Source organism: Myxocyprinus asiaticus, chromosome 13 (assembly GCF_019703515.2).
Source record: "Myxocyprinus asiaticus isolate MX2 ecotype Aquarium Trade chromosome 13, UBuf_Myxa_2, whole genome shotgun sequence".
Classification (NCBI taxonomy): Eukaryota; Metazoa; Chordata; class Actinopteri; order Cypriniformes; family Catostomidae; genus Myxocyprinus; species Myxocyprinus asiaticus.
This window is the reverse complement of record NC_059356.1, coordinates 44,598,862-44,650,621: the sequence shown is the minus strand read 5'-3', so window position 1 is coordinate 44,650,621 and position 51,760 is coordinate 44,598,862. Positions and strand designations below refer to the sequence as shown.

The 51,760-nt window shown below is 37.9% G+C and overlaps 5 protein-coding genes across 8 annotated transcripts in view; 2 read left to right on the top strand and 3 right to left on the bottom strand.

Annotated features, from left to right (window-relative positions):
* Positions 1 to 943: 943 nt before the first annotated feature.
* pglyrp6 (peptidoglycan recognition protein 6) lies at positions 944 to 11,455 on the bottom strand. The gene is made up of 5 exons (XM_051714197.1): positions 11,314 to 11,455; positions 4,554 to 5,378; positions 3,396 to 3,606; positions 1,193 to 1,487; positions 944 to 1,078 (listed from the first exon to the last, which is right to left on the bottom strand). Exons 1-5 carry the CDS (start codon positions 11,396 to 11,398, stop codon positions 1,064 to 1,066), a joined length of 1,431 nt encoding a protein of 476 aa, XP_051570157.1. The 5' UTR covers positions 11,399 to 11,455; the 3' UTR covers positions 944 to 1,063.
* A 1,715-nt stretch (positions 11,456 to 13,170) lies between these two features.
* Positions 13,171 to 19,932, bottom strand: LOC127450262 (hsp70-binding protein 1-like). Its single transcript, XM_051714220.1, has 8 exons — positions 19,794 to 19,932; positions 19,148 to 19,267; positions 18,756 to 18,960; positions 16,523 to 16,747; positions 15,161 to 15,316; positions 14,975 to 15,071; positions 14,610 to 14,721; positions 13,171 to 13,697 (listed from the first exon to the last, which is right to left on the bottom strand). The coding sequence occupies exons 2-8, from the start codon at positions 19,265 to 19,267 to the stop codon at positions 13,617 to 13,619; spliced, it is 996 nt and encodes a 331-aa protein (XP_051570180.1). The 5' UTR covers positions 19,794 to 19,932; the 3' UTR covers positions 13,171 to 13,616.
* Positions 19,933 to 22,084: 2,152 nt separating this feature from the next.
* On the top strand, positions 22,085 to 31,720 carry LOC127450249 (elongation factor Tu, mitochondrial-like). The gene is made up of 10 exons (XM_051714198.1): positions 22,085 to 22,139; positions 22,740 to 22,786; positions 23,133 to 23,271; positions 23,508 to 23,674; positions 23,846 to 24,115; positions 26,787 to 26,919; positions 27,712 to 27,816; positions 28,040 to 28,191; positions 28,297 to 28,416; positions 30,963 to 31,720. The coding sequence occupies exons 1-10, from the start codon at positions 22,103 to 22,105 to the stop codon at positions 31,131 to 31,133; spliced, it is 1,341 nt and encodes a 446-aa protein (XP_051570158.1). The 5' UTR covers positions 22,085 to 22,102; the 3' UTR covers positions 31,134 to 31,720.
* Positions 31,375 to 39,385, bottom strand: LOC127450271 (uncharacterized). Its single transcript, XM_051714237.1, has 12 exons — positions 39,294 to 39,385; positions 36,927 to 36,989; positions 36,726 to 36,827; positions 36,279 to 36,321; positions 36,104 to 36,159; positions 35,812 to 35,895; positions 35,633 to 35,728; positions 34,246 to 34,335; positions 33,936 to 34,010; positions 33,582 to 33,641; positions 32,444 to 32,515; positions 31,375 to 32,358 (listed from the first exon to the last, which is right to left on the bottom strand). Exons 1-12 carry the CDS (start codon positions 39,322 to 39,324, stop codon positions 32,285 to 32,287), a joined length of 846 nt encoding a protein of 281 aa, XP_051570197.1. The 5' UTR covers positions 39,325 to 39,385; the 3' UTR covers positions 31,375 to 32,284.
* Positions 39,386 to 47,601: 8,216 nt separating this feature from the next.
* LOC127450252 (N-acetylglucosamine-6-phosphate deacetylase-like) overlaps positions 47,602 to 51,760 on the top strand; it is a 14,905-nt gene continuing 10,746 nt past the window's right edge. Inside the window, exons 1-4 of one of the 4 annotated variants that reach the window (XM_051714202.1) lie at positions 47,602 to 47,687; positions 48,196 to 48,314; positions 49,068 to 49,204; positions 49,386 to 49,525. In XM_051714202.1, coding sequence (XP_051570162.1) covers positions 48,232 to 48,314; positions 49,068 to 49,204; positions 49,386 to 49,525 — 360 coding nt within the window. In that variant the 5' untranslated portion in view covers positions 47,602 to 47,687; positions 48,196 to 48,231. The remainder of the gene's footprint in view (positions 47,688 to 48,195; positions 48,315 to 49,067; positions 49,205 to 49,385; positions 49,526 to 51,760) is intronic. The other 3 variants (XM_051714203.1, XM_051714204.1, XM_051714201.1) reach the window with 3 other exon arrangements.

Sequence of the window (51,760 nt, the reverse complement as noted above, 5' to 3'; positions counted from 1 at the left end):
GTGGTGGTCAAAATCAAAAGTAACAGTCAGTATCTGGTGTGGCCACCAGCTGCATTAAGTACTGCAGTGCATCTCCTCCTCATGGACTGCACCAGATTTGCCAGTTCTTGCTGTGAGATGTTACCCCACTCTTCCACCAAGGCACTTGCAAGTTCCCGGACATTTCTGGGGAGAATGGCCCTAGCCCTCACCCTCTGATCCAACAGGTCCCAGTCGTGCTCAGTGGGATTGAGACTCTTCGCTGGCCATGGCAGAACACTGACATTCCTGTCTTGCAGGAAATCACGCACAGAACGAGCAGTATGGCTGGTGGCATTGTCGTGTTGGAGGGTCATGTCAGGATGAGCCAGCAGGAAGGGTACCACATGAGGGAGGAGGATGTCTTCCCTGTCTTCATCTATCCATCCATCTTGTCTGTCTGTCAACAATTTCACATTTGACATTTGATTCGATGAACATGATTTTGATGAAATCACATCTGATTTATGCGAATAAAAAAAGTAGGCCTATTTGGCTTTCTGCATTCAGTTTTGCCAAACTTTTTCCTCATTTAGAAAGTTTTACTCCTAAAGAAATGAATTGAAATTTTGAAACACACAGTATGTATAAAATCATGAGCACTCGCATGCGATAAAGACTCAGTAACTTATATCAGTAACCTTATAAAAGCTGTTTAAATCTACATGGAGAGGGTCTCCTCAATGTTAGGATCACATGACCAGCCGAACACTACTCGCTCTGTTATTGGACACTTTCACTCATGGATTAAATTAATCATGGCTGACTGAGTATAGTGAATTTCTACAATGGCATCAGTCACTGAAAACTACTGCATTTGAATGATGCATCATCCACACCACTAGGTGTCAGTGTAAGTCTTAGATGACAAATTAAAAAAATGACTGAGTGCACCTTTAAGTCTTTAAAACAAATATATGCCCATCAAAAGACAATTTAAATTATATTTTTAAAGAAAGTATGCATTTATTATGAGAGTTACATGCAACACTTAATACATGTACTATTTTCCAAGGACTCAGTTAGTTGTCCATCATTGTGGCCATCAAGGTAAATAGCTCTGTAACACAAAATCAGAGGTACATTCACAGACAGTTACAATTTTCATTAAGACACCAAGAAGTGAGAACCCATGAGAATATGTCTGAAGAGAGAATCTTGATTCTCCTCTTACCTCGTAATGCTCCCAGTTCTGGATTTCACGATAGAAGGCATTTCCTGGGCACTCCGTGGACACAGCTTGCCTGTGTCCATATAAGGAGTAAGCTGAAGATAGTCTCCCTGCATCCACAGCACACTTTGTAAAGTCGTACCTCACCATGTCCATTGCACTCTTTACTGGGAGACTGGAGGTATAGTCTCCGATGAAGCTGATGCCATAGCCCCTGGAGTTGTACCCTTTAGTGTGGGCTCCTACCCAATTCCAGCCACGGCCTTCATACAGGTTACCATCAGAACCTGCAACAAAACTTTGGGAGAACAAACAGTGCTGGTGATTATGAAAATAGATGTGCAATAATTAATTTGACAATGACACATGAAAACCTTTGTGTTTTTGTTGCAGAATCACAAAAACAAAGAACGTGCAGAATGCTATCTAAAAGATTATTCAGGAACATTTCAAATCACAAAAAATTGATAACATATTATCAAAAAAACAAAAGAAACAATAGTTAACAACATTTATAAAACACGATGAAAAAATATATAATAAGGAGTAATAAACTGACCGATATTTGGCCATTTTTTGAATATCAGCATGTGCCGGTTTGCATGCCTGCTTGGCCAATTAAAATAATTTCCTGGGTTCATTATAAGTTAAGCTCAATCAACAGCATTTGTGGCATAATGTTGATTACCATAAAAAAAAAAAATATATTTCAAATGGGCTTGTCCCTCATTTATTAGAAACGTTACAGGCACTTACAATGGAAGTAAATGGGCCAGTCCATAAGCGCTAAAATACACATAGTTTCAAAAGTAGGCTATAGCTACAAGACATAAACATGATGTGTTAACATGATTTTAGTGTGATAAAATCGCTTATTATCCTTATCTGTTTAAAGTTATATCCAATACCGTGATTTCAGAGTTCCGTTGTCATGACAATGAAGTTGTAATATGACTTGTATTCAGGGTTGGGAGGGTTACTTTTGAAATGTATTCCACTACAGATTACAGAATACATGCTGTAAAATAATTGTAACATATTCCATTAGATTACTCATGGTCAGTAACGTATTCTAAATACTTTGGATTACTTCTTCAGCACTGGTAGATTTTTTCACTTGTTTTGACTATAAAAACTCTGCCAGTACAGTAACACAAAATACACATGTTAAAAATACATTCTCTGAAAAATCGAAATATCTTATGCAGTGTTGTTTCTAAAACAAGATAAATCAAATTGATCTTGTTTTAAGGATTTTTAGATATTTTTACAGGAAAACAATACAAAAATTATTATCAAGAATATGATTTTTGCCCTTATATCAAAGGTCTTACTAGAAAAATTATATGTATAAATGTTTTCCATCTGAAAGGACTAAATATTAAATGAAACAAATGACAATAAAATGCAAAGTAATCTCTTCAGTATTCTAAATACTGTTTGAATGTAACTGTATTCTAATTACCAATGATTTAAATTGTAACTGTAGTGGAATACAGTTACTTATATTTTGTATTTTAAATACGTAATCCCGTTACATGTATTCTGTTACTCCCCAATCCAGCTTGTATTACACATACCGTAGATAACTATTATTGGCATTATATTTATGCTATATAGCTCACTGGGGGCCTAAAGTCAAATAATTTTTATAGCATGATTTTTAATCACATTTAAACAGCTCAATGAGGACTTTAAGACATTACAGACATTATAGCGTAATTTTCTGTAAAGCTGCATTGAAACGATGTGTTGTGAAACGCACTGTACAAATAAAAAAATGACTTGATAATTGTAATGTTTGTGGCATGGCCTCACTCCATTGTTAATGCCTTACTGTAATGATTCTTATTTATTCTTTAAATAGAGGGACAATAAAAAAAAAAATCTTTTTTTTTTTTTTTTGTAGAAATTAAAAATATTGAATATTTTGGATTTTCAAATATTTGTGTAATCGATTGTGATATTTTGATTAAGCTCAACTAGTATTAAACCTGAAACATTCCTATAACAGAAGCATTAGCTCTCCCTTGTGCAATTTCAAAAATCAGCCAACAGCCAATGATTAATGCAGTTTGTTTATATATATATATATATTTGAAGTGAAAAAAAAAAAAGAAAAAAAAAAACAATGTAGGAAATATAATTACAGTATTTTGGAGTTTAAACTCCAAGTGACAAGTTTTGCATTTGGAACATTGCTAACCTGTATCCAATGTCATCCCATCCATTAGTTTGCTGGTGGTACTTCTGCATGGAGCGCATATCACTGGCGCATTGCTCAAAGGTGGTGCAAGGCCTGGAGGGCTCATATGTGTGGTGGATGAACAGGTAGGGCACCGGGAGAGACAGATAGGTGGGACTTCCGATGTAAGCTGCAGCCCCCCACTGAGACCTGGTAATGATGTTGGGACAGACTGTCCGTTGGAAAGAAGAGTAAAAATGTAAACAAAAAGCACAAATCATGTATTTTTTACAAAAATAAATATATTTTTCATTGTGACATCATTTCATCCACATTACGATAATCAGAACTGGGGGGTATTAAAAACAGGCTTCAATGTTCAAGATGTAATTTGTTATTTTTTGTGTTGCCATTTTAAGTCTGCTTTTTTATATTAGTGATATAATGCTGCACACTTTAAAAGAGATAGATCTTTTAAAGGGATAGTTTACCCAAATATGAAAATTCTCTCATCATTTACTCACCCTCATGCCATCCCAGATGTGTGTGACTTTCTTTCTTCTGCAGAACACAAATGAAGATTTTTAGGAGAAAATCTCAGCTCTGTTGGTCCTCATTATAAATCTCCACATTTGACCAGCCCCAACCAGTAGGTGGCTGAATGTGAAAGTTATTTCCACACCAGAATGTGGAAGTGAAAGTGGAGATTTATAGTAAAAAAGGACTTAAATATTGATCTGTTTCTCACCCACACCTGGATTTAAACACTGGAGTACTTTTATGCTGCCTTTATGTACTTTTTGGACCTTCAGAGTTCTGGTCACCATTCACTTGCATTGTATGGACCAACAGAACTGAGATATTCTTCTAAAAGTCTTTATTTGTGTTCTGCTGAAGAAAGAAAGTCATACACATCTGGGATGGCGAGAGTGAGCAAATGATGAGAGAACTGAAATTTCTGGTTGAATTATTCCTTTAAATACATTATTATTTAAATACACGGCCACCAGCTACTAATATGGTTACAATACTACTGTACACGTCCACACTAATCCGTATTCATTTGAAGTTTTGGACTTTTTAACAAAAACGGATTTTGTTTGTGGCCTTAGTAATACTGATATTCCCAAATATTATATTGACTTGTCTAATATAGTCATTCAAAAATTGTCTACTTACCCGTATATATGTGAATCAATTTCTCAAATCCCTCATTCATAATAGCATCCAGTCTCTCCCTCTCAGACTCCTTGTTAAATTTCTGATGAACTGTTAAGGCCTGTGTGACATGACTTTTAAGCAAAGGGAAGCTGACAACTTTTTTGAAGTTCATCCTTCGTTTTTGACTAATCAGACGGGGTGCAGCATCCAACCCTTCGCTGCTGAGCTGTTGGCTGTAGTAACTCTTCAGCAAGTGACTTAGTGATACATATTGATGGTTCGGCTTGGTGACTTCTGACCAAAGAATGAGGCCATCTATACCTCCAATTATGAGGGCGTCTGTTGCCAAGGAGGATAAACCAGAAAGAGAGTATACTTTCGGGGACTTAATGCTATCCCAAAAACCTTTAGTGCCCAGGGAAACAGTGGGGTGCTCATAACTGGCATGATGTGCAAAAGAAGCAACCAGGTTTTCAGTCAAGGTTAAGGCGTACAGGCCTTGGATTTGTCGTTTGTTGGTGGACTGTAGCCCAACTTCAAGTCCAAGGAGCATCGGGGCCAAAGCCACATTTGACCCATCTAAGGTGAGAACCACACCATCCTCCTCACCCAACTCTGATACCTTGTGATTAATCACCTTTTTTATGTATGAAGTGACTGAGGAGCTTGTCACAAAGCCATTTACATCATTGAGGTTGCCAAGGTAATGCTTGATGAGGTCGGTTTCCAAGCCAGCAACCTTACGTAGACCTTTCACGACATCCAGCATTGAAAGCCCCGGATTCTCGGCTTCAATACTCTCCACAGCTTTGATAAAGTCATTCATGTGCCTTGTGCTAGTGGCTAATGCAAGCATCAGAGAAAGTAAAAGGACATTTCGACATGTTTAAAGCAATGATACCTCAACCATATTTATTAAAAGTGAAGTGTGTAATTTTTCTGCACTACTAGAGTAACCAAATGGTATTGCAAAAATAAACTGTTTTCAAATAGGTTTCCCCTACACTTCTTTCCCCGTCTTCCATTACAGACTGATCTCACAGTGAAATCGGAAAGAGTAGGTTGACTTTTATTTAGCTAAAATCGGTCTGTGCTTACTGAAATTTGAAACACTGCCCCCAGTGGCCAAAGCGATAAGTGTTATTGGGCGTACGTGCACGTGTGAGCTCCATTTTCAAGGTGTAATGTCCACTGAGAGGTGCCAAAAGCGAGTTGTGAAATGAGTTGTTTTCAGCTGTACGGGCTGTAATACAGTGAAGAGGAATGCATATTTTATAAACTATACCCCCAAGCCTAAACCTAACCATGAGTGGAGTAAAAATGTAATGTTATAGGTAAAAATGCAACCTTCGAATCACGCTCATCACTGATTATGCAAAATTGATTACTGTCTGGTTTCAAGGTGGGATTCAAACCCGGGTTTCCCGTGCTGCTAATGCAACATGCTTTCAATCATGCCACAAGGAAAGGTAAATGCATTGTCTTGGAGATGATGTAAAGATGTCTGACAGGAGATGGTGCTTGTCAGTGAGTCAGCATAATGTGGCTGATCCAAGGGTACTTGAACTCTAGGAAACAACATGCTGACTTCTCGTGTGATCATGTTACCCATTGGTGGGGCAAGCACAAAACTAACACTATTTTATTGAGTCAGTGTTGCTGTGTTGGGCTGGTCGGGATGCACAAACAGACAGAGGAAGTTTTCATAGCATCACAGTGCTTACAGTTTTGGAGGGAATCAACATTCAAATGGCTTTTACTTATAGTATTATCTGTATAATAAACTAGGATAGAAGGTAGCATTATAACTAGGGCTGTCAACCAATTAAATGTTTTAATCAAATTAATAACATGATGTGCCGATAAATAAATCGAATTAATCCCAAATCAATATTAAGTAAAAAAGACCCCCAAATAAATATAATTTAGTATATATTACATATATGAAATAATAGATTTTTTAATTAATATTGTAATTTAGATATTTAAAATACATAAAATGCTTTATACATACAGTATATTGCATAAGCAGACAAGTTAAGCATTTCTACAATACAAAAAGTGGCTCAAATGTCAATATATATATTTTCTTCATATCATTGAACATTATTATTAGCCTACTTCCATCTGAGCTATTTTTACCTGTTGGTCTATGTACTCATGCGCCAGACGGATGCTTTTGAAGCGTCTCAATTTCCTTGCGTCACATTTCACTAGTTTTGAGCACCCCTAGCAGGGGTGGAAAGAGTACTGAAAAATCATACTCAAGTAAAAGTACTGTAACTTCCCAAAAAATGTAGTGTGTGTAGAGTAAAAGTACCTGTATTGATTGCGAAAGCTATGCCCCACTATAATAAACACTGTATGCTGCAATTACAAAATGTAGCACACATACCGTAATTTACATTCCCATTTATAGCTGTTTTTTGTTTTTGTTTTTTTTTTAAGGTGTTTTTGTCTGTCAACTTTTAAAATACATCACTTATCTATGATACTGTAAACTACTAAATTCTACATGAATCTGATTCCAAAAAAATAAAAGGGTGACATGATTACAGAAATTAAAAGATTAAAAAGTTATTTTCAATACACTGATCACCATTTTAACTCGTAATGTATGAAATAATTACATTAAAATCAGTTTATGTGCAGGGTCTAAATTTCCCTTAATGCCGAAAGTGCGAGTTATTGTTGTGCATAAAACATGTTCAAAACAATGCAAGGAATGCAAAAAATGCTAAAAGGCAGGGTCAGTTTGCACGTCATGCCCTGCACAATAGAGGAGGAAGAGCAGGGATGGGTAAAGTTGTTTGGTGCAGAGACCATATCGGGCTTTAAAGGAATAAATCACCCAAAAATAAAAATTCTCTCATCATTTACTCACCCTCATGCCATCCCAGATGTGTATGACTTTCTTCTTCAGCAGAACACAAATTAAGATTTTTAGAAGCTCTTTTGGTCCATACAATGCAAGTGAATGGTGATCAGACGTTTGTAGCTCCAAAAATCACATTAAAGAGACATAAAAGTAATCCAAAAGACTCCAGTGGTATAATCCATGTCTTCAGAAGTGATATGATCAGTGTGGCTGAAAAACAGTAAATTCTCCTCCCTGCTCAGTCAATCTCCACTTTAACTTTCACATTCTTCTTCTTGTGTTTCTGGTGATTCATATTCTTCATGTATATCACCACCTACTGGGCAGGGAGAATAATTTCTAGTAAAAATGGACTTAAAAATGTATCTGTTTCTCACCCACACCTATCATATCACTTCTGAAGTTATGGATTAAACCACTGGAGTCACATGGATTAGGCTACTTGTATGCTGATTTATGTGATTTTTGGAGTTTAAAAATGTTGGCACCCATTCACTTGCATTATATGGACCAAAAGAGCGGAGAAATTCTTCTGAAAACTTGAATTTGTGTTCTGCAGAAGAAAGAAAGTCATACACATCTGGGATGGCATGAGGGTGAGTAAATGATGGGAGAATTTTCATTTTTGAGTGAACTATTTCTGTAAGTAGCAATGAGCAAAACAAATGTGTGTGTAAATGCATGCTTATGTAAATTGTCCCATTTAAATAAATGCCACAGTTTATACAATAATTGTTTTACTAACGATTTGCACACATTTTGTTCTGCTCATGTTTCATGAATACGGCAAATTTACTTCATTTTCATTAACCTGTGTTATTTTTGTATGTCCTCAATGTTTTTTGGCAATGTACAAGTCTTAAGAACCTTTGTAATAAAAAGCAACAAACTTCCTATTTATGGAAGATTCGTCCATAAGATGAAATGGTCAGAAAATAAACATACTTTTAATGTATTTCTGATAGAACGGCAATGATATTATAAGATGGTGAACCTTTGTAAAAATAAGTTTTGAAGTTTTATCAGGTATTTCCCTAGTGTAATATTATCAAAATGCATCATATTTCAGGTGCTGGAGCATTTCAGCAATTATGATCAATAACCTTTAATTCAGTCAGGTGTTCTGTGAGTAGGGGGGAGCGCACATAAGGGGTCAGGCTCCCCTCTAGAACCATCACTGGACAGAAGATGTCAGTCGCAAATGTTTAATTGACAGTTTTATTTGCTCACGTCACTTACATCGTCAGCGAGCATCAGAATATCATTCTTACAATACAAATTTAACCATATTATGCTGCATTTTCTAAATAAATAAATGTTACTGGCCAAATGAGTTGATTACTCAAACTCCGGTATTGTTTCTCTCTTGATATAACACATCTGCAAAAGCAGAATATGAATGAACAGAGGCGGAGCTGTGTGGCTTTATAATAGATTTGCAAATGTTGAACAGCATTGTTTTTTTGAGAGCATGCGTCCCGTTTTGAGCGAGAGTTGCCCACATGTTTATTGTATTTAAGTATCTTTTTATTTTACTTGGTGAAATGATCATGGGACATTCTAAAACACTTAACGTGAAAAACGCTTAATGTAGCTTTATGTACTAAAACAGTGATATTTGAAGACCAAATTTAGTATGCACGTTATTGATGATAACCAAACCCTGGCCAGCAAGAAATTGATGATGCAGAATTTGGTCTTCAAATATCACAGTTTTAGTACATTAAGCCACAATTTATCATTGATATCGAGGACATCTCTTTTTTTCAGACAAACATCGAGATAGTTTTATCACCCAGCCCTATTGATAACATTGCATTAATCTCAGTGATAGCTAAATTACAGGCTACGTTATCCACCTTAGTCCTGGGGGTCTTACTGGGGGAACTATATGTGGGATGAACTTCCACCGGAAGTCGTTCTGTAGCATTCGCTAATGCAGCGGTCATTTAGATCCCGTTTGCAGCTGGTATTAGAATGTGATTCGGATGATCCGATGACAAGTGATCAGAAAATTTGAAAAAGAGCTTACATATACATGTACCAGATCTTTACGGATCTTCTTCAGTGTTTTCATGTGCGCTTACAATAGATGAAATTTTTTGCTGTATCTGGTGCGCCATTATTCCATGCTTCTTTGTCATTTGTGGCATTTTTCTGGTTTGTTAATTTATGATGTAGTGATGCTATATGTCATCATGAAACCCTCCCCTCGAAAACCGATCACAAGTGCTCACAGGAGATGCATTTGTGCGACCAACAGCGATGTGTCTCACCTGACCACGTCATCGGATCACCCAAGATACAGTACATGTTATTACTGTGATGATATGCATTAATTACAATACCTGTTGTTGTTCAAGAATCCAGTAGATGGAACTGTGTTACAGCAAATGTTACAAATGGTTTGAGAAACAAACGTACAAGACCAACATGTAATGTGCGATCAGCCAATAAATAGAGACATGTTGAGATGCCAGACTAAAAGTGAGTCATTTTATTTTTAATCATTGAACAAAACAAATACCAGCTATAAACAAGGTCTTAGTGAGTACTGTATTATGTTTTGCTCAAGTCATTTCAGCTAGAGCACATTACAATGTCCTTACAGGGCTCAGGGTTAACGTGCGGTTCGTAGCTCTACATACATCCTGAGGCCACTTCTATAAATCATCCTCCCAACTCTCTATTAAAGGTGGAATGGCTATTCATATATTGTTCTTATTAAGCTCCATCAGGCTGTTGCTCACACATCTAAAAAGTATGAATGACTGATCAACACCTCAACGGAAAAATTAATAAACGTACGATACAACTACAACAGTGTTTACTTCTTAGCGGAAGTACCTCCCACATTTTGCGCAAAGCATCAGGGGGCGTAGGAATAAGGTGGATAGACACAGAATCTAGTAAGCAGAAGTATGAAATTTACCTCGATGTTTTTTCAAATTAGAGGCAGAATTAATGCTGATATCTGGCTTGAGCAAGCTAAACTCACATGACACGATATCAAGCAATTGGCCTTTTTCACTGCAAAAAGCCCTTCAGGTGCAGCCGTGGATGTTCAGGTGTTGAACTACGCTTAAGGCATCTTCCACATCCATAACAGTTGCCGCACGATTTACAGCTGCCGTTCAAGTTTTTTTTATGTGTGATTTGATTTGATGGGAGTCACAAGACTCTCCCTAGTCAATGACCTTGATGGATAAAAATAAAATCAGGAAAGGGAAGTATCGAACACAGATGGTGGGAATATAGTGCAGTAAAATTACAGTTACAACACTTAAAATGTACTCAAGTATAAGTATATAATTTTTAAACTAATTAAAAAGTACAATTCCTGGGAAAAACAACTTAATTACAGTAACGTGTGTATTTGTAATTCGTTACTTTACACCCCTGGTCTCTAGTCATAAGCGATGTGTTTTTAGGACGCTGTGTCAAGTTAAATTTATGGTCGTTTGAAATATTAAAAAACGCGTCTCTAGATCCTTTCATTCTGTTGTGCTCTGTCCAGCTGTCTTCGTGTGCAAAAGTGCATCTGTGGAAGGTTCCTCTTGTTGGTTTGACGAGGCGTTTGTTGCCAGAACTGCTGGAGCGTTGACTGCCCCCTACTGCCACATCTAGGTGGTACGTAAAGCTTGAATTGGTCGGAAGGTAGGGAGATTCCTTATTACAGAATGTATTAATTGCGTATCATTTTTAATGCGTTATTTTTCATATAATTAATCACACTAAATGAACGTGTTAAATCGACAGCCTAATTTTAACACTGAAAAAGTTACACACATCACCTTTAAATAAAACTTTGAAATAATGCTGTGCTTTTTTATAGTGAAGAGTAAATCACCAGTAATTATTTAGTTGCATAATGTATTGAGCATCTAATATATGACCTACCATCAGTAAGGCAACCAGCTGACACCACAAGCAAGGAAACAAGCAATCCCAAGTGCCAATCCATTCGAAAAGAACTGAGGACCATTGAAGATTATCTGTAAATTTAGTACGGTTATGGGTGCGCACTGCACCTTATATGCACAAATACATGCGAACACTTACGCAAGAACTACTGATAAACAGTGTTCCATTATAAAGGTCAATCTTGTCAATCTAGCTTTGAGAAAGCGACAGCTGCTTGCAGTGTGTCCCAAACTTTCAAGTCTCAGTTAAAATGACCAAAACCAATAACAGACAAAGAAATAATGTGTCAAGAATCTTCACAAATTCCTACTGGAAAAATGTCACTTTCCCAAAGATCTATTGTATGGAGGGGGATACTGGTTCTTGTTGTGAATGTCATAACACTGTGTGCTGATAAACATAATGCTTCTATTTTGAACTTGGTATCATTGCAGCCTTTGATACAGCTTATAAAACTATTTCCATTCACCAAATTTAGAGTTGACAAGGTTTTCCATGGATGTTTTTGTAATAGTTTAAATCAGTGGTTCTTAACCTGAGGGGGTCCTGACCCCCCAGGGGGTCCCAAAGGGGTCACAGGAAAACTTTTATTTTGAACAAGTGAAGTAAAAAATACTTGCATGATGGCACCACCTACCGGCGACTTGATATAAACTAATTACTGCTTATAAGAAGACGTCTAATCTAGTAATTCGTACATTTGTAGTCATCTTAGTTGGACAGCAGATTAGTCATGGAGATATTTCTAACTGGTGCTGACATTAAAAAGTGTCCAACAGAAACGGAGTCAAAAGAAAAGAAAGCCAAAAGCAGGAAATATGATGAAAAGTACTTGGAATATAGCATCTCTCAGACCACAGTGTGTGATTTGCGGCGACGTGTTAGTGAAGTAGAACCTTAAACCGTCCAAGATGCTTAGGCACCTAAAAACTAAACATGAAGCAATACAAACAAAGCCACTGGATTTTTTCCAACAAAAACCACACGAGCTACGTGGTTAAACATAACTCATACCCTGCGTTTAAGAGACCTGTTGTTGGGTTTTTTTGACAATATTGCGAAATATTGTCATTCTTAAAAGGGGGTCGCACTTGCAAAAAGTTTAAGAACCACTGGTTTAAATCATAATTGATAAATAAATAGATTTGATTGCTCTCACAAATCTATCATCGAAATAGTGTCCCATTAACTTGTGTTGTTCCACAAGTTCCATTTGAGGACTTCTGTCCTTTTCATTATGTTACCTTTAGATAATGTGACCGGGAACCATGGGATCAAGTTTTATGGATTCAGGAATTGACTGAAGCATGAAAAGTGGTAAAAAAGGACTTAAATATTGATCTGTTTCTCACCCATTCCTATCATATTGCATCTGTACACATGGATTGAACCACTGGAGTCTTATGGATTACTTTTATGCTGCCTTTATGTACGTTTTGGTCACCATTCGCTTGCATTGTATGGACCAACAGAGCTGATATTCTTCAAAAATCTTTGTTTGTGTTCAACAGATGAAAGAAAGTCATACACATCTGAGTTGGCATGAGGGTGAATAAACGATGAGAGAATTTTCATTTTTGGGTGAACTATTAATTTTTGGGTGAAAGTAACTAGGGTCAATTTTCATTTTTATGCCGAGTTTAAAACTGTGAATGGCTCCTCATGAGTGAACCTCACTTACTGTATGTGACTCATGATTTAAGATCTGTAAACACCTTAAATTAAAATATGACAAGCACATAGAGAAGAGGCTACATTCTGTTTTTATGCCTTGAAACCTTCAAACTAACTACCATTTTTTAATTGATCAGGAAAAAAAAACAGAACCTTGAATCTATATATTGGTGTAGACATCTCACATTTATTTTAATTCTAAAACATTTTAAATGTTGATGTGAAGTTCTACACTATTGTTTTGTATTTGTGGGTTAGCATTCGTATAGTTGTTCATTTGAAAATTTGCAGGATCAAAACTTAATCCTAGACAATATATTTTACAAAAGCAAATATATTATACAAAATGTACATATTCATATTATAACACAAAGAGTGTGTATGGATGAAAACCATCGGCATTCATGGTATGTGTACAGTAAGTACGCACATCCACATATAGCTGGCCAAACTGAACTCTGAGTATTCATATAGTTTGAATAGTTTTTTGTTTTGATCCATTCTATTTCTAGTTCATTATTTCTCTCTTAAACAGAGAGGGAATACAAACTCTTTTGTGCTGGCCTATTACTGTGTAGCAGGAATCATTATTGACCAATAAGTTCTCAGCGATCCATTCCATTGTCCTTCTGTGGTTGCCCTTGGAAACAAGCTGCTCGTAAACGTTCACAAAATTCCAACTCCTCCTGCAAAACAAAAATCAGTGCCATCAAGCATTAAAGGAATATTCCGGGTTCAATACAAAATAAGTTAAATCGACAGCGTTTGTAACATAATGCTGATTACCACAATAATTAATTTAGACTCGTCCCTCCTTTTTAAAAAAAGGCAAAAATCTGGGTTCCAGTGAGGCACTTACAATGGAAGTCAATGGGGCCAATCTTTAAATATTAGAATACTAACTGTTTCAAAAGTATAGCCACAAGACATAAACAATATGTAAGTGTGATAAAATAACTTACTAACCTTTTCTGTGTAAAGCTATATGCAATTTTATAACTTCATTGCCATGACAACGTAGCGCCTAAAACACTAAAATGACTGTGAAAACGACGATTTAAACAACTTACAGCTCAAATAACACATGAGTTTTAACAGAAGAATTAATGTAAGTGCTTTTATAAAATAATTATCTTCACATTTCTGCCTTTAAACCCTCCAAAAATTGGCCCCATTCACTTGCATTGTAAGTGCCTCACTGTAACCTCCATTCTTGCTTTTTTTTTTTTTAAAGAAAAGGAGGGTTGTAAATTATATTTTTTTGGTAATCTACATTAACAAAAATAGGACAGGACTTTATTTGAATAGTCTGCTAAATGACTGGATTGTGAAAAGTAAGTGTTCCATACCAGAGTAGAGCAAACAATCAGAACTAAATTATAAAGTCTGTATTATCTACGGCAGTTGTCTAAAACAAAGTCAAAATAGCCATTTCACTATTAGTTAACAACATGGCTCACATCTCTGCACGCGGCCTAGATGACGTCAGCAGAAAAGGAAAGTCGTTTCAGAGGCAGAGCAAGATAAGACAAACATTTGTGTTCTTTGGTAACATGCAAACAGAAACCAGTGGTAAAGAAATGATTTAATGAATTTACCAGGCTCTCCTCTCGTCCCCTTAGGTCCTGCACTCTCTGGTTGAGTAGCTCCTCCAATGCCAGCGATGGTTCTCTGCAATCACTCACGCCACGGGGAGAGTCCTCAACCAGACTAAAAAAAATAAAAAATTCAGAAACGGTAACGTACTGTATATTCAGCCCCAGATAATAACAGCCGTACTTATATTCAGTACAACAGCACGCTTACAAGACATTTCAGCCAGCTATTTTGTATATTTCCTGCAAAATGGACAGATAATAGTTCCAAAAGAACCCAAAGCAGGATTACTCATTGCATCACCTCAATAACTCTCAGTATGTTAATGGAATTCTATGTGGTGAACATAAGCAACAACTTTACTAACCAGCAGAGGGTGCCAAGAACGTGTTCATGTACAGAGGAATGAGGGGACAGAAGAACTGACACCAGCTGCTGAACCATCCCCATAGACAACACTGTATCTGTAAGAAAGAGAGAGAGACATTTAGAGCAAGTACAAAGAAACTAGTCTCATGATGTTCTAACAGAGTGCTTCCAGAGTCAGCGGTACCTTTGTGTTCTGGGTGACTGGTCAGAAGGTTGAGCAGAAGGAAAGCCGATTTAGTTCTCAGTTTGTCACTGTCTGACTGCATCCCCCTCATCAGCACTGAAAAGCCATCATGTGACAGGAAGTCCTGCAGACCTGCTTCCTGTTCCCTCACTAAACCTGAGAAAGACAAGAGTTACCATCATCATTTACTCACCCTGATGTTGTTCCAAACCTGCATGACTTTCTTTCTTCCATGGAACACAAAAGGTGATATTGAGCAACATATTCCACACTGCTCTTTTCCATACAAAGAAAGTGAATGGGGACTAAGGCTGTTGAGCTCAAAAAATAAAATAAAAAACTTGTGCACTATACAGTATATTTAAACCTTTTGAAGTCATCCGATAGTTTAATAGAATGGACAGATATTGAAGTCGTTATTCACTGAAAATCTTCCCCAATGCTGCAGCTCTCAAACTGCATTCTGATCCACAGAATAAAGTCGTACATGTTTGGAGCGACATGAGGGTTAGTACATGACAGAATTGTAATTTTTACATGAACTATCACTTTAATTCTGACTTTTATCTTGGTTTTTCTGTCACACAGTAATTGGCATTATATTGCAATTCAGCATATACACATGATGAAAAAGGAATAGTTCACCCAAAAATGAAACTTCTCTCATCATTTACTCACCCTCATGCCATCCCAGATGTGTATGACTTTCTTCTGCAGAACACAAATTAAGAGTTTTAGAAGAATATTTCAGCTCTGTAGGTCCACACAATGCATGTGAATAGTGACTAAAACTTTGAAGCTCCAATAAGCACATAAAGGCAGCATAAAAGTAATCCATACGACTCCAGTGGTTTAATATCAATGTCTTCTGAAGCGATCCAATCGGTTTTATGTGAGAACGGACAAAAATTTAACTTTTTTCACTGTATATCTTGCCATTGCAGTCTCTAGGCACGATCATGATTTCAAGTTTGATTACACTTCCTAGTGTTTGACGCATACGCAGAGTGCTAGATGGCGCAATAGGAAGTGTAATCGAGCTTGAAATCCTGATCACCTAGGAGAGTGCTGATGTCAAGATTTAAAGTGAAAAAGGAGTCACATTTTGGTCTGTTCTCACTTCAGAAGACATTGATTAAACCACTGGAGTCATATGGATTACTTTTATGCTGCCTTTATGTGCTTTTTGGAGCTGGTCACCATTCACTTGCATTGTGAGGACCTACAGAGCTGAAATATGCTTCTAAATATCTTAATTTGTGTTCTGCTGAAGAAAGAAAGTCATACACATCTGGGATGGCATGAGGGCGAGATGAGGGTTTTTAGGTGAACTATCCCTTTAATGGACTCCATCATACTCACAAGACACAGCGTAGATTGCTTTGACTCGAACTGTGCTGTTTGCGTCGTGATCTGCGAGTTGTAGGAGTTTCAGTAGCGCCCCCTGGTTGAGCAGGTAGCACTGCACCTCAGGCATATTCTGGGCACAGCTGGCAATGAGCTGAGCTGCTCTCCAGCGAATACCTGCCTCAGAATGACAGAGACACCTCGACAAACACAAGTCCAGACCGCCCAGCTTCATAAGATCTGCAAAACACACACAAACACACTCAAAAACACACTCAAAAGCCGATGTTTACATCCGTCTCGGTAATCCAATCATAAGTAGACAGCACTAAATACAAGTGTAAAAACAGAGTCCGAACATCTTATGATTGGATATCACATTCATAGATAGTTAGAAACACATGATGTGACCACATCTAGAGGTTGACCGATAGTGGATTCTACCGATACCGATAACTAAGTTGGGCAGTACCTGCTGATAACTGATTAATCAATGATAGTTTTTCTAATTGATACTAAATGAAACAATAACACAAGTAAAATAGTGCTTTATTACAAAAATAAACAGTACTGACTGAACCATGAAAATGTATTGTACTTTTTAAAATGGAATAAATATATAAATATTAATATATATGAACTAATATTCAAATTTTGAAGTCAGATGATTTTTAAATTGATGTTGTTTTCTTAGTCCACAAGAGGGCGCAATAAATACATAAACCATTCAGCACCGTTATATTATTGCAAAGAACATTCCAATCCTGGCTGTTAAAAAAAAAGTTTATAATTTTCAACTTATGTGCATAAAATAAATAAATAAAAAGTACGTTTTAGTCGGTCCATATTCTCAAATGTCAAGTCAAATGTAAAATGAGGGGGGAAAACGCTTCAATAGACAGTTCACATGGTGTTACACTTGCACTGATTCCTACTACTCCAGACACAAGTTTCATAATAACAGTGAAATACCACAATGTTTTTCAGATTCAGTACAGTTGTATGCAGAGTGGCAATATTCACAGATAGCAGAGGTATACGGTTGAACTCAATGGTGAAGCGGCTCAGACTATGAGGCCAGGCCAGGGGCTGTTCAAACAGACAAAACACAACAGAATGGAACCGAACGCAAAAATCTCGAGACACACGTTTCCAAGTTGAATATCTTTCCTGACAAAGCATTTAAACAACTCATTGCTTAATCTAAGAAACACTTATAAGAGAGCAAGACGCAATGGCAAAAGACCTCCACCAGCTGTAAGGGGCTGTTCATCCCGAACGCTTCTGCAACCATTAATTTGTTTTTCAATGTAAACGCGCACAAGACGAACGTCTTTGTTTCACTTTGTTTTTGTTTATTCAGCGTCTCGTGTTTTTTAGATGATGTGTCTAATTAAAAAGAACTTTACACGCATGTTGAGACACCTGCTTTCTGTTAAACTGTATTTGTTGCGCTGTGTTTAGCCTTTTTCAGTGCAAGAATGTGATCGATCTAGTCATCGTATTACAGTGAGGATAAAAAAATTGATTTGAAATCAGATGCGTTTCTGATTTGTTTATACATTTCTCTCGGCTGCATGAAGATATTAATTTGCTTTCTCACGTCACTAGCTTTAAATATGCAACTTAGCTAACGAATGCATAATCGTGACCAGCTGGATATAAACTAATGCAAATAGATGGTAATAGATGGTAACAATCGTGACATTTAAACATTTGGGTAGGACTTGCGTGCATTTTTGTCACACTGTTTTAACCGCTTGAGGTTAGCTTTAATGTTAGCGTCCTCTCAGCCTTGTCAGCAAACGTACTGTTCTCTACTAATGCAGCATCTAGTCAACAAATTAATTACTTTATAATCATATGACAACGTGTACAGTATACATACCTTTTCGTTGATGTTTTAAATCCGCATCTGAAGTGTTCGTTCTGCTCTATGCAGAGTGTAGTCTCATGTGTCAAAACAAACACCACAAGACATCAGTGAAGTTATAGTTTTTATTTCTCCTCTAGAGGCCGCTCTCATACTGTATAACGACAGTGGACCCTTCCCAGCCGCTCCAGCACCGGACGCAACAGGGAAAAACTATCGGTGTGGATTTCTGACGATAACCGATAGTTCCAGAAATCTGTTATCTGTGCCGATTAATCTGCAAAACCGATATATCGGTCGACATCTAACCACATCCCATTTTCAGTGTGAATGCTAATCTGTCCTGATGCGATGCATATGCACACATACACATACCTCTTGCATTGTCCAGGTTCTCGCAGAGCTCTGAGAGCATTTCCAGAGCCTCCTCTCTTTCATCCTCCTCATCATCCTCTTCCTCACTCCCACTTTCTCTGCTTTTATCTCTGGTCAGCACTTCCAAACACTGTTTCATCTGTTCTACCTCATCCATCTGTCCTTTACACACTTCTGCCAGAGCTCCTCTCAAAAACTCCATTCTCTACAGAAATTAAGAAAGGTGAAGAAAGACAGGAGAGTTTAGACATTTGTAAACTGAGTCTAATGCGTAGTCTCAACCGGATAACTAATACACAGCAATAAGCACATTTGCTTAATTGCCTTGTATTGAGACATCAGGATGCATAAAGGACTGTATGACATGAGTACAGTACATGTGGCCTACTCACCTCCTGTGTCATAGGCTCTGATGGAGCCGGACCCTCAGACGCAGATCCAGCCTCCACAGCCATCTGAAGCACACCCTGTAAATTACTGGGGTGACGCCGGTTACGCCTGCCTTCTGCCATCTAGAGAAAGAGAGATCATGTGATATTCTACATTATAATTTTCATCAATAATCATGCTTTATAATTATGCCGGATAAATACATTCCAAGATAACTTGGAAAAACATGTAAAGAATGACCAATCATATTGGCACACAAAATCACATTTAACACAGTCCTCTTGTTGACAGAATAATCACATCTATTTGTTCAGGGTTGTTTCATTTATTGATTAATTTATTTTTTATTTTTTTTTTGGTGGTAACTACACTCTCGTTACGTCTCTACAGGCTTCAGTATCGTTGAAAACAGTAATAAAAATTATTTTCGGGATATTTATTTAATTTATCATAATTACAGACATACCATTAGTCTTGTGTTTTTACATTTTATAGCTTGACTAAAATAATTTCAATATTTTTTTTTTTGTTTAGCTATGAGACACTGGTCTATAACTACTGTAAGACTAATGGTATGTCTGTAATTATGATAAATTAAATAAATATCCCGAAAATAATTGTTATTTTTCACTTACGTCATTGTCTTACCTTGTGAAAATAATAGATGCCCAGGTTTTGTTGATGTAGAAGTGATAGGTGTCAAAATGTTCCTGTAGCACAAACACACCGGTGCGGATCCAGAAGTTTCCAGATCCTGCAGAACAGCAGCGTGCGCGAAGAAACCCGTCGCCGTGCAATGACGTCATTACGCTTTACCGTAATGATATCCAGAAGTCCGCATGCACAGAGTAACAACGTGAAAAATAAAACTAAATGATAAATGTAATAAAAAAATTATTACAAGAGCACTACAGCAGAAAAAACAACAATAAAAGAAGAGCAAAAGTCTTCAAAGTATTTTAATTAATAAAAATATATATATTTGTTCATTTGAAATTAAAAATTGTTTCTTCTCATATGTTTTAGGGATATTAACAATACAATTATTTTTGAAATATTGATTAAAAATCTTTTAAGGCACATTCATTAATGGGTGGTTTTATGTAATTCATCTCCTGCCCCTCTCTCATGGTAATCAACTGTTTTAAAGGGACAGTTCACCCAAATATGAAAATTCTCTTATCATTTACTCACCCTTATGACGTCTCAAACACAGATGAATTTTTCTTTTCTACTACATAACACAAATGAAGATATTTTGATGGTGATATGATGTCTGTTTGTCCATACAATGCAAGTGAATGCTGACCACATTTTCAAGCTCCAAAAAGGACATAAATGCAGCATAAATGTAATCCATAGTGGTATAATCCATGTCTTCTGAAGCGATCCAAATGGTTTTGGGTGAGCGCAGACTAAAAAAATTATTCCTTTTTCGCTATAAATCTTGACATTAGCAGTCTCCTTTCCTTTCCTCCTTTTGATTTCAAGCTCGATTACACTTGATCCTTCCTTGCGCCATCTTGCACATGCGTCAAGCACTAGTTAGTGTAAACATGATTGTGCTTAGAGACTGCTGATGTCAAAATTTATAGTGAAAAGGAGTTATATTTTGGTCTGTTCTCACTCAAAACCGATTGGATCGCTTCAGAAGACATGGATTAAACCACTATGGATTACCTTTATGTTTACTTTATGTCCTTTTTGGAGCTTGAAATGTGGGTCACCATTTACTTGCATTGTATATTAAAATACCTTTATTTGTGTTCTGCGAAGAAAGAAAGTCATATAGGTTTTGAGATGGCATAAATGTGAGTACACAAATAGAGAATTGTCATCTTTGGGTGAACTATTCCTTAAAAATGTATTTATTTAATTTTTATATTTTATATTGTAGCATTATGTGGCTTATTTTTATTCATTTTCTCACTTCTGTTTCTTTTCTGTTGTATTAGGCTGGCTTTTTTGCTTTTCATCCCTCTATGCAGTTTCTAAATTCAAAATAACCGAAACCGCAGTGAATTGTAACACAATAACTTTAACCCTTGTGCAATTTAAAACAAAATTACTCAGAGGTCCTTAGAGGACAAAAATGTCTGCGTCAAAGAACTGCCATAATAATATTATATATTCATATTATTTTCCACTTTCAATTAGTTAATTTTTTAACCAACATCAGTCCTGATCATAACTACCAAATATTCATTCATTTTCAGGATTTTAACCCTTTAAATGCCAGTTTTATATAATACCACTGATGTTTTTTACACACACACAAATTTCTCAATAGACACATACAAAACACACTCTGACATCCATACCAACACACCCACACAATTTTAGCTGCATCATTTATTTAGTTGTCCTGCAGTGCTCTATAATACAGCAAACAGAAAATAGGAAAAAAGCATGTATTTGCTCCATAGGCTAAACATGAGAAAAATGGCGCCATCTGGTGGAAATATTAAAAATGTAAATTTTGGAGCCAGCATAATATCACAGGATTCATGATTTTATGCTTAAATGGCACTGGAATCAAATATTGTAGTTTTAATGGGTTTCAATGGGGACATTTTTGTCCTGAAGGTCCTGAGTGTAACTATTTTGTGAACACAGTGTATTATAGATGTATTATAGGAACTGAGGTTGAAATATAAAAATTCCCCAAAAAATACACACCTTTGACAAAATCTATGCCGTTGGCATTAACACAGCCAAAATGATCGAAAAGACAAAAATGAAAAAGACAAAAATGTCCCGAACGATGGAACGATGGTTACCATGAAACTATGGTTACCATGTCAAATTTTGGTAAGATAATGGAGGGAAAAGCCGCCACCAAATTTGTACGGTCACATTTTGTAGAATGTTTACGTTAAAAACACACGTCCAGTAGTGATGACGTTAGTCAAGCCCCCTGATTTCCTCGCACATGCGCATTTGTCTTCGCCCGCAAAATGGCTGCGCTCGTGAGCATCCGCGCGTGCCTGTCCGGTAAGTTACAAAAAGCATTTTTTAATTTTTGTTTGCGCTTGCCATTGTACTCTGGTTCATGCTACGAGTAATTTGCATGGGGTATAAGTTTTAAATGCGTAAATGCATGGATGTAATTGTGGAAATGGCAGTTAGGGTGGGCAGAGGCAGGGATGCTTGTGTGTTGCTTAACGCAAGGTCAAGTTCCTGAACCTATGCTGAATATATCACAAAACAACATTACTGACTGCAATTCATAAGACAGTTTATGCACGAATGAATGAAAGAGCTGTCCTGAATCAAGAATGATCATCCAGTGTTCCTGAATAGCCGGGTGTCTAGATTAGATCAGATTTTGACTACTTTTGACAGCAGTGCAATTACATTGATGTTGATGCATTGCACTGTGGAAGAGCTGATTTAGTGTGTGTAATATATTAATTAACCTTGATTTATTTGTTATTTTTATAATCTTTATTTTATATGTAATCTATGTAATATATTATGCTCTGTTTGTATATAATTTTAATAATGCTAAAACATTTTTCAGAACCACAAGCCATTGTTTTTAAAAGTTATTAAACATGACATTAAACACATTTTCCCCCTCCTGTTTTTCAGCTCTGCAGTTGACCTCCCCGAGTTTACGGCACAGCTCCTATAAACTGGTGAGTGTTTTCAGTTAAAGTACTTCATTAATGATGTAATTGTGAGCAATTAAATATTTTATTGAAGTGCCTAAATCTGCAGGATTATCATGGGGAATAAAGATAATTAATATATTTCAAGCTGCATTATAATTCTGGCAAAATGCTTAATTTATAAAGCTAAATTTTTCAAGACACAGCCTGTTTTCAGAATTGTTTTATTTTTATTTTTTTATTTAAGATTTGTATAAATATTGAGAAAGCAATATATGATGTATATATATATATATATATATATATATATATATATATATATATATATATATAAATTATTATTATTATTATTTTTTTTTTCTTCATCTCTCAGTGTGCAGTACCTCTAAGTCGGAGGAATTTCGCAGCGGAGGCCAAAAGGGTGTTTTCTCGTGATAAACCCCATGTTAACATCGGGACTATTGGTCATGTAGACCACGGCAAGACGACACTTACTGCTGCCATCACCAAAGGTAACTTAAAGACTAAACTGACCTCTATAATGCTGCCCAAATTACACTAATCCAATATCGCACAATTCTAAACCTTACTGGCAGTATCGTGTTAAGCCCCTCCCACCTATGTATCCCTTTTGATGACTCCACCCACTTGTTTACATACACCAGATTATTGGTCGGTGGGATGGGGTTGGGATATAGATAGTTACAAAACTAGTGTGTTCATCGAAATGTGTGCGTGTTTGTGTCAGTTCTTGCCGAGGCTGGTGGTGCACGTTATAAGAAGTATGAAGATATTGATAACGCTCCTGAGGAGAAAGCCAGAGGAATTACCATTAATGCCTCACATGTGGAATACACCACCGCTAACAGACACTACGCACACACAGACTGCCCTGGACATGCTGACTACGTCAAGGTAAACGCACACATGTAACATGGCTGAGGCTTTTTGTGGAAATGCTGAAATGGAATTTTACTAATTGTGACAACTAGTCCCCTGTATTTACAGTAACAATGCAATGGTTATAAATGCATCTCTCTCTCTCTCTCTCTCTCTCTCTCTCTCTCTCTCTCTCTCTCTCTGTAGAACATGATCACAGGCACCGCTCAGCTGGACGGCTGCGTTCTGGTGGTGGCGGCGACAGATGGCCAGATGCCTCAGACTCGTGAGCACCTCCTGCTGGCGAGGCAGATCGGCGTGGAGAACGTGGTGGTGTTTGTGAATAAAGCTGATGCCGTGGAGGATAAAGAGATGCTGGACCTGGTGGAGCTGGAGATCAGAGAGCTGCTCACCGAGTTCGGCTATGACGGGGAAAACACACCCGTTGTTATTGGATCGGCGCTCTGTGCCCTGGAGGTAAGGATAGTGGAATGGAGACGGATGGAGGAAAAGATTGAAGGGTCGATTCACCCAAAAATGTTCATTCTGTCATTTGCTCACCCTCAAGTCTTTCCAAACCCATATGATGATTCTTTAGCAGAACACAAAACTAAATAATTTAGCGATTATCCCATTGGCTGCATTCAATATTATGTACAAAATGTCATAAGTCATTTCTGTGCTTTTTATGGAATTTATCAATCATTTGATTAACTGGATTAAAGCATACCACAAAACGACACGTTGCGGCTTACAAAGCCTTCATCAGGACACCCTGATGAAGGCTATGTGATGAAGGCTTTGTAAGCCACAATGTGTCGGCTTGTGGTATGTTTTAATCCAATAGCCATGACTTAATAAAGGCTTTTTAAAAATGTAAACCCTACTCTGAGTGCCTTGGACCACTAGAGCATCTGAACAGAATATCCCTTATCCAAAGAGCACCAGTGGGAATTATTATACACCCAAGTAGCACTCCTTGCATGCTGTGTTTGACTGTCTCATTTATTTACCTAATTTGGCTTAACTGTTTCATTATGTTTTTTCCATGGTGTTGATGCATTCTCAGGAGTATATAATCTGTGTTTTTATGCGAGTGAGATTAGTAAAGAGCACTGTTGCATAAATATACATCCTATTTATATTTGCACATGTATTTTGCTACGAGTATATTCCAACCGGACTCCTGAAGCTTCGAAACTACTCTTTTTATAATGTCTGGATTAATGCCTGGATAATATAACACAAGGTACAGTGATATAAATGATGTGGAATAGTGCACATTAACAGTAACATTTACAGTATAAAATACGATGTATAGCCTAATATTAAAAATAATATAAACGGGGCCTGGGTAGCTCAGCGAGTATTGATGCTGACTACCACCCCTGGAGTCGTGAGTTCAAATCCAGGGTGTGCTGAGTGACTCCAGCCAGGTCTCCTAAGCAACCAAATTGGCCCGGTTGCTAGGGAGGGTAGAGTCACATGGGGTAACCTCCTCGTGGTTGCGATTAGGGGTTCTCGCTCTCAACGGGGCGCGTGGTGAGTTGTGCATGGATCGTGGAGAGTAGCATGAGCCTCCACATGCTGTGAGACTCCGCGGTGACAGGCACAGCGAGCCACGTGATAAGATGTGCGGATTGACTGTCTCAGAAGTGGAGGCAACTGAGACTTGTCCTCCACCACCTGGATTGAGGTGAGTAACTGCGCCACCACGAGGACTTACTAAGTAGTGGGAATTGGGCATTCCAAATTGGGAGAAAAGGGGATAAAAATAATAATAATAAGATAAACACTGACTCACGGTCTTTTCTTTATTGAAAGTATTGCAATACTTTCTTATATTGTCATTAAGAACAATAAAAATATGAATGCTAAAAGGTCTAATAATTGAATCTGCAATTAGGGAAAGTGCAGGGAGGAGATCCCGTTTGGAGATGAGAAGGAACAGTTGATTCGCATGGAGGACATGGAGATCCAGATTGTTTATTAAAGTTTGTTTTTGTTTCAGCAGGCACAGATGTATTAATTTTGTGTATCTGTGTACAAACAAAATGTTCATAATTGTTTGAATAAATTAAACAGGCTACTAATACTGAGGAAAAATAACCAATAAAAAAATCTGAATATTTATGCTGTGACTTTTAATAATATAAACAACAATGGTAATAATAATAACAATAATAATAAAAAAATAATAATAGCAGCAGCACAGACACTTTATCGTTACACCGAGGGCCGTTGCCCTTGAATTTGTATTGTTGACAGAATTTGGCCCTTGGTGAAAACTAATTGGTGAACCCTGCACTAAAGTAACTCAAGGAACAAATCCTGAACCAGCAGTGAGGATAAATTCCTTAAAGGCATCATGTCATGAGGGATGTAATTTTCCTTGATATTTTGACAAATAAGAGGTCATTGTACGACAAAAACATGCTGTAAGTTTCAGAACTCAAAACTTCCTCTCCAGTCCAAAAAGAGCATTAATTGTTTCCACCCTGCAAAAACGACTCGTTTTGAAATCGGCCCCATAGTGACATAGGAATGGGACTCATTTGAATATCTCTGCCTCCATAACATACGTAAATATTGCAGTGAATTCTTAGAGAGAGAGAGCGGCTGATGTACTCACTGGAATCGGTACTGTTGTTACTGTATTTTGCTTTTTAACATACGAAAAGATCAAGGTGTGGAGGAAGGTCCCCAGACGTTGTTGTGTTTTTGGTTGTGGAAGAACTGCATCTCTTCAATATATATGCTTCTGACGCATATGCACGTAAACCGACAATTAAAAATAGCACAGACTGAATGTAAGAACACAGGACGGATTGACTAAATCCATTGCAAAATGGATTGGTGTCGGCTTTAAGCTTCTGTTCAGTTTGACCACTAAAGACACTTTGTTGCCTAATCGATGCTTTTCTCATCTGCCACAAATTAATAATGCAATATATTTCATTCTGAATATATTATAATTGTAATTATTTAAATTATTGTATATTTTATTGAATTATCTATATTTGGAGGGCTGTCTCTGCAAATATAGATAATTAATGAATCGGCATGTCATGGAATTATGTAATCGATTGAAAGCTCTGGTTTAATAGTAGTATTATTCAGTGCTTCTGTTCTGATTGTGTGTGTTTAGAACAGGGAGCCAGAACTGGGCGTTAACGCTGTTATGAAGCTTTTGGAGGTGGTAGATACTTATATTCCTCTGCCAAAGAGAGAGCTGGAGAAACCATTCCTGCTGCCCATAGAGGGAGTCTATTCTATTCCAGGTATATGCTGTTCTGTCTGTGTTGTGTTGTAAAAGCCACTTCCCATTAACGAAAACTATTTTTACTCGCTTTTCATTTTCCGAATGCACACTTCTGCACTAGCTTCTGAACTTCTCTGGTGTCCTGATTCTGCTAATACTGTTTTTGGCTCTTATGTAATAATTTGCTTGTGTTTTTTCTTTATAATTCACTTTGGACCCTTAAAGGTTTTATCAAGTCAGTTCAGAAGAGAGTTTTTTTTTTTCCTCCCTAATTTGGAATGCCCAATTCCCAATGCGCTCTAAGTCCTCGTGGTGGCGTAGTGACTCGCCTCAATCCGGGTGGTGGAGGACAAATCTCAGTTTCCTCCGCGTCAGAGACCGTCAATACGCGCATCTTATCACGTGGCTCGTTGAGCGCATTACCGCGGAGATGTAGCGCGTGTGGAGGCTTCACGCTATTCTCTGCGGCATCCACACACAACTCGCCACGTGCCCCACCGAGAGCGAGAACCACATTATAGTGACCACGAGGAGGTTACCCCATGTGACTTTACCCTCCCTAGCAACCGGCCCAATTTTGTTGCTTAGGAGACCTGGCTGGATTCACTCGACACACCCTGGATTCGAACTCGCGACTCCAGGGGCGGTAGTCAGCGTCTTTACTTGCTAAGCTACCCAGGCCCCCAGTTTGAGAGTTTTTAATCTAAATGGATCTTAGACATCTTATATAGGCTTTAGTTGTTTTATCTAATGTTATGTTTTAGAAGCTGTCATGACATTACATAACATTGTGTATGATTCTTGTGTGCAGGTCGTGGTACTGTAGTCACTGGCACACTAGAGCGAGGAGTGATCAAGAAAGGAGATGAGTGTGAATTTGTCGGACACAGTCGTTCCTTTAAGTCTGTCGTCACTGGTAAGAAAATGTGTCTACTGCATGATCTGGCCATCTGCCATCCTCAAGATATTACCTTTGGAAAAACCCATATTGATTGACCGCTAACATAAAACATTTGAAAACATCCAAATGAAGCAAAGAAAACACTACGTCTAAACTAATCACAATGCATTGCAAAAAAAAATTAATCTCCATTTTTCTGTCCCTTGCACACTCTTTCTCTCTTCTCTCTCTCTTGCAGGTATCGAGATGTTCCATCAGTCTCTGGACCGTGCGGAGGCGGGTGATAATCTGGGTGCTCTGGTCCGTGGGCTGAAGAGAGAGGATGTTAGGCGAGGAATGGTGATGAGCAAACCAGCATCCATACAGCCCCACCAGAAGGTCAAAGCTCAGGTTAGTGTCTGTCTCTTCAAATTGCAGGAATTCATCAATTTCTGTTTAACCAAATTTCCATAAACCATTTTACGTTGTTAAACTCCGTGTTTTGGGTGTTATCAGGTTTATGTTCTGAGTAAAGAGGAGGGCGGCAGACACAAGCCATTTGTCTCAAACTTCATGCCTGTCATGTTCTCTCTCACCTGGGACATGGCTTGTCGAGTAGAGCTGCCGGCAGGCAAGGTACGTTTTACATGAATTCCAGCAAAGGTTCTTGGAAGTATTTGCTGGTCTTAGGGAAATATGTCTGGGTCACTTCTCAAAGGGAAAAACAGAAAAATTTTGCATAAAGAAAATTGATTTTTTTTTGTTGCAATCTGACTATCAAGCACATTTTCCAGTGTTTTTGTTTTTTGCAATTCCCATCATTCTTAATGATGATTCCCATCACTGTAACTGTTTTTTGCATTTGCGAGTTTTTCTAGTAATTGCACCTTTATTTCTTATAATTTTGAGATTATATCTCTGAATTGCAACTGTATCTCTCGCAATTTGTGACTTTTTCACAAAAGCAACTTTCTCATAATTTCTTGTTTATACAGTCGAAGTCAGAAGTTTACATACACTTAGATTGAAGTCATTAAAACTCATTTTTTAACCATAACTATAGTTTGGCAAGTAGTTTAGGACATCTACTTTGTGCATGACACAAGTAATTTCTCCAACTATTGTTTACAGACAGATTGTTTCACTTTTAATTAACTATATCACAATTCCAGTTAACTGTGCCTTTAAGCAGCTTGGAAAATTCCAGAAAATAATGTCATGCCTTTAGGCAATTAGACAATTAGATTCTGATAGATTAATTTGAGTCAATTGGAGGTGTACCTGTGGATGTATTTTAAGGCCTACCTTCAAAATCAGTGCCTCTTTGCTTGACATCATGGAAAATCAAAAGAAATCAGCCAAGACCTTAGAAAAAACTTGTGGACCTCCACAAGTCTGGTTCATCCTTGGGAGCAATTTCCAAATGCCTGAAGGTACCACATTCATCTGTACAAACAACAGTATGCCAGTATAAACACCATGGGACCATGCAGCCATCATACCGCTCAGGAAGAAGATGCATTCTGTCTTCTAGAGACGAACGTAGTTTGGTGCGAAAAGTGCAAATCAATCCCAGAACAACAACAAAGGACCTTGTGAAGATGGAGGAAACAGGTAGACAAGTATCTATATCCACAGTAAAACGAGTCCTATATCAACATAACCTGAAAGGCTGCTCAGCAAGGAAGAAGCCACTGCTCCAAAACCACCATAAAAAAGCCAGACTACAGTTTGTAAGTGCACATGGGGACAAAGATCTTACTTTTTGGAGAAATGTCCTCTGGTCTTATCAAACATAAATTGAACTGTTTGGCCATAATGACCATCGTTATGTTTTGAGGAAAAAAGGGTGAGGCTTGCAAGCCGAAGAACACCATCCCAACCATGAAGCATGGGGGTGGCAGCATCATGATGTGGGGGTGCTTTGCTGCAGGAGGGACTGGTGCACTTCACAAAATAGATGGCATCATGAGGAAGGAAAATTATGTGGATATATTGAAGCTACATCTCAAGACATCAGCCTGGAAGTTAAAGCTCAGTTGCAAATGGGTCTTCCAAATGGACAATGACCCCAAGCATACCTCAAGTTGTGGCAAAATGGCTTAAGGACAACAAAGTCAAGGTATTGGAGTGGCCATCACAATGCCCTGACCTCAATCCGCTAGAAAATTTGTGGGCAGAACTGAAAAAGCATGTGCGAGCAAGGAGACCTACAAACCTGAGGAATGGGACAAAATTCCAGCAACTTATTGTGAGAAGCTTGTGGAAGTTAAACAATTTAAAGGCAATGCTAACAAATACTAACAAAGTATATGTAAACTTCTGACCCACTGGGAATGTGATGAAAGAAATAAAAGCTGAAATAAATAATTCTCTCTACTATTATTCTGACATTTCACATTCTTAAAATAAAGTAGTGATCCTAACTGACCTAAGACAGGGAATGTTTTCTACGATTAAATGTCAGAAAACTGAGTTTAAATGTTTTTGTCTAAGGTGTATGTAAACTTCTGACTTCAACTCTATCTCAGTTGCAACTATTTCTCGCTATTTGCGACTCTCACAATTGTGACTTTCTCGTAATTGCAAGTTTATAGCTCTCAATTGCAACTTTATTTCTCACAATTGTGACTATTTCTCTTAATTGCAGGTTTATGTCTCTAAATTGTGACAATTTCTTGCAATTTGTAACTTTCTTACAATAGCTACTTGTAATTGCAACTATTTCTTGTAATTGTGAATTTATATCTCTCAATCGAAACTTTTTCTCACAATTGCGCAGTTGCGACTTTTTTTTTGTAATTGCACATTTATTTCTCACAATTTACTCTAACTTTATTTCTTACAGTTTGCCACTTTTTCGAAATTGCAACATTATTTCTCATACTTGTGACTTTATTTCTCTTAATTGCAAGTTTATATCTCTCAATTACGCAACTATTTTCTCACAATTTGCCACTATTTCTCATAATTGTGCAATTTCAACTTTATTTCTCACAATATATTATAACTTCATTGCAACTTTATTTCTCACAATTTCTACTCTTTCTTGTAATTGCGAGCCTTTATTTTCTTTATGCAAATGCAATTTATTAAAAAATATGGCCTGGAGATGTTCTAGACAAGTTTCATAAGATTCACCTTTGACCAGAATTTGTGTTTCTCCTTGTATCATTTTGTAGGAGATGGTAATGCCGGGAGAGGACACATCTTTAACCCTGACCCTCAGACAGCCCATGGTTCTTGACAAAGGTCAAAGGTTCACACTCCGAGATGGCAATAAAACCATTGGCACAGGTCTTGTCACAGACATCCTCACCATCACAGAGGAAGACAAACACAACTGGGGCTGAGAGAGGATGGAAGAGGGGTGAAGGGAAGGGAAAATCTTTTGAGACTGGCTTTTAAAGCCTTGCCGGACTAAAGTTCAAGAAATCTTGCTCTAGAATTGTTGAATTATGGCTCATGTATTGCAGAATTAAATCTGTTTGCAAAAACCAAATCTTTTTGTTAACAGGAACTTCTTTGCCCTGGTTGCAAATATTTTCGCAGGTCCTTAAAATATTTGCCAACCAATTATTATTATTATTATTATTTTATTTTTTTTTTTTTTTGGTCAAAATGCTTTTCTCAGTGTTCTTGGTCAGAACAGTAAAGTATCGCTCAGATGAGACATCAGAATTTAATATGTTGTGTTTGGAACAATTCTTGCCCAAGTAATAAAAAATAAAAAAAACATGAAAAATGCACAGCTTTATTTACAAGAAAAATGGCTCATTTGCAAAAAGCTTCCTGTTTAAAAAGGGTTATTCATGGCATCCTGTTGGTCTACAGACAAACATTTGGTTCTTTGCGGTCTGGTTTGCAGTCATCCGTCTATAAAAGTGATTATACAAATGTGGCTAATGTAATAAGTGTATTTAATAGATTTACTCTGATAGACTCTGCTTTGTGTCTTTGTTTTGCCTTTAAACATGCAACACGTCCCAGTTGCACATAGTTTGGTTTTGTGTGTCATTGACAATAAACCTGTAAGCATTTGCAAATTGTGATTAAAAATAACACAATATTCAGAAATCTTCTACAAATGACAAATCAAGAAACTTTTATGAATATAATATACTATTATAATGTAGATTGCACTGACTGAAGGCAGTTTGTATGAAATAGTATTCACAATGCTTTTAACTTATGCAATGTGACATGATTACATTATGTTGAATGATTGAATGATAACATCTGATTTCTTTAGATTAACATGCACTGGTGAATTATGCACAATAAGATTGAGACATTTCTTACTAAATTAAAATAGGGCCCATGTTGACTCCAATGTTTTTTTAGCAATACTACAAAAATTCCTATTCATTCTGTAGCTGTTTCAAATTTTTTCATCTCAGAAAAACTCTCTCCCTCTCATGTTTAGTCTCTGTTTCATGCTCCCATATTATTCTCAATCTAAAATACTGTATTGCTGTTGTACTCTTTCTCCACTCTCCATCTGTCATTCACCCTCTCTCCATCCATCCATCTCTCTCTGGTACGGCACTGGGATTCCATTCATCTGTTCATATGAATCTGAAACAAGCATGTCCACACATACTTAATATAGGAATATGTAAAGAGATGTACATATCTTGAACACACTTGCACACACACTCACCGTCCTCTGTGGTGTCATTGGCACCTGTGCCGTCAAATGGAAAGTCTGGTCCAGCCATCATTTCATACGACTCTGGAAAGAGATTTTTCAGCTCAAATCACCTCTAAAAACACACATATCTGTTGCCTTGATTCCACCATTAAAGAAAATAATAAAGGAAATTCTAATTTTATATCATACAATTATGGCTTTATTTCTAACAATTGAAACTTTATTTCTCGTAATTGTGAGTTTAGATCTGTCAGTTGAAACTTTGTTTCTCACAGTTGCGACTTTATTTATTGCAATTGCAACTATTTATAGTCATTTTTAATTTATATCTCTCAGTTGTAGCTTAATTTCTCGCAATTTGCGAATATTTCTTAAAATTGTGTATATTTCTTGTAATTGTTAGTTTATATCTCTTAATTGCCAGTTCTCAAAATTGCAACTTTCTCATAGTTTGCAACTATTTCTCAAAATTGCCACTATTTCTTGTAATTGTGAGTTTATATGTCAATTGCGACTTAATTTTTCTCAATTGTAGCTTTATTTCTCGCTATTTGCATCTATTTCTCAAAACTTTGTTTCTCATAATTGAGACTTAATTCTTGAAATTGCAACTTTAGTTCTCATAATTTATTTTATATCTTTCAATTGCAACTTTATTTCTCTCAATTGCGACTATTTTTTGTAAATGCAACTTTGTTTCTTGTAATTACGACTTTATTTCTCATATTACGAGTTTATATCTCTAAATTGCAACTTTATTTCACTCAATTGTGACTTAATTCTTGCATTTGCAACTATTTCTAGTAATTTAGTTTATATCGTTCAATTGCAGCTTTATTTCTTTTAATTGCTGGTTTATATCTCACAATTGTGACTTATTTTTAACAATTGAGACTTTATTTCTTGCAACTGCAATTTTATTTTTTATTAATTCTGACTTTATGTCTTTCAACTGTGACTTTAATTCTTGCAGAGAATTAAAAAGTCGCAAATTTGAGAGATAAAGTCACAATTGTGAGATATAAAGTCAGAATGACCTTTTTTATATTTTTATTCAGTGGCGGAATCTGGCTTTTCTACACATTTTCCAATTTATCATATCATTTAATATGAGATCATACAATCACAGACACACTAACACACTGACCAGTGTCTGTGTGGCCCATAGCAAGCTCTTTTTGTCCATCTTCATCAGGATTGATATAGTCTGGCAAAAAAAAATTAAGAATTATTGCAGACGTTCCCGTTGACATGCTATGCAGCTGGTATGAGATTTATGGCATCCATTCTAGTCACATTAAAACAGGTCCCTGTTACATATGGGTTGCTAGTTTTGTTTTGATAAAAAAAAAAAAAACAGTGATGATTTATGCCTTAATTATAAGCATTTTCAAGACTGACCTTTTCTTATTTTTAATATTCAAGAAGATCATACCTATTACAATCACACTCTAGAACTTTACATTCTCAATATGCAAAGAGACGTCTTAAACACACTCACCATCCTCTGTGGTGTCATGGGCTCCTAAGAAGTCTTTACAGGGAAAGTTTGAATCATCCGTGATTCCATACGACTCTGGGATTAGTGAATAAGACAGCTCTTTATTTCAAAGCACCACTTACTGTACACACGTTTTTGTAGTGTTACATTCCTCAGGTTGACATTTACATATAAACAATGACCTGTGTCTGTGTGGTCCAGACTAAGAACGTCTTTTCCATTTTCAATAGGGCTGGTAAGGTCAATGCAGGAAAAGATTTATCATGTCTTGAGTTAATGTGACTGTGTGTGTGTTTGTGTTCTCCATCACCTTCCACTTCAGTGGTGTGTTTGATTTGCCGTGAGCATTTGCGTGGTTGAGCGTACAAACATCCCTCCATGTTCTCATATGACTCTCCATCTGTAGATGTACATTAAGAAATTAATTTTGATAATGTTGGCTTGACAAAGCAAACATCTTGTCATTGAACAAAGTTGGTTAATTATTTTTTTCGACTGGAACGCGTCCTAGAGCTTTCAGTCCACATCCACCAAAATTGGCACAGACCTTCAGGCTGTTCTGACTCAAGTTGTTATGAATTTTCAGTTTCAGAATCTATCCATCCATTCACAGGTATCCATCCATCCATCCATCCATCTACAGGTATCCATCCATCCATCCATCCACAGGTCTCCATCCATCCATCCATCCATCTACAGGTATCCATCCATCCATCCACAGGTCTCCATCCATCCATCCATCCATCCATCCATCTACAGGTATCCACCCATCCATCCATCCATCCACAGGTCTCCATCCATCCATCCATCCATCCATCCATCTACAGGTATCCATCCATCCATCCATCCACAGGTCTCCATCCATCCATCCATCCATCTACAGGTATCCATCCATCCATCAATCCATCTACTGGTATCCATCCATCCATCCACAGGTCTCCATCCATCCATCCATCCATCTACAGGTATCCATCCATCCATCCATCCACAGGTCTCCATCCATCCATCCATCCATCTACAGGTATCCACCCATCCATCCATCCATCCATCCATCCATCCATCCATCCATCCATCCATCAATCCATCTACAGGTATCCATCCATCCATCCATCCATCCATATATCAATCCATCTACAGGTATCCATCCATCCATAGGTATCTATCCATCCATCCATCCATCCATCCATCAATCCATCTACAGGTATCCATCCATCCATCCATCCATCCATAGATATCTATCCATCCATCCATCTACAGGTATCTACCTATCCATCCATCCATCCAGCTACAGGTATCCATCCATCCACAGGTATCTATCCATCCATCCATCCATCCATCTACAGGTATCCATCCATCAATCTACAGGTATCTATTCATCCATCCATCCATTTACAGGTATCCATCCATCCATCCATCCACAGGTATCTATCCATCCATCCATCCATCTACAGGTATCCATCCATCAATCTACAGGTATCTATTCATCCATCCATCCATTTACAGGTATTTATCCACCCATCCATCCACAGGTATCTATCTATCCATCCATCCATCCATCCATGCTAAATAACCAACACCCTTGTATTGTGGCAGCAAGTTTTCCATGGCACATTGTCTTCAGAGAATGTAAGTATCTATTTTTCATAATGTAACTATGTGTGTGTGGGTACACAAAATGTGTATGTATGTGTACTCACCTGTATCTGTCAAATTTGTAGGCAGCTGTAGGGTGTGCTGATGTGTCTTTGGCCCCACCCCTTCCTCTTCTCCCAATGCATCAGGTGTAAGGTAATCTAAATGCAGCAGCAGCAGCAGTTAAACACACAATAATAACACAATAATTACACTGATAAAAATGTGTTGGTCAGGGACATACCTTGATCTTCAGGACAATAATATGTGACTTTCTCTTGATTGTTGTAGATAGCTGCCTCCACATTCTCATAAGACTGCGTCTCATCTGTCACACATGAACAATATTGTTTAAACTCTAAAACACTAATTTTAGTGGTTTATGAGTGATACGGGACGTTTTGACATTCTCTTTACAAACATGCTAGTGAACTTCTTTTTTTTTATTAAGATGTTTTAAACTACAGTATGATTCAGGATTTGAATGCTGTGTATGTCCAAATGATAAACATTTGTAATGACTGATGGCATTTTACCCTTCATATTAATGTCATCGCTCTGGATATACCCCTGCATATCCTTCCCAGAGTGCCTGTGACAGCAACACAAGTGGAGACACATTCAAAAACATCTATCTTTTGTCATAGAATAAGGGTGGAAAAAAGAGAGGTGAATGATTATATGAAAGAGAAATGCATCACCCAAACTCACGTCGCAAAGTGTCCATTTGTGTGTGCCCCCTGCACCACACATGCTGAAAGGAAATGTGTGAAAGCAATTCTTGAGATCTTATTCTCTTAAAGGGATAGCTCACCCAAAAAAGAAAATTCTGTCATCATGTATTCACCCTCATGTTGTTCCAAACCCATTTGACTTAGTGAATGGTGACTGAGGCAAACATTCTGCCTAACATCTCCTTTTGTATTCCATGGAGGAATGTCATACATGTTTGGAACAACATAAGGGTGAATACATGATGTATACATGAATAAATTTTTTTTTTTTTTTTTTTTTTGCCAAACTATCCCTTTAATGAAATTCATGGAATGTTAATTTAAGTAAATCTTATACTTTATATGATGTCATTACACAAAATGGTTGTTTTGTTTGTTTTTTTACTATTATTCCTTTACTGTTTGGGTGTTTGTTCACACTCACACTTCCTGCGTCGTTGTGTTTTGTGGACTAAGGCGAACAGAACAACTCCAATGAAGAAGGCTGATGCAGGAACTGTGTAGAGCAACCAATCAGGCCGAGACTCTAAACACAACACACACTCACAAAATTAACAACTTTCGTCAGAGTCATTATGACATACACACACACACACACACACACACACACACACACATTCAGTACCTCTCCCATTTGAGTGGTTTTTGACTGGCCTAGATGCTGGATCAGATTTGTTGTTGGATACACCTGCAAAAGAGAGTGTGATTGCTGTGATTAAAAAGATGTCCTTGTTTAGAGCAAAAATGTCACCTGTCATGCTGCGCTATTAAAATAAACACACTCAACACTGCTCATATAACATAATCAGACTTAATGTACACTTTACTGCAAACTATTCATTGCAAAAAGACTATAATATTCTTAATATACTTACTATCTGTCTGAATCAAAACATTCACCAAGGTACTCTCTTGAAGTACAAAAAAATTCACATAGTGAAATGTTGAATACCCAGAAATGTTCTGGAAATACACCCAGTAGCACTGTTACACAAGTAAAGCTGCATGAATTCTATGATTTGAACTTTTAGTTAAAATTTATTTTGAACTAGACTCATGTTCCGGGTTCAGCAGAAGTTAAGCTCAATTGACAGCATTTGTGGCATTATGTTGATTACCACGAAAATTTATTTCTACTCGTCCCTCCTTTTCTTTAAAAAAAGCAAATATCTGGGTTCCAGCGAGGCACTTACAATGGAAGTGAATGGGGCCAATTGTTTCAAAAGTATAGAGACAAGAGGTAAACAAGTGTGTTAATGTGATTTTAATGTGATAAAATCGCTTACTAACCTTTTCTGTGTAAAGTTTAACATTTTAATTTTACAACATTGTTGCCATGACGATGTAACGCATAAACCCTGTAATCCTGCAAAAACGATGATTTAAACAACTGTACAGCTCAAATAATACGAGTTTTAACTGAAGAATTAATGTAAGTGCTTTTATAAAATTAATTTCTTCACATTTCTGCCTTTAAACCCTCCAGAAATTGGCCCCATTCACTTCCATTGTAAGTGCCTCACTGTAACCTCGATTTTTTTTTTTTTTTTTTTTTTTAAACAAACAAAAAAGAAGGGACAGTTAGTAGTGGAAATACATTTTTTTGTGGTAATTAACAATATGCCTCTCATGCTGTGGATTGAGTTTAACTTCTTTTAAATCCAGAATATTTCTTTAAAGGGATAGTTCACCCAAAAAAAAAAAAAAAGAAAAAAAAAAAGATTTTCTTCTGCATAACACAAGCAAAGATTTTGAGAAGAATATCTCAGCTCTGTTGGTCCTCACAATGCAAGTGAATGGTGTCCAGAACTTTGAAGCCCAAAAAGCACATAAAGGCAGCATAAAAGTAATCCATACGACTCCAGTGGTTTAATCCATATCTTCAGAAGCGATATGATAGGTGTGGGTGAGAAACAGATAAATAAGTCCATTTTGACTATAAATCTCCACTTTCACATTCTTCTTCTTTTGTTTTTGGCGATTCGCATATTGCCACTTACTGGGCAGGGAGGAGAATTTATCTTGAAAAAGGACTTAAATATTGATCTGTTTCTCACCCACGTCTATCATGTCACATCTGAAGACCTGGATTAAACCACTGGAGTCGTATGGATTACTTTTAAGATGCCTTTATGTGCTTTTGGAGCTTCATAGTTCTGGTCACCATTCACTTTCATTGTATGGACCAACAGAGCTGAAATTTTCTTCCAGAAATCTTTGTTTGTGTTCTGCAGATGAAAGAAAGTCATGCACATCTCGGATGGCATGAGGGTGAGTAAATGAGAGAATTTTCATTTTTGGTGTCTTAATTTACCAGACTCAAATTAAGTGTCTCTTCTTTATATGTGCTTACATTTTATATATATATAAAAAAATCTAACTTTTAATGAAAATGAAATGACCAGATACAGTATCTGAATCATAAACTACATCCATACTTTATGTCTGGGAGTCAGCAATTCATGTGTGTCAAAAAGTGTTTGCTAATGCGGATGGCAACTGTTTCTTGTAAATATGCAATCTTAAGTCTATCATAAGATTTGACTAATTTCTTTTGAGAAAAAAATTTCAGCAGAATAATTTTCATTGACTCATAGTAGAATTAGATTTGCTTCATGAATGAGTCACTCTTTCAATCTTTCACACTTACAAACTTAACCACACACACAAATATTTAGAACCCAAGGGAGGGACTGACTGTAGTTTTTGTAGCTTTCACACCAGCTGCCTTTTGCCACTAGTAACACACTTGTAACTACTATGTTCTCTTCTCTGTAAAGTGATGTCTACAGAGCAAACTCTAAAACTAGTATCAAAATGCATCAAAATACAGTACATCACTATCAAGCATAAAAAAATTATAATTTCAGTGTTTTATTAACAGTCTGGTGTGTATTGCAAGGACCACTCTATTTTTCTATCTGTACAAACTATTTGTAACTGTCGTCACTATGAGTAGCAACATTTTCCCAATGTACCCCTCTCACTTTACCTTGATCAGTGGTCTCTATTGTTGTATTCATCCTGAAACACCAGAGGAAAAATCTTGATGCACACACACAGATGGGTGAACGATCACTGACAGTAAAAGAAGAGAGGAGGTGTAAAACAGATGTGGCGGAAGAGACGGAAGGAGAGAAAAAAGCATAAAATGTAAAAAAGAGAAGTGAGAGAGTAAACAATCTCTCTCACAAGCACACAAAACAAACTTTTTTCCCCCACAAAAACGTAATTTATTTTACATTATGCATCATATGCATATAGATAGATAGATAGATGATAAATATATAGACAGACAGACAGACAGATAGATAGATAGATAGATAAAAACCCAAATTAATTTAGCAGTAAAATGTCAAATTCAAAACTTTCTGAAGTCATCAGCACTTTTATTGTCTTCAAACATTTTCTTTCATATTGACATGCTCACAGATAAATGAAACATCTTTAAAACTTCACATGCAGCCAAAGAAGCACAACAACAAATCTGTCATTTTTTTCTTTCTGTTCATGCTTCCATGGCTTGTCACCTATTTCTCCAAAATAAAATAAAAATAGAAATAAGAAATTGTTTTTTAAATCCCTTTTTCGGACCTTTAAGACATCATTGTCATGACAATTAAGCACATTTCCCTCCAAAATTTCCTTTTAATTACTGTAATGCAAAAAAAAAAAAAAAAAAAAATCTCATTCTCTTTATTATCATTTGAAGAAAATAATTTGAAAGAAAAATACAAATATTACGATTTTTTTTTTTATGGTACAATATATTACAAGGTAGTGCCTGCTTTACTGCCTTCATGCCGATTTAAATAAAAAAGAAAATCCCTCACTCAAAATAATAATTTTAAGATTTACCCATTTAAATTTCATAACAAAATTCCATCAAATTGAATTGAATAATCTTTAATAAAATAATAATAATAATAATAATAATAATAATAATAATAGCCTATACTTAAATTATTATTTAATTTGGTTAAACATGACACAATTCAAATTGATGGAATTTCGTTATTTTTAAATATAAAAATAGGCTAAAACTGTCTGAGTGTTGCATCATAGTAATGAGAATCTAATATCAATTACCTTTGGAAAAATGGTAATTGCAAAACCTCAATAGTCTTGAAAATAATGTCACGCAAGAAGCCTTAATGGTCCTAAAATAGGCTGTGCTTAATTTTGTAAAAATTTTTAAGAGGTAAAATGTGACCTGAAAATGTTTTCATGAGATTTCCTTTTCCGCCACATGCAGTAAATGAATCATAAACCATCCAAAATTTCAGCACGTGCACATACACATGTGTGGATATTGTATTTTGGCTTCGTAATACGAAACGCACAATTTAAATTCATTTAAACCAACTGATCTCAGTTCAGAAGACTCTGGGCTTTCAGTAAAGGGGTAAACTTGCAACGTACGGAGCCATGTGACAAAACAACATGGTGCTGATCACAGCCGAGTGTTAGGGGTGTAACGATGCATCGATCCAATGACCAAAGATCCAATGTTATCGATACAATGCGTAAATATCGATATAGAAATTTTTTTTAAGATGTATGCCTACCGGGGGCCTGGGTAGCACAGCAAGTAAAGATGCTGACTACCACACCTGGAGTCGCAAGTTCAAATCCAGGGCGTGCTGAGTGACTCCAGTCAGGCTTCCCAGCTAACAATTTTTGGCTCCCAGAACGTTCTGGGAACATTAGCTCCTGATTCCCAGAACAGATATTCTAACGTTCCCTGTTGGTTAGCCAGGAAAGTTTTCTTTACGTAAATAGAACGTTCTCTTTAGGTTAGGGGAACGTTCCCAGAACGTTAGCGGAACGTTAGGGGAACGTTATGTGTTTGCTGGGTTCCTAAGCAACCAATTGGCCTGATTGCTAGGGTGGGTAGAGTCACATGGGGTAACCCCCTCATGGTGGCTATAATGTGGTTCTCGATCTCGGTGGGGCACATGGTGAGTTGTACGTGGATGCCGCGGAGAATAGCGTGAAGCCGCCACATGCCCTAGGTCTCCGCGGTAACGCGCTCAACAAGCCACGTGATAAGATGCGTGGCTTGACGGTCTCAGATGCAGAGGCAACTGAGATTCATCCTCCGCCAACTGGATTGAGGTGAGTCACTCCACCACTAGAGTGCATTGGGAATTGGGCATACCAAATTGGGGAGAAAAGGGGAGAAAATCAAACCAAAAAAAAAGATGTAGACCTACCTTTATTTTAATAATCTCATGTCAGCCACGTCCATACGCATTTCCGTCAGGCAATGAAGCAACCTTATTATGTTCATTTCACTTTATGAGCACTAAATACACTTTTCACACGGATGTGCGCGGGGTCCGTGAAGCCAAATTGTGCTCTGCTATCCGTGCGGCATGCGCACGCGTCAACTGGGCTTCCCGCAAAATGCGAGCTCCATTGACAGGATCCGTGCCAGCATCAACAGGGCACTTCTTAAAATGTGAGCTCTCGTGACAAGCACAGAGCGACTCACATACGTGATTAATTCGGGCTTTCATCGATATCGTTGTACCACAGTACCATGGAGAAGTTCAACCATCATGTGAAACATCTTGACAACGCTGACATTCTGAACAGTACTAACGAGGGAAATAGAAACACCTGCTCAGCACCGGCATCAGTTATAAGACTTTACACATCTACACATCAACACCCTTACTAACATTTATCCCAGTTAACTGTAACAGAATTTTTCATTACAACTGTGGAAGATGTAGCCAAGAAAACCGCGGATAGCACGAATAGTTGGAAACAAGTCATGGGTATGTGAGTATTTTGAATTGGACTAAAGTGAAAAATTAGCTGTCATCAAATGATTGATGATCACTTGAGTGTGATGTTATTTTTTTATATTATTATCTACGTAATTTTTTTCAATATCTGAAGTACCTTATTTTGTTGTGGATGTCCCAATTTGTATCCAGAGAGCTGAATGAAATAATCAAAATATATTTTGGTTGCATTTGTGAAAAAAAAAAAAAAAAAATGTAATTGTGTAAAATAGGCACATAATATCGGAATATCGATCTCAGGCCCCTGAATCGAATCGTATCGTGGCAGACTTTGAAGTATCTGCAAATATCGGATCGCAGGTCAAGAGAATCGATTCAAGATCGTATCGTGATGAAACGTCCGATTTACACCCCTACCAGTGTGTCTTTGCGAGAAACGCCAACAAAACAACATCTGGTAAGAAACCTAATTACGTTTTTACATTGAAACCTGTTTGAGTGAGTCTCTACTTTCATCCAATACACCATTTTTTAAATCTGAGCGATTTATTGCGAAACGCCACGCTGCTGTCAGAGACATTAATTTCCAACTATCTGTGGTGGATGATCATTATTTTCTGGACTTTTTGAAAGCATATTTATGGTTTGCAATGTTAAACAGGTCTAACACAGAAATATCTTAGATTCACTTTAGTTAGCTCGGTCATGGTGGGACACTAATAAAAGTTTTGAATGTTTATGTTTCTGCATATTTGTTAATAGGCCAACTGTATGTCTGTGAAAATGTACAAAAAGCACATAAAAAAATTATATATATATATATATATATATATATATATATATATATATATATATATATTATTATTATTATTATTTTTTTTTTTTTTATAAAATAAAAACAAAAACATATCATGAAAAGGACCAGTTTCTTGTGTGGAGATGTCTGATGTCTTCAGGGTGATGTGTAAAAACGTGTACGTGACACAGTGTTTGTCATCAACAGCCTTCAAGTTTACACTTTGTCACACATTGAATGAATGATGCATTTTATCACTTCTCTCACTTCACTTCTGACCTTTGAGCAATGACTTTATTCCTTAAGGATCTATTTTAGTGACACCCCCTTAAAATGTGCGCGCACAAATGTATGCGTTTGGCAGATGCGCGCACACACACACACACACACGCGCACACACACACACACACACACGTGCTGGTGCAGCTATCCTTATTAGGATTCTCCATAGACATAATGATTTTTTAGACTGTACAAACTATTAATTCTATCCCCTAACCCTAACCCTACCCCTAAACCTAACCCTCACAAAAAACTTTCTGCATTTTACATTTTCAATAAAACATCATTTAGTATGTTTTTTAAGTGATTTGAATTATGCGGACACTAGAAATGGCCTCATAAACCACATTTATAGCATAATACCCTTGTAACTACCAGTTTGTAACCTAAAAAAAGTCCTCGTAAACCACTTAAACCTGCCCACACACACACACACACACACACACACACACACAAACACACATACACACACACACACACACACACACATGCACACACACATGCACATGCTTTTTAATAAATCTAACCATCAGGCTAAGCATGCTGGTCAGACAGGAATCAGGCAATGCTTAATTATCTATTAGACAAACACAAAATAAAGATAACACAATTCAATATTTAATTATTTTTAATACGTTATTATTATTATTATTATTATTATTATTATTATAATACTCTCACCTCTGTGCAAATAGCTGTGAATTAATTACTCATTATTCATAGACTGATCTCTGTGAAATCTTTTCTCTGTGGAATTATTCATTCCATTTCAAACAGATATATGTTGCTATCTCATTTCCGTTCAATTACTAGATTTTTACAAAGTATAGCCTTCTAACTATGTAATACATTTGGGACATTTTCCCTAGTGCTCACTAGAGGTCTCTAGGAGGTTTAAGACTTTTAGTTTGAAGTTTGGATTTTGGTTTTTGTTGTGTCTCTGGCTGTGTCTTATTTGGAAAGCTATGTCCTCCGGAGGTCGCATTTGTCGGCCGCATACATCATCGAGGCTGTCTCGTTTCATTTTTTGTTTTTGTTTTTTGTCTTTCTTTTTCTTATTTTTATCTATTGTCAATGCCTTTTATGCATATGCACTTACATTTATACAATTGTTAACCTTTTTTGCATTCCCAATAAAAATGAAATGAAAGGAGACAGCCTCGATGACGTATGCGGCCGACAAATGCGACCTCCGGCGGACGCATCCTTCCAAACGAGACACAGCCTCTGTTCTCTGTTCTCCCCTTTATTGCTCCCAGGTGTGTCTTGTTAATTAATCTTGTTAACCTTGTTAAAGGTGCACTCAGTAACTTTTGTCTTTGTGTCATCTTGGACTTACACTGTCACTTAGTGGCTTGGCTGTATCATTATTTAAAATCAATAGTTTTCGGTTTCAGATGCCATTGTAGAAATGTAATATTCACAGTCAGCCATGGTTACTTTAATCAATGAGTGAAAGTGTCAAATAACAGGACGGTTACTGAGATTAAGCGAGTAGTATTCGGCTGGTCATGTGACTAACATGGCAGCCCCCATGTGTGGGCCCTCTCAATGTAGAATAAAACAGCTTTTATAAGGTTTTTAGGAGTTAAACTTTTTAATGGAGAAAAAATTACTGAGTGCACCTTTAAGTCTTGTGTATATAATGCGCTAATGTTACCTGTGCCTTTGTCAGTTCTTTTCCTTTGTAGGCTGTAGTGTTTTCTGTGTTCCAGTTTCTTGAGTTTCGTGTATTTATTGCCATTTTGGATTTGTTTTGAGTTTTATTAAACGCTGCGATTAGATCCACCTTTCTTACCTTGGCATTCATTACAGAAGAACTGACCAAACCATGGATCTAGCAGCCATAGAACTCTTGTCTCTTCGGCAGGGAACTAATTCCATTGAGGAATATGTGGAATTGTTTTGTGCACTAACCAACATGCTAAATTGGGGAGACATAGAGCTTAAGGACATCTTCCGTTTTGGCGTCAATGAGCCCATCATGTCGTGGCTGCCAGGAGACAGTTTTAACTGTACTTTAGAACAGTACATAGATTATGTCCTACTGCTAAGTTCCTCCCCCTACACAGTGGGGCACTACTCCATTCCCCATGTGGCTCTCAAGGCTCTCTCCTCAGAGATTCCCATAATGGGGTCCAAGTGGTCTCAGCTTCACTGGTCTCAACTTCAGTGGTCCCCAACTTGGTGGTCCAGCTGACCACACCCGCCATGGTCAATAAGCCAGCACCCATGCCTGCCATGGTCAAAGAGCCAGTTCCCGAAGCATCTGCCATCCCAGAGCCAGTGCCTGATGCCTCGCCCATCCCAGAGCCAGTGCCTAAAGTCTCATCCACCCCAGAGCCAGAGCCTGAAGCCTTGGCCGTCCCAGTGCCAGCGTCATTGGCCATGGAGGCCTTTCCCACAGTAGTGCTCCCAAATAGGAGGAGGAGAATGGCCCCTGCTCTCCAGTCGCTGTCTGCACTCATGGTCACGGAGGCCGTTCCCCTGCCACTGCCAACACTCACGGCCACGGAGGCCGTTCCCCTGCTGCTGCCAGCGCTCACGGCCACTGAGGCCGTTCCCCTACCGCTTCCAGCGCTCCCAGCCATGGAGGCAGTTCTCCAATCTCTGTCAGCGCTCCTGGCCACAGAGGCCGTTCCCCAGTCAATGCCAGTGCTCCCGGCCATGGAGGTCGTTCCACAGCTTCTGCCAGCGCTCCCGGACACTGAAGCCGTTCCGCAGTTGCTGCCAGTACTCCCGGCCACAGAGCATTCCACAGTCGCTGCCAGCGCTCCCGGACACTGAGGCCTTTCTGCAGTTGCTGCCAGTACTCCTGGCCATGGAGGCTGTTCCCCAGTCGCTGCTAGCGCTCCCAGCCACAGAGGCCATTGACAAGCCTGTCCAGTCCCCTGTGACCGTCGACGATCATGTCCAGTCCCCTGTGACCATTGACTTTCCTTTCCAGTCCATAGCGGCCGTTGACCAGCCCTTTGCTCAGTCCAGTGGCCAGCACCCATCAGACACCAGCTACCAGTCTGTTACTCATCTCAGTAACCAGAACTTATCAGACACCAGCGACCAGCCCTTTGTTCAGTCCAGTGGCCAGCACTCATCAGACACCAGCTACCAGTCTGTTACTCATCTCAGTAACCAGCACTTATCAGACACCAGTGACCAGTCTGTGGCTCAGCCCTCTGAGTTTCCAGCTGCCTTGCTCCCTAGTGCCTTGATCCCTAGTGCCTTGCTCTTTGAATACCCTAGTGCCTTGCTCTCCATGTCCCCTGGTGCCTTGCTCTCTTGAGTCCCCTGGTGCCTTGCTCTTAGAGTCCCCTGGTGCCATGCTATTCGAGTCCCCCGGTGCCTTGCTCTCTGAGTAACCAGCTACTCTGAACCCATTTTTGGGTGAAAAAAATAAGCATTATTTATGGATGATTTTGGCAGTATTAAATAAAATATGAAAACATTCTGTACTATTTATCACACTGGTGTGCTTTAATGTTTAACCTGGAAATTAAACATTAAAAAATGAAATTGTGAAGTTGTGATACAAGGGTGTGAGCAAAGTCATTAAGTTTTAGTCCAATAGGATAACATTAACTAGCATTTTCAGGCAAAAGAAAATCCTCATCAGGTCAAAATGACCGGAACACAACATGAGGGTAAAATGTCTAAATACAATTGCATTTGATTAGATAACAAAATATCTTAACGTAGGCCTAAATAGTAGGGCCTGGGTAGCTCAGCGATTATTGACGCTGCCTACCACACCTGGAGTCACGAGTTCGAATCCATGGCATGCTGAGTGACTCCAGCCAGGTCTCCTAAGCAACCAAATTGGCCCGGTTGCTAGGGAGGGTAGAGTCACATGGGGTAACCTCCTCGTGGTCGCAATTAGTGGTTCTCGCTCTCAATGGGGCGTGTGATAAGTTGTGCATGGATCGCGGAGAGTAGCATGAGCTTCCACATGCTATGAGTCTCCACGGTGTCATGCACAACAAGCCACGTGATAAGATGCACGGATTGACTATCTCAGAAGCAGAGGCAACAGAGATTTATCCTCTGTCACCCAGATTGAGGTGAGTAACTGCACCACCACGAGGACCTACTAAGTAGTGGGAATTGGGCATTCCAAATTGGGAGAAAAGGGGATAAGAAAAAAAAAACATAGGCCTAAATACATCATAAAATTACGTTTGACAACCAGAAAGTATCCAACCATTTACAAATAAAACAGTATTGTTTTACTACAGTATCGTTTTTTATTGTTTACGTGTCTTTTAACGTTAAACATTTTCTTTAAAAAAAATTGTTCTTGTGCAAAATTTCGTTCAAACAAAAGCCACTTGGTTTTACATTTTGTTATCTAATTGCAACGACCTGCATTCAATGACAGAGAGAATATTATTGCCTGTAAATAAAACTTGCCGCTTTAAATCCCTTGGTAAGCGCGTGTACGTTGGCCACGCCCTTACAATCAGCTGACAGTGCGCGTGATAGAAGCTGCTCCGGGACTTCCTGCAGGAGGACACTGATGCGCGGACTGAACCAGAGTAAAAGTATGTGAACAACGGTACGTGTTTATGAAACGACAGCTTGTGTCCGTTTGATCAATATGTGAACTGTTCGTGTAAAACTATTGGCTTTAATAAGTGCGTGCGTTTATTTCTCTCTGGTGTGTTTGTTTACCGTCTGCTGATCAGCTGTTTTAAAAGCCTTGTCATTTTGAATTAAATAATGCATAAACGTCATAATGCATCTGTTGATGGAATCTGATTGTCTTTATACATATGGAAGGTTTCTCAATAGGAAGAATTGTTTGAAAGTTCAAAGTTAAATATTGTATCACAAAGAGAGAGAGAGATCAAAATTAATGTGTCTGTGGGGTCAAAAGGGCAATGATTCTTAGTTCATTGTGTTTTATTGTGAGGTGCACATCATACAAGAGCTGTTTTCTTAAAGAAACACTTTCTTTTTCGCACTCACGTTGATCTTTATGTGGTTTGAAGCTGACCCATGGATGAATCAGATGTCACATAGATGATCTGGAGCCCTAACATTTCTCATATTTCTCATTAAAGGGTGTGTTTAATTGTGAGGTTCGGATTTCAGGAGACATGCCGTCCAATAAGAGTGTCTCGGATGCACCGATAACACAGTTTGTGAACTGCAGGATCCTGAAAGACCACAAGCTGCAAAGGTAAACATATAAAGCAATGGTCAGAGGCGGATCTAGAAATGTTTTCATGGGGTGGCATGCAGACTATGAGGGGTGGCAACACCAAAGCAAGCACACATGTGTAGTTCTTATGGATCAAAGTACCAGGCTTCATTGCAACAAGTGCTTGTTCATTAATTGGAGTCAATATCAAATTATAAATATCCATGAATTTGCAATACAACTGCATTTCCACAGGAACAACACATAGTAACCATTTTGCTACTGATGTGCCAACATAAAAAAATATTAATCTCCAGAGTACCAAGACATTGTCCATTACGTAAACTCATGCCAAACTCATGCAGAAACCAGGCTTCATGAGAATTCATGAGAACATGAGAATCATATTTAGCGTGTATAAAGCGGCAAACACAAGATAATCATTAAATTTATCTCGGTGGTCCGAAATTTCGAAATGGAGGGAGAACCATGACATTGTTCTTTCCCTGCTGTCCGTAACCGAACAGACCTATAATCCACTTTTGGGTCATGACACACCAGCTGAGAAACACTGATATAAAGCAGACATATTTACTCCATCATAGACAGAAAACAAATGAAATTAGATGTAAGAATTGCAAGCTTTGCTTTATTGTTTTTATATATATTTGTATATGTATGTTTAAGTATATGTTGTTATAACATCATAACAATGGAGTTATTGTGTAATTACAGCAGTGGCAGCCCTGTGATAAATGTGACGTATATATTTTAACATGTGTGTGTTTGTAGGGAAGACCTGTGGGTTCGGGAGGGCAAGATCCTCAACCCAGAGAGACTGTTCTTTGATGAGGAGGGTTTTGCAGATCATAAAGTTGACTGCGGGAATAAAATCATTGCACCCGGTTTCATAGATGTACAGATAAATGGTAAAAACACACTGTGGAATCTGAAACCAAAAGACTAATGCTGTGTTCAACACTTTAGCCTCATGGAAGTCACTTATGCAGTTTGTGTAAAAATGTTATTGTGTTCTTTTGAGTTTTTATAACAATACAATTCAATGTTTACATTGATGTCAGTGCTAAGCCAATCTCTCCTGTTCAATAGGTGGATATGGCATAGACTTCTCCCAGGCCAGCTGTGACATCAGAGGAGGCTTGGCTGTGGTGGCCAAAAAGATTCTAGAACATGGTGTCACGTCATTCTGCCCGACCCTTGTCACATCTCCACCAAACATATACCATCAGGTACAAACCGTGCACCAATCACTGCCTTCGATTTGTCTGTCAGCCGCTCATGTACACTGCCACAAATATATCACTCAACTACTATTATACAGTTGAAGTCAGAAGTTTACATACACTTAGGTTGAAGTCATTAAAACTCATTTTTTAACCACTCCACAGATTTAATATTAGCAAACTATAGTTTTGGCAAGTAGTTTAGGACATCTACTTTGTGCATGACATGAGTAATTTTTCCAACAGTTGTTTACAGACAGATTGTTTCATTTTTTTTTTTTCCCCAATTTGGCATGCCCAATTCCCTGTGCGCTCTAAGTCCTTGTGGTGGCGTAGTGACTCACCTCAATCCGGGTGGCGGAGGACGAATCTCAGTTGCCTCTGCGTCTGAGACAGTCAATCCACGCATCTTATCATGTGGCTAGTTGAGCACGTTACCACGGAGACCTAGCACGTGTGGAGGCTCACGCTATTCGCCGCGACATCCACGCACAACTCACCATGCGCCCCACCGAGAGTGAGAACCACATTATAGAGACCACGAGGAGGTTAACCCAACATGACCCTACCCACCCTAGCAACCAGGCCAATTGGTTGCTTAGGAAGCCTGACTTGAGTCACTCAGCACGCCCTGGATTCGAACTCGTAACTCCAGGTGTGGTAATCAGCGTCTTTATTTGCTGAGCTACACAGGCCCCCAATTGTTTAACTTTTAATTGACTATATCACAATTCCAGTGGGTCAGAAGTTTACATACACTAAGTTAACTGTGCCTTTAAGCAGCTTGGAAAATTAAAGAAAATGATGTCAAGCCTTTAGGCAGTTAGCTTCTGATAGACTAATTGGCTAATTGGAGTCAATTGGAGGTGTACCTGTGGATGTATTTTAAGGCCTACCTTCAAACTCAGTGCCTCTTTGCTTGACATCATGGAAAATCAAAAGAAATCAGCCAAGACCTCAGAAAAAAAATTGTGGACTTCCACAAGTCTGGTTCATCCTTGGGAGCAATTTCCAAATGCCTGAAGGTATCACGTTTATTTGTACAAACAATAGTATGCAAGTATAAACACCATGGGATCACGCAGCCATCATACCGCTCAGGAAGTAGGTGCATTCTGTCTCATAGTGATGAACGTAGTTTGGAGCAAAAAGTGCAAATCAATCCCAGAACAACAGCAAAGGACCTTGTGAAGACAAGTATCTATATCCACAGTAAAACGAGTTCTATATTGACATAATCTGAAAGAATGCTCAGAAAGGAAGAAGCCACTGCTCCAAAAGCGCCATAAAAAAGCCAGACTACAGTTTGCAAGTGCACATGGGGACAAAGATCTTACTTTTTGGAGAAATGTCCTCTGGTCTGATCAAACAAAAATTGAACTATTTGGCCATAATGACCATTGTTATGTTTGGAGGAAAAAGGGTGAGGCTTGCAAGCAGAAGAACACCATCCCAACCGTGAAGCATGGGGGTGGCAGCATCATGTTGTGGGGGTGCTTTGCTGCAGGAGGGACTCCTGTGCGCTTCACAAACTAGATTGCATCATGAGGAAGGAAAATTATGTGGATATATTGAAGTAACAGCTCAAGACATCAGCCAGGAAATTAAAGCTCGGTCGCAAATGGGTCTTCAAATGGACAATGACCCCAAGCATACCTCCAAAGTTGTGGCAAAATGGCATAAGGACAATAAAGTCAAGGTATTGGAGTGGCCATCACAAAAAAAAAGTGTGTGCGAGCAAGGAGGCCTACAAACCTGACCCAATTTCCTTCTGTCTGGAGGAATGGGCCAAAATTCCAGCAACTTAAAACTGAATTGGAATCTTTTTACCAGACCTTCATCATTTATTTTTGACACTTTTCAAATGCCTTTTTTTGATGTTGTTTTAGCTTTGTCCCAGACACAGACTTTCAAATATTATACAATGAAAATCCATTTTAAAACACCAATAACATATTAAGAACTATGATAATCTAATCAAAGAATGAAAAAATATAAATTACTTAAACATTTATTGTGTGAAAATTATTTCTAGCAATTTTTCGAAGTTACGGCTGTCCGACAGTTGTGGCGTCATTTCCACCACAACAAACAATTTTGCCCCTGATTAAGTTTTTTCAAAAGTTAGTGTACTTGTTAACCAAGTGGACAAAAGTGTCAGTGAAGAGCATGTTTGAGATAACAAAGAAAGATCAAGATAAATGTCACCTGTGAGCATAATATTTTTATTGGGCATCATTT

What these genes read in the sequence shown, in the direction of transcription:
- LOC127450271 (XM_051714237.1), bottom strand. Translation starts at nt 39,324, where the DNA reads ATGAATACAACAATAGAGACCACTGATCAAG. An exon ending in CCATGACACCACAGAGGATG is followed by an intron (nt 33,642 to 33,935) that starts GTGAGTGTGTTT and finishes TTTTTTTGCCAG; the next exon opens with ACTATATCAATCCTGATGAA. An exon ending in TATGGGCCACACAGACACTG is followed by an intron (nt 32,516 to 33,581) that starts GTCAGTGTGTTA and finishes ATCTCTTTCCAG; the next exon opens with AGTCGTATGAAATGATGGCT.
- LOC127450249 (XM_051714198.1), top strand. Translation starts at nt 22,103, where the DNA reads ATGGCTGCGCTCGTGAGCATCCGCGCGTGCCTGTCCG. An exon ending in ACCAGAAGGTCAAAGCTCAG is followed by an intron (nt 28,192 to 28,296) that starts GTTAGTGTCTGT and finishes GGGTGTTATCAG; the next exon opens with GTTTATGTTCTGAGTAAAGA. An exon ending in TAGAGCTGCCGGCAGGCAAG is followed by an intron (nt 28,417 to 30,962) that starts GTACGTTTTACA and finishes ATCATTTTGTAG; the next exon opens with GAGATGGTAATGCCGGGAGA.
- pglyrp6 (XM_051714197.1), bottom strand. Translation starts at nt 11,398, where the DNA reads ATGGTCCTCAGTTCTTTTCGAATGGATTGGCACTTGGGATTGCTTGTT. An exon ending in AGCTGGTTGCCTTACTGATG is followed by an intron (nt 5,379 to 11,313) that starts GTAGGTCATATA and finishes TGCTTGCATTAG; the next exon opens with CCACTAGCACAAGGCACATG. An exon ending in TGGGATGACATTGGATACAG is followed by an intron (nt 1,488 to 3,395) that starts GTTAGCAATGTT and finishes GTTCTCCCAAAG; the next exon opens with TTTTGTTGCAGGTTCTGATG.
- LOC127450262 (XM_051714220.1), bottom strand. Translation starts at nt 19,267, where the DNA reads ATGGCAGAAGGCAGGCGTAACCGGCGTCACCCCAGTAATTTACAGGGT. An exon ending in GAACCTGGACAATGCAAGAG is followed by an intron (nt 16,748 to 18,755) that starts GTATGTGTATGT and finishes TGTGTTTTGCAG; the next exon opens with ATCTTATGAAGCTGGGCGGT. An exon ending in AGCAATCTACGCTGTGTCTT is followed by an intron (nt 15,317 to 16,522) that starts GTGAGTATGATG and finishes TGTCTTTCTCAG; the next exon opens with GTTTAGTGAGGGAACAGGAA.